The sequence below is a fragment of the Amblyomma americanum genome, chromosome 2 (genome assembly GCF_052857255.1).
Source record: "Amblyomma americanum isolate KBUSLIRL-KWMA chromosome 2, ASM5285725v1, whole genome shotgun sequence".
NCBI classification, from domain to species: Eukaryota; Metazoa; Arthropoda; class Arachnida; order Ixodida; family Ixodidae; genus Amblyomma; species Amblyomma americanum.
In genome coordinates, this window is record NC_135498.1 from 103,368,161 (window position 1) to 103,440,249 (window position 72,089).

A 72,089-nucleotide genomic window follows, 5' to 3' on the forward strand; every position below is an offset into this window, starting at 1 on the left:
TTTAGTGTTTCTAAGTGATTATGTGCTTTCTAGTGCAATTTTCCAATTTGTGGACGCGTTCTGAGTGCTGCTTGACTACTGTAAGGAACTAGGCAGTAGTATAAAAGGGGAAAGAGCCTGGCAGAGCTTAGTGAGGGTTGTCTCGTGCTTGCTGACTGAGCGGTTGCGTTTCGGCGTAGTTCTAACGCTTGCTGGGAACGAGCACAACAATGGAAACTCTCCCGAAGTGACTTTACAGTGTCCTATGTGATCCTGAACCCGAGAACGAGGCCTTCTCTGTGCGCTGCGCTCAAGCAACGTCGAGGGACGATCGGTTTCGATTACGAGCATCATCGAGCGACATCCCTCTGGACAGCGGATGCAGTCCCCTGACCATCGGGATCTCCTTCTCCCGGCGGGGCGGTCTGTTACGTCTCGCCTACCTACGACGCGCGGTATAGCCGGCGCGGATGCAACGGACGCCGCGGCTTCGTTCATCGCGGCCGCAACGCCTCCCGCCAAGCGCGTCCAGGCATGTTTCAGTGCCACGTGTCGTCGTGCGTGCGTGTGTGTGTGTGTGCATGTTTTGCCCACGCTTGTCAAAGCGCGGCAGCCGGGGAGAGGAGCTCCTCAACTGGGAGGCGAGGAGGTCTGACCGGCGCCGGCCTGGCGGACGCGCCCGTCACGCCTGAACATGTTCATGCGTCGCCGTCTTGTGCGACTCATCCCAAGCCGCTCCTTCTTTCCCTCGACTCCGAGGGTATATAAAGAGAGCTGCCCCGGACGCCAACGAGAGACTTCGTTTCCTTCCTTCGAGTAACGTGGTCGCCCTGACCGGCTGCTCTTTTGCGATGCCAGAATAAACAAGTTGTTCTGTTGCCAGTCGACTCATCCTTTGCCGGGACCTTCGGATGTTTCCAGCTTTGCCCCAGGCCGCCAGGCCAACGCTACCCTTGGGGCTTGAAACCCAAATGCAACACGCTGCTGGGTTTAGGTGTATTCTTACTTTTCGCCACCTTTTGTTATTTTAGCAGTGACCACCCCCGTCAGCTCCTTTTTCCATTTGATGCTAGATACACTAATGCCAAATGGGATATATACATTTCAGTTCTGTGCGACGCAAATCAGGTGTAAGTGCATGATCATGCTCACAGGCGGGCTTTCAAAATGATTTGAAGTTTACGAAAAAATAGTTAAAGCCATTTAGGTCCTCAAATTTGTTTAGCTTCCCAACGTTTGTGAGTGCTAAGATTGACGTGTCTTCTAATGTTAATGTCGAACACTTGAAAGTTTCGCTTTCTTCGCGGCAAAGTAGCAACAACGAGGGAGCTACGGAATGTGACACTTCATTATGTATCGTGAGCAGTTGTTTGTTACAGGATTGTATCATCCATGTGGGCTCGGTAAGCGTCTCACGGACGGTCCGGCAGTGAGAACATGTGCCCCTTGTTGTCATGCTAGCTTTAAGCATCCAGCTCCCCTTTCATTCTACATGGCCGAGGCATGAAGCAGTAGAATGTGCCACTGTTAATAATGTATTTCAGGTGGCAGTGAAGCAGACATTCCCTCTATTCTATATAGCTCTTGTTAGCAGTCAAGAGGGGCGAAGAAGGGCGGACAGTTTTGTTTCGTTATATTTACATAGCGACACTTACTTGTTAAAAGTGTCGTCGTCATCGTCTTGGCCATCGACAACGTCTGCAAGATCTTCCTTCCAAGCTTCGAACCTGGTGGCCGCTACTATAGCAGCCGCTTCCTTGCGGCCTTCCTCGTCCATCCAGGGTAGCGATCTACGAGAGTGTGGGCAATGATAAACGATAACGGCAGTAAATGTCATCGGGTTCTCAGCATGAGTTGCTGCCGGAACAACTATTTTAACCGCGTTAGGTCACAAACGTTGACCCCGCCCAAAACTGTTGGGTAGGCGTGCTAAATATATATGCGGCATGCCAAATTGTGGTCGAAGAACTAACTGTAGAGGGGAAGACAATCCTATCTTGTAAATCACATGCGGCAAGCTTAAATGAGATTTAGCAATAGTTCTATATAGAACATAACTCATGCTTTACGACGACAGCTAAGAAAATTATCGCCGTAAACTTGATTGTGGTTGGCCTTAGAGGTGTGGGAGGCCTACAAACTGTTGCGATCCAATATGTCTAGATCCTGTTCTAGCAGAGTTCTGACGACGGCAACAACCACACCGGCATTTTAGGCATAGGATATCGCCGTTGTCGCTCATCACCCCGAAATCACTCCCCATATCTACATCTAGCTCATTACTGGTAGGAGGAATTTTGAAAAACCATTTTCGGCTATAAAAATTAAAAGTAGGAACGCTCTTTGCTCATTTAAAAATTTCTTACGCCGCTGTCAAGAAAAGACATATAAGCCTCGCACACGTTAATTTAATAGGACATTGGGGGAGGTTTAAGCACAAGCTTGCTGGCTGCATGAAATAGAACTTAAGAACATGCTTGCTTTCATCTAAGGAGGGCTCGATGTAGTACTAACGTTGTACCAGCAACGCTGCTGGCCTGAACGAAACAAAAGGGCGCCCTGTTCACTGCTGCGGATGAGGAGACTGCAGAGGAAGATTAGCGCTAGGGATCACGGGCATTTGCCGCAGGAAAACCTAGATAAAACGCCTTCATATTTGCCTATGTACAGCCGAAGTGTGGCCTGCAACACAGCGGCTGCGACCGTTCTTCTGGCTGCATTTAATTGTAACGGAATCCGATGACATGCACAACAGAAACCATTCCCTCGAGGTTGAGGGTAACCCGTTAAACATTCTGCTAGAAGCGGTCCGTCAGAGTGAGTAGGAGGTCATATCTTAATTTTGACGACCAGTACGAAATTCTACAAGAGACAGAAATAAAAGACAATACGTGTGCTGTGTTTTCTTTCAGTTCCTTGTTGAATTTTGCGCTGGTCGACAAATTGACACAACGACCAACTCGCCCAGTACAGCGGGCTTCTAAGTTCATGTTTTCTGTTGTGCATCGTTGACCGCAACTTTACCCGTGACTACGTGCCGCCTCAGCAAAAGTTTTCGGCCACAGATTTTGCCTTTAAGCTGTGGAGGTTGGCATTTGCAGGCAACAAAGGTTTGAAAATTCAGGAGGGCAAGGAGACCTGTCCGCAGCCCTTCAGAATTCCTGAGCTTAAAATGTGGTTTAAGTAACCGACTCTACAACTAAAAACCAAAACATGTGGAGACAAGACTTTTTACTATCAGGGCATGTGCACGCTATAAAACGTATATCAGTTTCAGATATCTTGTAACGAATAACCCAGAAAGTTTACTGGACCGTTTTGAGAAATCACGATGGAGACGTTGCCCATTCAAAGAAACACAGAAGGATGTATATGTTTGAAAAAGTAACAGCGGCATGAAGGTAGACGTTGTTGGACGTACTCAAGCATTGTGATCGTGGTGTTGCGGATGACTTCGAGAACCTCTTCCACATGAAGCATTCCCACCACCCCAAGCGACGTGCGCGCCCTCTCGAGGAACAGCTGCCGCAAAAAGCGACTTTCGGCCAAAGCGTAGCAGTCCACGGGCCGGTTGGCCTGGGCCAGGGCAACACTGCCATAGGACACGACGCCGCCGTCAAGTGAGGTGATGACTGTAAACTGCTGCGCGAACCACCAGCCAAGCGTGTACAGCATGTCTTCGTTGCTGCGTCGAGAGCCATTGAAGCGACGTCATGTAGTGTCTTCCGAACTTCGCTTTTGCAGATATAAGAGCGTGGACCTACCCATGAGACATCACTTATGTCTCACATCTGCACTAAGCTAAGCGCTTTGTCACTACGAACGGCAATAAGACACACTTCACCAAACCTCCCAATGTAGCCCATATCGATTTGATTTGTGAGGGCTTAACGTCCCAAAGCGACTCAGGCTATGAGGGACGCCGTAGTGAAGGGCTCCATAAATTTCGACCACCTGGGGTTGTTTAGCGTGCACTGACATCGCACAGTACACGGGCCTCTAGAATTTCGCCTCCATCGAAATTCGACCGCCGCGGCCAGAATCGAACACGCGTTTTTTCGTTTCAGCAGCCGAGCGCCATAACCATTTAGCCACCGCGGCGGCTCGTAGCCCATATCGAGTTAAGAAAATTTTACCCACCTACCATCAGGGTTCCACGAGGTATCACCGTTAGCTGCTTTTAGAATTAATTAGCAAAAAAATGATCCAACGCCTGATCGCCTTGGCCACTTAGCTCAACTCTCTGCCACTGCCACATAACTGGGCCCGAAGAAAACCTCCCGCAGTAACCAATAAATTATTGGGTGTATTCTTAACTGTGGCGAAGTGCGCAATGCATCACGGTCTTGGGTTTTGGCCTTCGTTTCAAATCCGGCTGCCTAAGTTGCTCTTTGCCGTAGAATGGAGGCCAGGGATCGTTTTCTTAAGTTGTCCATTTTCCAGTGTATATTTCGCGTCCTTTTGGTCCTCTCTTATCTGTCGCGCAGATGCACCTGCAGCTTTCAAGCACCTGTGAAAAGCGACTCGGTCATTGGGTTGTTTGCGACCGGACCTCAATATTAGCTGCCATTGGCTTCTATATGCAGCGACAGGTGAGGCGCTCCGTAGCGCTTTGTCAACAAAAGGCGACCGGACCTGACCACTAGCTGCGGATTGCAGCCAATGGTGAGATCCAGTCGCCAACCAACTAATGATCCCATCGATTCTCGGAGACGTTTTAAAGCCGCGCGTATATCTGAGTGTACGACCAGTGACAGAGAACGAAACGGACGTGCAATGAAGAATTCAAAATGGACAGCTTATATATTAGGGCGCCAGGATAGAGTGGCCATGCCCCCTAGCTGGCAGCTTTGTGCACATGGTTACTGGGGGTCCACATTTTTGCTCCGTGTCTTCACACGAAATGAGGAATGCGGATGGCAATGACGACACAACAAGAACTCGTAGCGCCACGAAAACGGGGCAACTATAGATTAATACACCTCAGGGCTAAAAGAAATCCCATACGCTCTGTTAGATGCGGGGTTCTGGGTCGCGGCTTGACGGCACCTTGGTAAATTCGATGGCCGTTCAACACACTAGAAATGTCGTCCAGTGAAGGAGGTGGGTGATGGGCGGAAGAAGGCCACTGGGTTTTTCTACATCTACAAGGTAAAGAGGAAACAGGAGAAACCGCAAATTCTGTCTGTCCGGTTTCCATCCGTGCAAAGATGGACTTTTAGGGCCTGCATAAGTGCAGAACGCGCCGCTTAAACGAGGCTCACAATTCTCGTTTCCTGTCTTATTATATATGTTATCTCATGGTATCATCGATTTTAGCTGCTCAAAATAGTCAGGGTTCTACACTAGCGCCTACACTAAAGACGTTGTGAAGGCAGACATTCACGGCAAACCCCCCTCCCCCCCCCAAAAAAAAAAAAACAAAAAAAAAACTGGAACACCAGGCAGCGGAAGGCTGTAGAAGCTTCCAGCGCGTGCGGAAATACAGCGGGCAGTACTCGGATGTCTACACAATAATCGCCGTGAGGACGCCAGATGACGCCAAGTGAATGGTATGTGGACGATCGGGACGAATCAGTGGGCGCGCCCTGGCGGTTCGAAATTATAACACTGCGCTCGGGCCATTATAACTCACCTCTGATGATTTCACAACCTTGGTTGGTATGACCTAAAAAAATTGGGTCGACATCGGAAGAGCCTTGCACAGTGATGCTGCCAATCGCCGACAACGAGATCACCTTCGAAAGCGACTGGCGACAAATTATTACAAAAGAGGTCCGATAGCACGATCGCTTAACGAAGCGTCAGGCGAGATCTTTGACCACAGAAGAGAAGCGAGAGCAAGAACGTTTTGTAAGGGGAAGCACGGGCCAGCACGCATACATTCCTGCAATGAGGTAGCCTAGCGTGGCACGGATTATAACGCGCAACTTTTTTACCGCCATATCCACGTTGCAAACTCTATGGACATTTCTATGTATTTTATGTGTTTTATCGTCATCAACTGATGTATGAGCATACAAAACGGAGGGCTAAATTACCATCAATGTCTCACCGATGCAAATAGTGGTATTAGTTTGCTAAAAAAAAACAAGTCTGCGAACAAGCCTTTAGTTGAGGAGGACTGAAAAAAGAAAAGAAAAACTGCTTTCTATGTTGTGATACTTATTCACACTGCTGTGATCATGTTTTATTTATTTACAGGACATATCTCCGGCTACGCTTCTAAGCAGCTTCTTTAGCTACACTGCTATTCAAGGAATTGCTCTACACGAGAAAAGCACAAGGATAGCCAAAGCAAGTTAGTTCCAATGTGTATGAAAGGATCACCACTGCCCAAGGGTGTAGCCAAGGTGGGGGAGAGGGTGTTCGGTGGGGGGGGGGGGGGTGTTATGGTGTCAGAACACCAAACCCCCCTCCCCCCCCAAAAAAAAATTCACGACTGGTCTGGTACATTTGCGTTCTTTGTTGATTATGTTATCGCTGCTTTCTAATCAGAAGCGGAAGTTTTTGCAGAAAAGAGTCATTCTTCTCTGCCATCGCACGACGTATGGCACTACGTCTAATTGTAGGCTCTCTTTTATTTTGCCGGCGGCGTATAACGCCCCCTGAAAAGAATTTGTCTACGCCACGGCCACTGCCGTACGAACGCCGAACACAAAGCGCAATACCAATCGGTATTATAAAAAATGAAGCTCGTACGAAGAGTCATTAAGTGATCCTTGAAGATTTGGGTGGAATGTAGAGCATGCGACAAATGCCCCACTCGAGAAGAAAATGGCTACCCACCTGAAGCGCCGAAAGAGTTCGTTCATGATTTTCGGCAAACTGAAGTCGTCCATCAATATCTTATCATCGACCTGAAAGCGGTAAGGACGCAGATGCTCGTTCAGGTAGCTCAGCCACAAGTCGGTAGTGATGTTTGGCGTGAAAATGGAGGCGACATTCAATGGCACTTGAGCCACTGTCGGCCCTGCGTACTTCTCCCTGTGCGAAAACAAGTGTTCAGCTGCTCAGAAATTGAAGTGGCGCTTCCATAACAGTATGCGGCTCCGCTAACTCATAACAGCTCCGCTGCATTGCGGACTCGACGCGCACAACCTATCAACAAAATAACCGTGACAGGCGGGTATGCACTACTACCTGAACTTGGCTAAAGAGAGCCTGCAGCTTTCTTCAGCTGAGAGAGAGAAAATTTAGGTTGTTTTATATCGATAAATTACTGCCCTTTAAGAAAATACACGATACTTTAATTGGAAAAGGAAGTTTTATGAGCTACAAAATGCTAAAGTCTTAAATTCAGGCGTCGCCACCGCCGGCTGTTCTTGCAAGCAAACTAAAGTGAATTAATTTAGTTCTTTTCCCTGAGAATTCCCGAGGGCAGGTTATGCCACCGTTCCCTTCTGAACGGCGGTCGCAAACTTCTTTCAGGCTTTAAAGCGACGTGTCTAAAGCGAGTGCCGAAAAACTTCTAAATATTTTTCCACCTGCCATAAATGCGCCTTTTCCCAACGGAGAATGGTCAGCATAGCGAGAAAAAGTCATAAAGTAGCCTTGAAGGCTGTAGTGGCCTCCAGCATGTTATCCAGGACAGTAAGTGAAAACCCATGTGTAACTGCTACAACACCTGCGACAAGCGGGCAGCAACTGCACCCAAAGATGGCCTATGTAGACATTCTAGTGCCCGTATTTTCGTCCTAATTTTTTGCACTCTACCGCCTTGCGCGCTTCTACTGATTAGGGTTTCCTCCACACCGATGGAATGTATACACTAGCTTTCATAGGTAATCAGTTTCTTTCCGAACTGCTAACATAAACATCACGCAACAAGTCCAGCCTATTTCCTCTATGTTTCCCGGCGTAAATAACGACTGGCAGCGTTCTTGCATTCATCCATTACTGATGCACACTTGCGGCCACTGGCGGGTGCGCTGCGATTGCCAGGAGACCTCAGAACAAACGCCAAGACCACCAAACTAGTGCGGATCACAAAGAGTTTGGATAACTGCCAGATTTTCCGGGACAGAGTATTGTCGATCTCTCCGGAGCAGGGAAGCTACTGTGACAACTTATGTAAACGGAACGTTAGATTATCTTAACTGCACCGTGCAATGATGCCAGTTAGAGTGGCAGTTTCCCGTTGCATCCTGAACACCACAAACGCCTCCTCTCCTTAACAATACGACGGACTCCTATTGCTGCTGCTCTAATCGTCGGGAATGGTGACGAGCTGCTAGCATGGCTGGGAAGTGATTTACCCTCCTGAGAAAACTATTTATGAAGCGCCTACTCGTTAAAAAAAGAGAGAGCGGAAATTTATTTAGTCACTTCCGGCGGTATGTAGCTCTTGCTTGGTGCTCTTTCCCACTCATGGAAGGTGCGTAGCAGAAACAATGGCCAAAGTATGGGAGTTAAGAGAAAGCTAGTAGGGGAAAGCTCATTCGGCTGGCACTGAAACTGAGCAGCCTCAGGCATGCCGAACTCGTTGCGCCTTAACGCGACGAATTAACTTCAGTGACGTTTATACGAACTCTTTTTCAGGGGGCTCGATGACGGCGTGAATTTTCTCCTCCAGGGCCAGCAGACTTGGGATACGAGCGCGGGCGGCCTGACTGGCGCCGAAGATGTCGTAGAACTGCATAGCGTACTGCATCAGTCGGCCTTGGCCCGCGGAGACCTGCTGCTGGCGGCGCCACTTGTTCATATTTACGCGGTTGATGTACAGGCTGTACCTAGAACCGGAATATGAAATCAAGATTTCTATTCTGGAAGGACACATTGCGTCCTAACGCTTTATGGTCATGGATCTGCGCCAAGGATTTAAATTATGTTCCCACCTGGGCAATTACACACCTAACGCCGTGAGGCAGTACCTATGCTACTGAATAAAAAAAATGTCCTGTGGGTGGAAGAATGTTGGCCTGTCCCGTATATGGAGTTATCCTTGCAGCCAACTTACATACACTTCAAAAGGAGGCCTTCGCTCATTGATCGCACTAAAACAACCTGTCCTGCGCCATAATTCGTCTGCATAATAGTCTTGTTCAGTATTCGTCTTCGTAATCCAGTTTGTCCCCCTCGCACTACGCCACTATTTCGCCTCGCCTTGGAATACACTCCGTTAAGCTAAGGAATCGTTAGTTATCCTTTCTCCACGCTGCATGTCCTGCCTATGACCATTTCAGCAAGGATATCACGAACTCTTGTTTTTAGGTATCTGCTTCATCTCTCAACTTTACTGAAACCATTTCGGCCACTTTGGTGTTGTGTCTTTTCATGTGTTAGTAATATCAGTAGAGCAACAGCTTTGACATTGTTTGATCTTGTGCTATGACCTTCGAAACCCGCCCTGGCGTCTCTCGTGAACCCTGCCTCTGTTTTGTAGCTCGTGTCGACGGTCTGCCGCCGTAAATCCTCTTGTGTTTCAGCTAGTCACAGCCGAAGACAGTATCTGTGGTAGTTACTTTCGTGCTTCCGGCCTTCCTGTAGAGTGAGGCTGGCTTACTACCCCTACATGAGATGAAGAAAGTGTACTATGTCGCATTTCACCTTCAATTACCAGGCGTCAACGAAATGTGGTGTTTCGTTCAGGAAGGCGTCGCCACCGCCTTCTCTCTTTGGGAACTATTGTGTCTATAAGGAAACACAGTAATCAATTATCACACGCAGAACAGACGATACGTCGTAGGAGGCTGTGGACCGAGCGCAGCCATGCCAGTGTATTGAATGGCAAAGGAAATGAATGAAAATGCATATATTTTACTTTTTTTTTACTGGAATAATTTTCTATCACGGAATGCGTGCGATGAGAATGTGTATCAATGATATTTAATTTCGCACCAGCAGGAGCACCACGAAAGCCCTGTCCCAGTCAGTGCAGCATGACATGTAGGCAGCTTATGCTCGTGAATTTGTATAGCATGCGATATCGCAGTGTCGGCAAGGAAAGCTGCTGCAAATTTTTGCACATCTATTTTAACCACGTATCTGCATCTCTGGTACATCGTATTTTGTTAAATTATGCCGAATAACACAAATATTTTGTGTAGGATTACAGGCGTAAAAGAGCCAAAAAATATAGCAGTGAACTTCTGAACAACAGCCGTGTTAGTTTGCTATTTTCTTTCGTCCGGCATCTTTTGAGCCGTTGCACGCTACAATACAGATTTCGAATGTACGTAAATGTCGCTGCTACGGGTGCGTACGAGGTGCCAAAAAACTGTGCGCCTTTGGCCACCCCAATTGAGGTCAACGCACGCCCTTTTTAAAGTGATCTAGACTCACGTTATACACCATGCTAAGCAAAGCCTTTTCCCAGTGGTCTCTAGTCGCACCAGTCTCGCACCATGCGCAGGACAACAAGCACCTAAGTTCCTTGATTTTACAGCCTCTCTCTGCCAACTTCTGCCTTGATACTAGAGTGTACATCTAGCTGTGAAGTTTATTCAGCACAGTACCTACTCATAAAAATCCTTCTTCTAGATGTTAAAGAAAATATTCTCAACTTGCTTTAGTTGGCCTATGCAAGCAACAGTTTTTCTGATAGCCAGTTTAATGAATATTTTGTATTATTTTTCCTGCCTCGCTGTTTGAAGTTCATTCAGCACAGTACCTACTCATAAAAATCCTACTTCTAGATGTTAAAGAAAATATTCTCAACTTGCTTTAGTTGGCCTATGCAAGAAACAGTTTTTCTGATAGCCAGTTTAATGAATATTTTGTATTTTTCCTGCCTCGCTGTGTGATCTGAATATTGAGTAGTTGGCTGTTTGCTAGCCTCCCAGTATACGTCCCATAGATAGGACGTATTGGTCATAAAAATTTATTCCGACGGAAATATAACGGAACTAGTCCAGAACTTCAGTGAGCCTTCCATCAAATTGCTAAACCTCTTTCTCCACTCTCAATCAATGGTTATATTCAGCACTGTGGTATAGAACGTACTTTCGCCAAGATTCAGCGGGTATCCATGCAAAAAATATTTGGGTAAGCATTGCCGAAGTAAGCCACGTTTTCACACAAAGATGTAGGTTGCATGTTGCAAAAACTTGTGTAGAAAAGCGGAAGATGGCTGTCTCATATATTAAGTGAGAGAAGCTCGTGTAAAGAAACGTTCTTTGCTTGTAAATCTCGTATCACAGTGCGTAATTAATTGCAGCCAATCGCCGCCCCCGACCCGAACACACAAACGAGAACGCGCTCACAGCGCGGGTAGAGTGAGGAACGCACCTGGTCTGGTTGGGCAGACGCCGCAGGCTTATCTCGAACCAGAATGGGACTCCCCAGTTTATGAGCAAGTCCATCAGCACGTACAGGGCGTGCCGGCCCATCGAGCTGTACTCGGGCCACGAGAGGTGACGTTCGCGCATGAAGGCCTTCAGCTCGGACACGGTCTCCCCGCGCGGGTGCATGCACGTATCGTACAGGGCGAAGGCCGCTGATACGCCATTTTTAACGTCATTTTCAGGGGCACATGTTCATGGATTAGGGCATAGCCAACAGGGTTCAATAAATGAAGCACAAACGGCCGAAAAGCATCTTCCCATCCACGCACCAAGATTGCCATAAGCTCTCTAAGTGTGACTCGCAAAACCATGGTGAGTCTAAGCCATAAAGTTTTCTATCACGCCTGTTTCACAATAAGCGCGCAGCTCTGCGAACGCAAAAGAATGCATGATACTACGATTAGGTCAGCTGGTCAAATTTGAAACGGCATATTGGACTGGACCACAAGGGAAGCAAATACCAAGAGCGTCTCTTGTTGTCCAATGTTATCCGTTATTTCAATGAGACATGTGAGCAGCAATCTTAACTGCGGACGCTTCGTTATTAGATTTTACCGAAGACTATATGTTGACCATGTATTTAACAATCAAGGGATAAAAAAGAGTCGGACATAGAAATAGGCTAAAAGAGAAGGCTTTAAAAAACCCATTTCAAATTTTAACTCATCCACTATTATATTTTATAGTCAGCGACAACTCAAGAATGAAGCTGCGATTGCCACTCAAAGGAGGCCAGCCCTGATAATGACGTCGTCCAGTTCTGGCTCTGCAGCAGAGGCTAGGCAAGAAAGGCACAGCGGCCTTTGTCTTTAGCCGTAGTAACCATGGGCCGTCTTTTCAGCTTTCGCTCTTTACCCCCTTGAGTCCTCCGCATCCTTAGCCCGAAAAACCTCTCCACATGGCACGGGGACAAATACACATCTTTTTTTTTTCTTGCCTAGCATATGCCTCATGGCAACATTGTCGACGCCTTGGCTCAGGGCCTTCTTTGAGGGGCACTCAACGCTGCATTCTTGAGTTGTAACTGACTACGGTGAACAGACAGAAATGTGGTAAAAATGCCTATATGCGAAAATAAAAGTGCGCGAAAAAAATCGGACACTAAAATTTCGCAAATTATAGAAATAAAACAAGCTGTAAAACATAATATTGTAGCGCACAACAACTTCGAGCTATAAACATTTCAGTCAACCCTTACGGGTGTTCTGTGGTATGAACGAGTCCCGTCACTTAAAGCAAAACAACAATTCACACTTCTTGAAAAATACATTTGTTTAGAGCTCTATTTTTATGCCCTCATAATACTTATCAGGATCTCGTTGCTTGCCCATTTTCACTGCTCTGTGCTTGATTACCAGCGGAAGTGAGAGCAATAGGAACGGTAGCGGTGTCGTCATGTTCGAGGAGTTAATGCACGAGCTTTGAACTAAACGCCTCTGATCATCACTGGACTAGCCGCTGAAGTTAGTACAAAATGTCCATAGACGATGTAACAGGAGCAGGAGATATGCGACGACATGACACCTGCGACGGACCCGCGTGGATTGCTATGGTTCTCAGTGGTCACAGAGCCGCATCGCTTTCACGGTGGGTTTAAAAGTCGCATCCTGGCGACCAGAAAGAAAGATACTTAAAAACTAAAGCTTTAGTCCCTATCAGATCGACGAAATGGCGCGACGTGCCCGGCGCCGCCTCAAGAGGTTTGATATGTGCGCTCACAACGATCGACCACGGTGATCGACAGACTACGGGAATGGACCGGAAGGAGTTAACCAATGATAGTGGCCGAAGTTCCCAAGCGAACAACAACTGCGCTGCTTGAGAACACACCACAAACGCACCCAGAGGCCTCCTTTTGGATTCGAGGTACACGGCGCCGCGCATCTTCCATCGACGCATCATGTCCGTGGCCGTGTCGGTAGCCAAGTCACTCTCCCACCTAATAGGGCCGCACACGTGCGCCTGGATGTCGTCGCACGGGTGGACATTTCGATCCAAGCGACTGAGGATCTCGGCGGCCACATGCTGGCAGCCGAGTGAGCCGCAGGCGGAGTTGCGCTCTAGCATCTGCAGTCCGAAGGGCCACCTGCGTGCCAGGAGGGCTGCCAGGGAAGCGAACACGACGATCACGACTACGGAGCACACCACGGCTGCCTGCCAGCGGACGTCGCACAGCAGGATACCTTTCTTCGGAGTGGCGCCGTCGGCGCCTTCTTCCGCCTGCATCCCAGGAAGGGTGGTCAATTAGGACTACAGTGCACGATGAGATGAACAACGCGCTGTTACTTATGTCTGAGGACCTGCGGAACCGCAATGCGCAATGGCTATGGCAGATAGAAAAGCGCCTGATGTTACTGCAGTTTATGTGAAGCATTCGTTTACAACATGTAGTGTGTATTCCGGAAAAGCAGCGCTGAACAGACGAGGACGAGTCCTTGTCGCCTCGTCTCTGTCCTCGTCTGTTCAGCGCTGCTTTTCCAGAAAACCATGTACCAACACGCCCAACTTGCCGCATTAATGTAGTGTGTATGAGCGGAAGGCCTACAAAGTTGACCAAGGCTCCCAACGCTCACAGGACACTGCAGCGAGTAACCATTGGTGCCGCCGGGAAAACAACAGTAAGATCAAACTGCTGCGAACCAATTAATGTGTACGTCTTGCACACGTGCACTGCCATGCGTTTCACGTGCGAAGTCGCAAGAGTGAAAGACTAAAGTGACCGTTGACGCAATGAGAGTATAAATGCTACTTTTGTATTTGAGATGGCCCTGTAGTTTCATGTCTGTGCCTTTGCGTCTGCTAGTATATATCATCGAAAGAGGGGTGTTGCAGAGTGCCGTAGGGGGAGCTACGACATACTCCCAGCTGGAGTGTTTTTAGCCCATAATGCGATAGGCAGAGACTACGCACAGATTTCACATTAACTGAGCTCATTTAAACGTTACTTGGTTGGTTGTTTCGGCTGCTCACAGCAGTACACACTCACCAGAGAGTGTAGGCGCTCCATGATCTTCTCGTCCAAGGCTTCAGCTCCAGATGAAGCTCTGTGCTGGATGATCCCGGTGCGACCCACAGATGGGCTCCTAGCGGGATCCACGCAGCCGACTGGCAGATATCCGCTCGAAAGTTTGGAATCAATGTCGACGTCAGAGTCCTCACTTCCCCTGAACGACGCCGAGGGAGGGGGTTTTCCACCAAGGGAAGCGGCGCTTCCCATGGCTGGCGTCGCCGAAGTACTCTTCCTGGCTTTTGCGGAGTGATTTCGCGGGCTTGTTCGAGCGCTGCCGCCGCTTATGATGGACTTCATCAGCACCGTGATCATAGCTGCCGGCAAAAGGTGGCGAAGGCTCTGTTGACTCGGCAGGTGGCTCGTATTTGTTCACGACCCCGAAGAAGCGATCTTGTAGTCGGGAGACAGGCACCGAGAAGGAGCATTCTTGCTGCCAGTCGCAATGTTCCCGGGTGATACCGCTTCGGTTCCCGGCACGTGAGCGTTCGGGTGCTCTGGGAAGTCGTCTTTGCCTCCGTATGCTTGGAAAAGTCGGGCAGTAGATCAGATGTGGCGTTCTTCTATTCCGCGTTTCCTTCTTCTGAACCGGGCGAGACGAGCACGCGATGGCTTCTCGCTGGGCGCGCTCGTGCGAAGGTGCACGGTCGATTCGCCCCCTCTTCTTTGTCCGTGAGCTTCGTGCGCCTTAAATTTGAACGTAAGCCAAGCAGAGGTCGAAAACAGAAGCAGAAATAGGAACTCGTAAGAAGCCAGCGAACTTTCAGTTGCCAGTGGATCAAACATTTAATGACAAAATATAGTTAGAAATAGAAAAACAGTATACGCATACGAATATTTACTTATGCGTTGACCTAATTACTCAATGGCCACAATTGAGAAGTTAGTTAACAAGAACACACTACACTTTTTAGAAGTTTCATCCTGATAACAATTTAAACTTTTGTTGAATAAATGGGACTGTATGTACAGTCCCATTTATTCAACAAAAGCTCAAATGACATAAGTGAGTGACATAAGTGACATAAGTGACAGTATGACATAAGTGAGTGAGAGAAACCCTTAACGGGTAGAATAAATCGAGGTTAGTTGGGTGGGTCCATTTTCCAGAAGAACTTCGGCTTTTGCCGCTGCTCTTGTCCGGTTCACGAACCAAAGCTGGTCCTCTGGGTGTAAGCTGGACACCGCCGCCCCCCATTCCTCAGTTGTTGGCTTATTGATTCTCGGAATATCTGTATTGTTCTGGCATACACATACCATGTAGTATAACGTAGCCACTACAACGCAGGTGGCGCAATGCGGTTCGTATGTTTTTGGAAACATATTGCTGAATTTCATTGACTTTGTATAAATGACAGTAATTTCCTTAGAATGACTCCTTGCTTCCTCTTTATTTTTTTCCGGTTCGGCGTATACTTTCCTTGTTAATACCAAATGTGCAGTAATTCCGTATAGCTTAATATCGGATCTGAGTAATTATGTTCCTGTGAAAGTTAAGGAACCCGGGGTAAAAGCATGCGCGCAGCGGCGTGAGCGCCTTCGTTTCCAGCATTCGCCGAGTGTCCTGGAGTTCATATGAGTATGGACTTTGTCTTCTCTACTTTGGAGCATTCTTCTTGTCTGCTTACCAATTCTCTTTGTGGTATTACACACGAGACCTTCTTGGAAACCATTGCCAAAGTAATCACCGCCTCATTCGCCTGGGCTATTGCGTAGCATCGCATTGATGCCCCATAAACTAATTTCCTTTTCGCATTCGTGCATGTTGTGATTGATTTCCCGTTGACCGGTACCACCATCTCCACGTAAATTGCCGCCTCCATCCGGCTTCATGTTCTGCTGACGTCGTTCGCCCTAGACTTTCTTCTTTCTTTATGAAATTCCGGGTGCATATTTCTTGGAGTGGGTCGCACCTCAATCTTGCTTCTGTGCCGTTCTTCCATGTCCTCTCTTTCCTGCGTGGACCAATTGCATGGTAACGCTAGTCTGTTCAGTACGTCCGTTCCCGTCCCGCTTCCTGATAGCCGTATCTTCTACGAAATCGTATGGCCTTAACTCATTTTATCTAGTATTGTGAATGCCCCCGTCTAGCTGCCTTTCTGTCCTCGTGCTTACCGGGATGCCAAGTGCTCTTTTATATGTTTGCGTATTAGAACGTCCAACGTCTTACTTTACTTCCATTTCAAATATGATGTTTGGTGGCCATCCTGCAAGCAATAAAGGCCCGTGTTAACTTGTTTGGGGATTTTTCTCCAAGTACATGGTTGTTGTGGTCTTATACCCTACTAATCATTCTCGCCACTTGCTCACTTGTTTCTTGCAATCCCCTGATCGCTGTACACTTGTTGCCCTTGCTGTCCATTAGCAGAGACAGATTTTCGCAAGTGGTACGTCTTGAATTTTCGCTCTCCTGCATTGGTTGGCTCTCCTGCATGCTACCAATCACGACGAAAGAAAGAGAGGTGCTCCGACGGCGCGCCCAGGCTATAGCAGTATAGTCGCGCTGTTGCGAGAGAGGAGCGACTTATTATGACCGGAAGTGAGCGCCGCCGCTGGAGGCAGCACATGTTCGGGGGGCAATCCCCATTACCGATTTTTCAGGCGTTTGCATGGAGCAGCGGCACATGAGCAGGACGTTAGAGATCTCAGTCAGCTTTCAAAAGACTCCAGACTTTATATATGCCTGTTTTGTTTATTTAACCGCCTAATACGGAGCAGGCAGAAGCTTTCCTGTTGCTTAACTGTCCAAATACTTCGATTTACGAGCGTAAAGACGTGTCGTCTGCTCGAGCAAACGACGTGCCGTTCTCGCCGCCTAGGAGTCTCGGAGCGGGCACCGGGAGGGCATGCAGTGATTTGTTGGTCGACGATGCGCAGGATCGTCTCGTCCGTTTTCTTCCACTGCGACTGCAGAGACGTGCTTTGATCGGATGTCTTGAGTTTTTTTGTGTATTTGGCTGCCGCAATAACTTCATAATTATGTCTTAATATGGACAAGAAGTTCTTTTTGTCGGGCTGATAATGCGTGACCTTCCAGGAGCAGCTATCGCTCTTCAGCACTCCAAAAGAGTGAACGCGCCTGGAAACGGGGAGAAAGGCTATTCTTCGTGACTGCGTGCAATAAGCATTTCTACAGTGGGCACGTCAGCCGAAGCAGTTTTCGAAAACATGTAGCAAAGACAGACAGATCCAACCTCGCCACAAATGAAATGCTTGCATCGCATTTCATGCGCTGAGCACAAATCGGATCTAACAGCTCATCTTCTAAACTACTGCTGTGCAAAGAGGAGGCGACAATTGAACAAATAAAAGAGATATGTCAGCAGCGAGTCGGGCAAGTTGACAAATCTGTAGAAGCTGGCAGCAAAGCTGCCAAAAGTGAAAGACGGTCTGCTTCAAACAGCCGACCTTCGATTGATCGAATGAGGGCCCACCTCCTGCGGTTGCTACGAGGCTTCAAATTTCCAATAGAGTGCGGTAACCAAAAACCGAATAGTTGCGAGACGACCTTGGGAAAACCGAGGACAGCGATGGTGTGTGCTCGCTGCTTGTTGCTACGGCCCAAGCTTACCACAGTGCATTGGTGTGTCGGCGAGTCACCAAGTTTATGCAATGCTGACTAGGCTTCTGTGATTCACTTCTAGCTTTTCTGCTTTGAAGTTTTATTTTAAGCATTCAAGTAGAAGGATGCCGGTTTCCATAAACAAGATCAGTGACATGCTTATAATGTTTGACATCACTTTCCTTGAGATTTCAGGAAGAAAAACAGCGCCTTGCAGGCCAATCGACTGCTGTGGTCACGGTACCAGGATCTTATATTCTGTTAAAGGGCGAGTATCGAGGCAGCCCAGGGTATAACCCAGTGTACGTCTTTCGGCCACCAATGCAAGGGACTCACACAGCAAGTGAACAACTGTCTATTTGCAGCCAAATCTTCCGCAAGCATGGCTTTCACAAGATAGGCGCGATGGGCATAAACGACTGACGAATGGAGTACGTGGGCTAATTGCCGGAGGAGTTTCGAGATTATGACAGGGGACCCAGGTGAGGTGCTGAATATGTGCTCTCATGGTGCCAACCGCAATTTATATAGTAAATGAATGTCCCCGGGCTATGACAACAGTAGCTACAGCAAAGGCATATTTAGGCAGTCCGAGGAAGATACGGAGAGACCACGCTTGCACACATTGTAGAGTCTGGACGTTTGTTTTTCTAATGTTACTGAGTCTTAGAAAGCTGTACCGCAGGTAGCCCAGTAATAGTGATCGGTACAGTTGTACATCCAGCAGACTGACGCGCCCCAGGATGTTTCTCTGAGAAAGAAGAGGTCATTGACAATCGCCATCAGATTCTTTCCCATGTTGTGTAGATTACGGCTCCACGAGAGATTCCTATCGACGACTACACCGAGGGAACGAAGGCTTCCGTCATAGGAGACAGCTTGGCTATTAATGCATATGACGTAACGTTTCATTCTTTTGCGTGTAAACGCCACAAGTGAGCACTTCTCCGTCAAAATATTGAAAAACCGAAGAAAAAGTAAGACGTCAAAATACACGCCGCCTTTTCAGACTAGCACGAACTTGGAGGCGAGGCACACTTGAACACCTATCACAGGTATTGTCCGCGTAGATGGAGGTCTGAACAGATTGTGGCAGTAAGTAGACTAGGCCGACGAGAGCATAGTTGAAGTGAATTGTGCTCTAAACCCCCCCCCCCCCCCCCTGTGTCACACCGCGAGAAGTTCGATGTAAAGACGCTGCTCCGTCCTCAGTCTGGACAAATAGCGACCTGTCCAATAAATAGCTGCGTTACCAGCTGTATATGCGACCTCTGATCTCAACACCTTCCAAGCCGTCAAAATGGCCTGAAGTTTTACTTTGTCGTAGGCACCCTTGATAACCAAAAACAACACCACTGTCAATCTTTCCGGAATTTTTGGGCGCTTGACGGACGCTACTAGGGCAACCACATTGTCGATACAGAAGCGTCCCTGGTCAAAATCCCGACATGAATTTTGGATTTATTTCCAATTGCTCATGGTACCATTCCACACGTGTTAGTAACATTCTTTTAATCTCTTTGCCAACGCAGCTGGCAAGTGCAGTAGGACGTTATGATGTAAGGTTGGATGGGGATTTCCCAGGTTTTAGAAGTCGGTCTAGACGACTGGTATTCCATTCAACAGGAACTGCGCCTTCAATCCATGACTTGTTATAAACTGCCAAAAGCGCCCGTCGAGCCTCTTGACCAAGGCTGGCAAGTGCGGAGTACATCACATCATCGGGCCTTGGCGATGATGACCTTCTGCAACTGGCCAGCGCAGCGTCGAGTTCGTGAATAGAGAATTGAAGATCCATACGTGAATCCCGAGAGGGTAGAACATCGCTGCAATGAAGCGTTGCGGGTGAATTCGGTACGCCTGTTATCCTTGTGCAGAAATCTTTGCCTACCTCTACCTAGGGATTTGAACGGGGTAACCTTTTGAAGGCCCGTGCGAAGGCCGCGAACGACATTCCATACCCGTGACACAGGCTTCCGTGGATCGAGTGTTTCGCAATACGATCTCCAGCGTTGTGCCTGCGGGGTTGAATTCTGCGCTGAATCTTTTTCTGTATGCGCCTTGCACCACACAGGTCGAGGCAGGACTTTGTGCATCGGTATCGACGTTCTGCCTCCGGCGTAATGCGCACAGTCGCTGCAATTCGAGATCGCACTAACTGTAGTTTGGAAGATGGTAAAAGAAGCAGGTTGCACTTTACATGGCCTCCTTAAAATTTCCTTCGAGACCTGCGGTGAAGCCTTCACTAGAAGCATCCGCCATAAGATATTTAAAAGCTGTCAAATCGATGCGTCGAATATATGTGGCAGAGTGGGGTGTGAAATGTCCGGTAATGATCAGGTAGCTTGGCTTATGGTCGCTTCCATGGGTTTCTACTTCCGAAAACCACCGGGCACTGCTAATAAGGCAATGCGAAACAAAAGTCATGTCTAGACAGCTGTTGCAAGTTACCCCTGGCATATAAGAAAGAGTTCCGCTGTTTAGGTAATGACGATTACGTTCAGAGGCGAAGGACACAAGCTTTCTTTTCTGAAATTTCATCATCACGCCACCCCAGATGGTGTGGAGAGAATTAAAGTCATCTGTAATTATCTATAGACCGGATCTGAATGCAATCAAATAACTCGGTCTTTTGGAGTCGAAGCGGCTTGATGGCGCCATGTACGCTACACCAGCGCAAACGTGAGGGTGCGGCTCTTCACTGTTTTGCAAACATACTGATTGTCGTTGATGGAGGGAGGCGAATGCTGGTTCTGATGATGACTATGAATTTGTATGGCGTAAGGGCATCTGTGGCCAAAGAGCGCCATGGCACAGGTTGTTTCTTTTACTCCAGGTGGGGTCAGAGACCCATTTCCCAAGCATTTCACCCTAAAGAAGCCAAACACCAGGCAGGGGAAGCTTGTACCCATTGTATCACCGGTGGGTACGCGGCGGCACTGGGGATTGAACCCCGCACCTCCCGCGTGCGTGGCGGATGCCCAAACGACTAGGCCACCATTGCGGTAATGCTGGCTCTGTTGCGCACTGTACATGCACTTCTATCTATTGAGTATGGTCACAACATATTCTCTCGCTTGTCATCAGGACCTCAGGAAAAGTCGGAGTCAGTACGAGTACTCCTTGAGATGTAAGTACACATAAAACTGTAACCAGGTCTACATGGATTCTATACGGCGTTAAAGCAACACTGGGGCGGAGAAGAACTGCACTTTCTATCTACGCTTTGGAAATTCCATGACGCAACAAGATGTTTTAATCAGGATCTGCAATCTTTATTATCACATCTTAAAGCATCTGTACAAAACCAGAGGCACAATCAGAGGCACTGTGCATTTCAGAAGGACATTGTACGAGGTGGCCAAGTACTATAACAGGATGACAAACACCTGTTCTGGAGAAAAAGTGCACTTTCTGTTGCTCGCCCAGCGAGGCTTTCGGATATGATGTTGACATACTTTGACAAGCACCCAAAAAGCTGTTGAGAATTTTTAGCCGGGTCAGGTACCAGACGAGGTCTAGTTTTCGCCGCAAACACTGGGTTTTTATGTTACGTCCTCAGTAAAAAATTACGGAGGGCACTTGAGACTGCTCACGTGATTTCTCTGTGAAAACGTTGTTTTAAAATTCTAATTTCATTTTTTTTACTTTCATTTCTTGTAAAAATTTCCTTTTATTTCTAATGATACACCTACTCATCATTGAGACGTAGGGAAACGCATGTGCTACCTTAACCCTTGTTCTCCAAAAAGTAACGCGGTTTTGAGGGCTATGGGTTCCGTGCTCGCCTCACCGGGTTACAGTCCTGAGTGAAATTGCCGCCACAGTTTAGAAAAAGATTTTATTCTTCTTTGTTATCTCGGTGACGTCATCTGGGAATTTTGAGACCACTGCTGCTGGTCAACACCGACGCTTAGTTTTGCTCCCTATGAGTCGTATAATGCTTTCGCACCAAAATATGGGGCACTTTAGGATGTTGCATGCCCAGCATCACATTTATTAGGTTGTAGATTTCCTCGCCAAGCAAATGCAAAGCTACAGTGCTATGAACGCTGCATTAAAAGGTAGAAGAGTAAAAATAAGGAGGAAATCGTGTATCGAGTATCTACGTTCTAGAGAAATTTCTCTTGCACTTTTCAAGCCTACAGAGTCTGCCAAGCGCCTCTAATTGGATGCCACTTAGCAAAATCTTACATTAAATGTGGCCCCTACTAGTTTTCGGAACTTATCTAGTGAAGGATGGAGATGGCCGACAGCCCTGCCTGTGAGAGCTGTGGTTGTGAGGAGACCATCGCTCATCTTCTCTGCGAGTGCCCTGTATTTGCGAGTGCAAGACATACACTGTGTTGTGCCCTGGACCACCTCGATCCTCGCCCATTAACAGAGCAAAAGATCCTCGGTCCGTGGTTACAGCAGTCGACTGCCCTCAAGGCATACAAGGCACTCTTTGCCTACTTGAGAGCGACTGGATTGAGTGACAAATTGTGACAGCGTTGTGCATGTGTGTGTGTTATGCCTTTTTTCCCTTCTCTCTTCCTCCTTTAGTCCCCTAATCCCTCTTCCCCAGTGCAGGGTAGCCAACCGGAACCCCTTTCTGGTTAACATCCCTGCCTTTCCCTCCTCCTCTTTATTTATCTATCTATCTATCTATCTATCTATCTATCTATCTATCTATCTATCTATCTATCTATCTATCTATCTATCTATCTATCTATCTATCTATCTATCTATCTATCTATCTATCTATCTATCTATCTATCTATCTATCTATCTATCTATCTATCTATCTATCTATCTATCTATCTATCTATCTATCTATCTATCTATCTATCTATCTATCTATCTATCTATCTATCTATCTATCTATCTATCTATCTATCTATCTATCTATCTATCTATCTATCTATCTATCTATCTATCTATCTATCTATCTATCTATCTATCTATCTATCTATCTATCTATCTATCTATCTATCTATCTATCTATCTATCTATCTATCTATCTATCTATCTATCTATCTATCTATCTATCTATCTATCTATCTATCTATCTATCTATCTATCTATCTATCTATCTATCTATCTATCTATCTATCTATCTATCTATCTATCTATCTATCTATCTATCTATCTATCTATCTATCTATCTATCTATCTATCTATCTATCTATCTATCTATCTATCTATCTATCTATCTATCTATCTATCTATCTATCTATCTATCTATCTATCTATCTATCTATCTATCTATCTATCTATCTATCTATCTATCTATCTATCTATCTATCTATCTATCTATCTATCTATCTATCTATCTATCTATCTATCTATCTATCTATCTATCTATCTATCTATCTATCTATCTATCTATCTATCTATCTATCTATCTATCTATCTATCTATCTATCTATCTATCTATCTATCTATCTATCTATCTATCTATCTATCTATCTGTCTGTCTGTCTGTCTGTCTGTCTGTCTGTCTGTCTGTCTGTCTGTCTGTCTGTCTGTCTGTCTGTCTGTCTGTCTGTCTGTCTGTCTGTCTGTCTGTCTGTCTGTCTGTCCGTCCGTCCGTCCGTCCGTCCGTCCGTCCGTCCGTCCGTCCGTCCGTCCGTCCGTCCGTCCGTCCGTCCGTCCGTCCGTCCGTCCGTCCGTCCGTCCGTCCGTCCGTCCGTCCGTCCGTCCGTCTGTCTGTCTATCTATCTATCTATCTATCTATCTATCTATCTATCTATCTATCTATCTATCTATCTATCTATCTATCTATCTATCTATCTATCTATCTATCTATCTATCTATCTATCTATCTATCTATCTATCTATCTATCTATCTATCTATCTATCTATCTATCTATCTATCTATCTATCTATCTATCTATCTATCTATCTATCTATCTATCTATCTATCTATCTATCTATCTATCTATCTATCTATCTATCTATCTATCTATCTATCTATCTATCTATCTATCTATCTATCTATCTATCTATCTATCTATCTAGTGAAAGAAATGTGATATGAAACGCTTGTCTAGCGCGTGCCCTCCTCACGTATCTCATTTTTTCTCTTCACTGTGCCCGTCACGTGACAAGAACAGGACCGCGAAAGGAACTGCGGAATATCGCAGCAAGTAGGTTTAGAAAACATAAAAGAAATGATCTTGACGGAAACTTTATTAGCGAAGTACAGCACAAAACCACGTACCTATTGTCCCTGCCGATTATTCCTCGCAAGGACAAGAAGCTGTGCTGCTCTAGGAAGAGCCAGTTGGTGAAACTCGAGCTGGGGTTTTCGCGTCTCGCTGACTCCCAACGGACCAATGCAGCGCTAAAACAGAAAAGCAAACACTGAGGCTGAGCTGACGATGTGAAAGATTTGACCAGTAGCTAAGAGGCTTACCCTTCGTCTTACATATTAACCGCAAGCCTTTGCTGTCCCTCCATGAAAAGGATAATCTAGACGAGCTGCCGCTTCGAGTGCCACATTTCTGGATTCTCTCAATGCGGTACACCTTCATGGTTGAATATGTTCGCAGGAAGAGCATCGCTACAGCGAATACGCTAAGGCGAGCCCCCTGTCAGCATCGTGCACGGGAGGACTATCGGCCCAGGAAGTGACTTTCATTGTCGTCAGGCCTTTCTATGCGCTGGTTGCATCAGGATGTTTCCTGAAGAAAATCTCAGAAGAGCAGAAAAGCGACACAGGATGCGCTGTACTCGCGCAGTACTGCAAAACAGGCCGGCGAGAAGAGCAGCTGGTTCCTTACAACCTGCTCCTTTTCTATTCTACCCTGAACAAGAGTGACAAAAGTGTGCAATGACTCTCTTCTGAAGGGAAGTCGGCTGTTGATTCCGTTGAATCTTCGACAGGAACATTTGACCACAATTCACGAAGGGCATCAGGGAGTCGTATAGTGCTGAGATCGAGGTAGATAATCTTTTTGGTGGCCAGGCATTAGAGCTGCTATCGCTGAACTCGCTACCAAATGCCACCAGTGCGCCGTGCGCAGAGTTCAGCGAAGAGAACCAGCGTTACCGCGGACACACCTGATTATCCATCGTAAAGCGCTCGAGCCCACTCTTTCAGTTGAGAGGCAAATATCACCTCTGTCTCTGCAACTGCCGATCTAGATATCCGGAACTGGCTTCGCTCTAGGATCAACCTTTTCAAAGGCAGTGATTGAGAGGATGAAAAGTATATTTTCCTGTCGCCGAACGCCAGAAGCCCTAATGACGTACAACGGTTCACAGTTACCTAAATATGAGTCTAATACGGGTTCTCTCGCATAGCCCTCGCTACCCTCAAACAACTTTGAAGCGGAGGGGTACTTACGACAATAAAAAACCTTCTAGAGAAGTCCGAAAATCTCTACCTATTTCTCCTGATATACCGCATGATGAGTCGACACAACAGCTTGAGTCCACCTGAACTTCTGATGGGAACACGAATGCGCAACCGTTTGCCAATACTGCAAAAGAAGCTGAATGCGCAGTCGGTTGTCCAAGATGCTCGGACAGAGAAAGACCGCAAAGAACGAAGAAAGCTGTAGGACGACTTCGACAGAAGGCACAGCGCAGTTTGCCAGTGCTCTCACAGGGAGCAGAAGTGTAGCTAGCAGAGTTCTAATGCAGCGGAGAAGTCTGCGGACAAGCCAGCACACCACGTTCCTTTATAGTAAACACTAACGATGGGTCCCTGAGGCGTAACAGCAGATGCGACGTCAACTTGCCCATGCGTACTCACGCAAAGCTTCAAATACCTTCATCTGAAAAAAGATAATCTTACCACTCCCAATACGGCGGAGCAGTGAGGGCACCAGGCCGATACCGCTATTGAATTTAGTCGATGGTCGTCGCTTTCCTCTCTGGAAGGTCGTCCCTGAGCCAAAGGAAGGGAGATGTAGTGTTAGTGCCGGCACTCGCGGCTCAGCCACTTCATTGTGCGTGAGATCAGGGACACGCTTTTAGTTAACATGGTGGTGCGTGCGAAGATAAACTCTCTATGTACTCTCGGCAAAGGCACGTTCCCCTCGTTCATTTCATGCCTCTGGCACCCCACAAAAGAACTTAAAATAGAGTGGGATTTAGGTTTATGGATCTGAAAATAGGCGCTGTAAAGCCTGAAATAGGCGATAAGATAAAACTCTATTGTTTAGCAGCGAACTGAAACATGCATTATTGCAGAAACTTTACTAATCTTCTTATTAACAGAATGGAGCACCACTAGTGCACAGATATATCAGACAAGAGAGCCATGTGATGCTTGGTAGCCATTTTTGCAAAACAATGTTCACGATTAAAGTAAACGGCCTCTCGTCCATGCAAGGTGTCTATTCTTAAAATGAGTAGAGCAGCCCTCAGGAGGTTTTTTTTATAGAAGGTCATCGTCAACGAATGTCCTCAAGGCAAACACGCTTGCTCCGTCTGTTTTCGTCCTGCATGAGAACGCCTTGTTTCGACATTCCTTTTACCCAGAGTGACTGACAACGGTTTTTGTATTCTTTTGTGGGATTCTGTCGCATGCGCTTGAAATTGCGACAGTATAGGATCCGTCTATTGTTCTTTCATCATGTACGATAGCCGGTCCATACAGACACTGGAAACAGGATACGATCGACGGCTACTGTTGATGGCTATACTTGCATCCAAGTGTTTCATATTATGGATATGTGGTAAGTGACCTTGGGTGTTATAGCACACGATATATTCGTCTCACCGTGTTATATTAATGAACTTTAGCGCCTCTGCACCTTGGAAGCTTTGGTCGCCTAGCTGGTTCCCGGAAGGATAACAACTGGAGTGAGCAACGCATGATACATTGCGTTGCAGGATGCCACTGGTACCGGTGATCGCTGTCACTTTTTGAGTTGCGTCGACGCACGAAAAAATAGCAAAACCTTAATCCCAAAAAAACCTCGCCTTCAGCCTACTCAGCCAGAGTATTGAAACCTACACCGTATGCTTTTGCATTATGATACGCCTGCGTAATTGTAGATACTCCCAATAAAAAATAAATCGCAGTAATGCCTCCCACCTTCGAGAACGTCTTGCCGAAGTCAAGCTTTGAAACTGTGAAAAATTTTGAAATTCTTAAACGTTCTATAAACTGCTCTTTGAACGCAAATTTCTTTGCAGAAGCGCGGTTATTATTTTTAGGCGAGGTCGATCGTTTTGATTGTAAAGAAGGTCATGAAAAAAGGAGACTTTGCGAGTTAGAATTAGAGATATTCATTAAAAAGCATGATGATATTGCCATAAATTTAACAGAACATTGCTACGTAAAAGAGCACATCTCAAATTGATTTTTATATTGGCCTTAAAAAGTCGCAAAAGCATCTGTGAGTTTGAATGAGTTGACCGAATTGATGACTGATTTATAAAATGTCGTGTTTTCGCCTCTCGCGCAGCGCTTTTGCGATTGTGGTCTTCTCCAGAAAACACAGAAGGTCACATACTACGAGAAACAAAAAGCCACAAAGGACTTCAGGCGCATCCTTCAGAAGGCAGTTTTGTAAGTAGTTACAGCCAATCTGACAAGCTTTCTCACAATATGACGAAGTGTTATAATCTTATTCCGTGGCCGCGGTACCAGCGCCACTGGTTCCGCGTGAAACATGCGTATTTGTTAATTATTCTGTTGTCATAAAGTGCACTTTGAAATATGTATTTCATTGCTTTCCGTTGATTTTGTATGGAATGGCAAGGAAGTTCATATGTGTTTGCCGGAGGGTTTGAACCGCGGAAGAAAGAAACGGTGCCATTAGAAACGCACTACAGCCAAGTGCTGCAAAAGAGATTTGCGCGTATTAGGACACGTTCTTTTGCTTTTGTAGAAGATGCGTATTCGTCATGTTTCGCTTAGTTACAGTGCATGGTATCAAAAAACGAGGTTAAGAAGCTTAAGTGGTTCTTCTGCGGTTTTGTGATTCTCTTTGCTATGTAAAGCTCGGGATTTATTTTATTGCTTCTAGAGAGTGTTGCTCACGTTCTGTGTTTAGTACGCTTCGCTGTTATTTTATGAACATATGCTTCAGGACTTCAGGAGAGCTGGTTTCTGATATAATTAATAGTACAGGTTACGGTCTGGGTCGTTGCTCATTATTCGCGTTTCAGGTTTTACACGTCGAAAGTACCGGGGTCTCGATGCACTCGTAACATTTGTTCCAAAACCATTCAGGGTGGAAACAATCTTTCCTGTGAGCTGTTTAGTGGTAGAAACACGTTTTTTTTTTCAAAAATATACGCCTCTACTCATATTTGTCTAGCGGATTTAAATAGAATAGGGACTAGGCTTTCTGGTTCTCAGTGTATTTCCCGAAACAGAGAGGAAAATAGTAAAAAATTCTATTTTACAACATGTTGCCGCATGTTATGCTGTAATGGCATTGTTTCCGCACGCATATGTACGTCGTTCCACAGCAGACAGGTCTAATGCTACACAGTGAAGAGGAGGAAGCGGAAGAACATTAATAAAAAAAGAAAAGGTCCTCATGGGTGGTCTCCTAATTGTCCAAGAGTCCACAGGCCTGCGCTTCACGGAAAACTTTGTGCACTAGCGATATTTGGCCAGCTGGCTGAGCAATTCTCAGAGCGGCCTTCATTGAGGAGGGCGATGGGTTGGGTAGGAGGGAACTACCATGTGTTGGGAGGTGGGGGGGGGGGGGGGCGTTCCCACAGGTAGTGTTTGAGGGGGTCTCAGCCGGCCCCCATGTTGAGCAGAGTGGGAAGATCAAGACAGTGTGGTAGCGAGGAAGGAGGTAAGGTAAGATTCAATTTGACTGCAGTTGCCGCCAGACCTCCTTGTATTTCGGATCTTTCGAATCGAAGGGAGAGGCAGCTGTTTTTGTAATGAGTGGTTATTTGTTGGTTTGTTAGTAGAGCCCGCGATGTTTCCTGTATTGGCTTAGATGTCCGATCTTCCGGGGCCCTGAGGGATAGTTCTCGAGCCACCGCATGAACGCGCTGATTACTGGCAATCTAGACATCCCCAGAAATCCACCTGAGGGTTATCTCTTTGGTAAGCGTGTCTCTTGATGCCAAAATGCGTAGGGCAGTTGGTGCGAGAATGCTTTGCTGATAGTGACGATACGCAGCTTTGGAGTCTGTGCAAATTTCTGTCATGTTGGGATCTTGTGTAACGTCTATGAGCGCCAAGGCGATGGCAGCGCCCTCAGCCTCGCTATGGCTATTGGCGTGGAGGGCTACTGCGGTACCGAAGGTGCCATTCTGCGCATGCTGGTGTTGTTGTGGCCAGCTGGCCTTTGGCACAAAAAAAGTCATTATTCACACGTTCCTCTCTGTCTGGAATACGTGCATCAAAATTGCGGTTTTCTGTTATTTGAAAACGTGAAAAAAATCTTTTACATGCTCTCAAGTAAGCTTTTGCGCCAATTTCCTGAAAACTTCATGACTAAAGCACATTATTATTCATGCAAAAAATATTGAGTAAAAGTATTTACAGGGGCTGCACAGCAACCATAGTACTTAAAGCTGGAATTGATGAAATCTCAATCAGGAATGGTGTCACGCAGAAGTACGCGATCTCTGCCGTACTATTGACCGCTCGCTGACCGGAAATATCCCCAGAGATCTTGATTGAGAAGAGTTGGCTAGAAACCTTCGTAGAGAATAGCTTAGAAATGTATCATTCGCTAATGGCACCGACTTGATACGTAACTCAGAGGACGCAGCGCGAATCATGATCGCGGGCCTAAAAGGTAAAACAGAAAAGAGGGTCTAATAATTAAATAAACAGAAAAACTGAAGTAATGCTTAACTGTCTCGGAAGGAAACAGCTGCTTGCGCTAGGAAGCGAAGCTTTGAAAGTGGTAATAGAACAGATCTAATTAAAACAGGTAGTGACCGTAGATCCGGATCACGAGATTGACATCAATAGGAAAATAAGGATGGGGTGGAATGCATTTCAAAGGTACTTTCACGTCATGAATTGCAGTCCACCAGTATCCCTAAGAGGAAATCATAAGCTGTAGTGCATCTTACCGCTCCTCGCCTTTGGGCTAGAAGTGGGGAGGTTAACGAACGGGGTAAAACTTCAATGGAGTAGAACGCAATGAGCTGAGCAAGGGAGGATGAGAGGTTTGACGTTAATGAGCAGGATTACAGCAGAGTTGGTCAGGGAACAAAGGAGAGTTAATGACAAAGTCTAAATTGAGAAGGATTGGCATGAGCACGCCATGCAGTGCGAAGACAAGAAACCTATCGCTGTTTACGGTAACGGAATGGATTCCAAGAGAAGGCAAGAGCAGAAAGAGAAGGCAAAAATTCGATAGGCGGGTGACATTTGTAAGGGATAATGTTGAATATGTATTTTTATGGCACGAGGGCATCCATCACCAAAGAGTGCCATGGCAGAAGGGATTAGAATATTAGAAAGTGTCGAGATAAGGCGGAGGGAGCTGGTAGCCTGGCACGGAACCTGTCTGGTTAGGGAGATATCGAGAGTCTGTGTGCTGCAATGGGCCGTGTTAGGCTATTGATGGTGATGCTGCAGTGATGGTGATGCTGCGCGGTAACTTCATTTATTCATTAGTCTTTGACACGAAGCCTAATAATCTGCCAACTGCGAAAAAATATCCCTGCCTCCAGTCCTTCTATTTTATAACCTGTGAGTGATTCACTTGGTAGACCAAAATGAATTCAACATTTGCTGCCAATCCTTTTCAGATATGTGGCAAGGAAATAACTTTGAAAGCGAACATACTTCACGGAACTTTCTACTTTTGTGTTAAGATCTTCCGGTACACAGAGCAAGATGAATCTGACTTTACCAGACATTTTCTAAAGTACGCCCAAAGCAATAATCATTTTGAAAAAGTGTAATTCTATTGTGGCGTGTTTTCAGTATCCAATGAAAGTTGCTGCTTCGCTCTTTCAGACGCTACTGGCCAAACCATGCACATGCCTTTGGGTGCTTATGAGCCAGCCCGCTTCACGTCGGCTCGAGAGCATCTGGGCGATTCCAGGGAAGCCTAGCGAGGTTCGGATGAGTTGAACGCTGTACATCGCCTGCATCTTTTTGCCCATTACTACTCGGGCTCAGCTGCTGCACCTGAAATATCCTACTTCTTAGCTGGTAGTGGCCGCAGCTGCAGCCAGTTTGATAAGAAACAAACTAATAGATTGTTTTACTGAGCACTACGTAGGCGACAAGCTATCACTGAAGTCACTATTTGGTTCCGCTTTCAACTGAAGTTATCAACGTTTTAATCAAAAGGCACCTCTCTACTGCGAATTTGAGCAGTTTCTGAAACTTTGGCTTATTGGCAGTAGTGGTTTTGATATGATACATACTTGCGGGCGCCACAGCTGCCTTAAGTAGCAGACATACCGGCGGAAAAGTGCGCAGCACGCCCTCACGGCGCAACGCGGGCCGCAGAACTTAAGGTCATACTAGCGGCGAGTGGTGCGCAGTAAAACGCTGCCGCGCCACTCAGGTGAAAGTTCTCTCCATGCCTTGCCGGCCAATGTCCGTCCGTTTTGAGGGCCGGGCGCCATTCCACGAAAACACATGACGGTCGACGTGAAGCACGTCCAAACCATCCGCGCAGAGACAGCACATGTATCACGATATACACGGACGCCGCACGGTCTAATATGGGGTAATACGCGTATGCAATGTATGCACCCGGACAGGCCGAACGAATTACCCGCACAGCTGGGCCACTTTCCAACTCTCCCATCATAACCATTACAGAAACTCACGCGATAATATATGCCATACAGGAAGAATACTTTCCTACTAAACAGGATACCACTACATCAACATCTATAGCCGACTAAAGCAAACACATCCGCAGTATACAACTTAGACTACTGGAAACCAACCTACATGACACTCTAGTAGAATCCTGTTAAACAATTCGAACATTAAAATTACTTTGTGTTAGATACCTGGTCATGCTGGGATCGAGGGTAATGATAACGGGCACGCGAAATAAACATCCGGGCGCCTTCGATCCCATGGCCGAATACAACGTCAGTGGAAGACGTCGCAACATACAAAGAGCAAATAGCTGAACACTTCCAGAACACAAGAGAAAATCGCTCAATTTTACCCCAACGTCACCCGTCACTGAACACGGAACAAGCACACGCCCTTCGCAAAGTTGAACCTAATGTTCTCCACACTCCACTAATGCTCTACAACTTCGGATGGCGTGACACAGCTCACTGTATTAACTGTCCAGGGATCAAAGCAGACACAGAACACGTTCTCTGCTCATGTAACACTGCCATTACCTCTCCTTACTTCGCTTATCCTCCTCCTCCATCCTCGATGGCTTGGCTTCACTCGGGCTCAGCAGATTATCTGGGCCCTTGGCGGAGCAAGCGCTCTTCTTAAATGGGCCTTAGTGCTGGCCTCAAATAAAGATTTTGCCTCCTTCTCGTTCGCCACCAACCCTGGAAGGAAACTTTGTGCAGAGCCAAGAGGTTACGACACTGACACCCACACGCGACTAATCTGCACGCGTATCATTGGTTTCCTCACTGCGTGACACGCCGCAAGCCCCCGAAAACGGCCCCACGACCGATTTGTTGCGCGGCAGGAAAGCCTAGGGTGCCTCAACGGGCAAGCGGATGCGCTGGCATCGAGGCACACTAAGGAAACCTGACGCTTGGAAGCTTTCCCAGCCCGTGTCTTTACGCTGCTGTGTCCGTAACATTATCTGTGATTACTACAGCCATGGACGGTAGAGAAGCATGGCCATGCGGCTAAGAAAAAGTACTATTCGAGCCGGTAAAGACAGAGGAATTTTGCTGAAGGAGGATCACTCATTATTTATGCGGTGCGAAGAGAAGCTCACAGTGGTTTATGCTCGCTGGCTACAACGCATAACGACGGAAGAGACTGCGAAATACCTGCTATTTATTTATATAGAAATTGCGTTTGGCACTTCACTGTGCAGTGTGAGGGGGTGGAGAGGAGTTGTACAAAGCTCAGATGGGGTCGAGATGATTTTGATTTATATTGAATAGTATGAATCGCAGTATAAACGTGTCAGCATGCACTCTACGAGGCACTGTGATATATTGCCACCCTGACATTGTAACTACAGGATATTCCCAAGGGATTAAAAGTGATCCATGTGCACTTCCTCAACGCTGTTGTTCAAGTGTTTCGTGCAACTGCTTCCAAATTCTGCTGTCTTTGAAGATAGAGTGCAGCGAGTAAGAACATTTCACGCAGGGAGGAGAGCAGAAGCAGAATGCGAATTTGTTATACTACGTCACAATTATTGGACGTAGCAGTAAACTATACTTGATGCACTAAGTGTCATAAGAAGCATTTTTCACCTGGGTGAAAATTTCTAGGTGAAAAATTTTTTGCGCCGATGGAGAAATTTCAGCACGTCATCTGGAAACCCGGCAGTAAGCGCCTCAAAATCTGTGTTCGTTATGCGTGGATGAACTATAAAATAATAGTGTTCGTAAAACTCATGCCTAAACTTACTTTTTCTTCCTATTCATTCGCAGAGCCTGTCTCCGAATTTGTGCACTATAAAGTTGTGCCTGCGTCGAAGACCCCGCATTCTGCGCCGTCACCGAAGAGACGCTGTGCGTGACGTCTTAAAGATATTCGAGGTGGCGGTGCCCGGGGGAGACCAAATACTTGAAAAATTGCGCGAGGTCACTGGAGGAGCTTCGGGGGTGAAAAAAATATGAATTGAATAAAACGGCGTTTAGGAGCACGTGTGAATGCTGAGTACAGTTATTTCCAGTGAATAGACGCCGCAGAGCACTTTCAGCTGGCCGACAAATTTAGCATAAAATAGTCATCTCACCCCAATCTTCACACCCTTCGTCTCGGTGGTACGGTGACTATCGGGTTCGGTTGCTTAGCACGACGTGACAAGAGTGGATCCGGGATGCAACGAGTGCATTTTCATGGAGGCGATGTGCTGCCAGCAACCCCAGTAAGAGACAGTGGAAAAAAATTCAGATTGCAGCATCCCTTGTGGTCAGATCACTGGGCATGGAGGAGATACAGATGCTGAAGCCAAATGTTGCCATACCAGCGAGCAAAACTTTCTGCAGATAATTATCTTTGACCGGAGCCCTTCCAACGCCTCTGGACTTTTCGCCAGCACCTGTACCGGTGCAGCTGGTGCCGCTTCAAACGAATAAGGATATTTCTTCTTTTTCTCGTTTCTGCGCAGAGGTAGTCCACGATATCGTGACTGTGCCAACCACGCAAGGTTTTAGGTTAGCACTTATAACAACGACGTTGTAGAGGGAGATACACAAAGCTGCAGAAAAGTGATTTTGGTACTGAATACATTAGACGGCGGCTGTCACATGCCTTCCAAATCCGTTGACCTGGAAAGGGAGAACGCGGTTCCCTGAAAAGAATGTCCGTGGACTAGTCCTGGGAGGACTAAATTATTCCGCAGAGCCCCACTGCAGTAGCCCCCTCTTTGAGCATCTGCTTCCAGCCACTCATTCGTCCGTTCTCTCCCGGTGCAACCTGGGAAGGTCTCTCTATGCTATGGATGTTGCTGTATGTTCATCTGCCTGCTTTTTTTCGATCCTCCTCGCCCTATATTACTTACGAACGCTAAAATAATGAAGGATACGTGGCCGCGGATAAAAATAATAGCTCTCGAGCGAGAAATAACACATTATATTCAGACTAAATCGCTGTAAGGCACACAGTGTTACAGCTCTGCCGCCGGCAACCCGATCATCTGCTTTATAGCACAGCCATCAAAAGCACACACCGTGCTCTTCCGGTCCCAGAGCGCCTCTGTCTTCAACGTGAGCCAAGCTCATAACAGTCCGGACGAAGGGTTTCAATAGTTGGCTTGAAACTCGAGCTCATGTTCTCCATTTCATTTCCCGCGGTTCCTAGCCGATGGTCGCCTGAGTTTGATGAAACCTGGAGAACGCATGCTGGAAATTGCGAAAATTTCCGCATTTTTTTGTGCCTCGCGTTTGGACAGTTTAATGAAGTGAAACCTTTTTCCCACTCATTATGTATACCAATCGTGAAATCACTCGTGCAACTGGCAACGACGCCGCAGTGCCTTGAGCGAGCGGTGAAGCTGTGACACTTTTACAAAGCTGAGTAAAGGCCCCGTCAGGAGTGTGATGAATCATATTGACACTCTGGGCCATTCACAGATGAGCAGTAAAAACAGAAAAAAAACTGGTAAAGCGGAAAGAATGGCAGCAACAAGAAACAATGCACTACACTCTGTATATACAAGGAGTTTAGGTCTCCAGTCAAACCTGAGTGAGATAGTTACGGCACCTTCATTTTAATTGCTACAACACGTACACACACGCGCACACGTCAAAACAATGTCACTTCATAATCGTAGATATTTTTAAATTGAATGTCTCATGGCTGCAGCTGTGCAGGCAAACGGTTCGTAGCTGTCACCGCGATAGCTTCTGGCACCAGTATGTGCCTATAGATGCCACATGCTTCATATTTAATAAGTTAGTGAAAATGGCACCTATTTCTGCGGACAGTTCAGAGTACGTGTGACCATATTTCTAGCAGCCACTGTTGCAGAAGCAAGTTGTACTGAGACTCAGTATCTCGGGGCCACATCTCATTGCGGGCAAAGACGTTCAACATTTCGACGCTTGCTCGTAGTGAGCACTGCATGTTTCTGGGAAAGAAAAGTATCAATTAATGTATGCGTGAAGGAAAACAAAACAGAAATATAAACGACCGCATGATAAAAAATTATTCTTAAGCCCCTAACTGCACGAACGAGTTGATCTACTGGTTCAACAGGCCAGGAAAACATGGCTAGCGGCGAGAAACGGAGCTGCCGCAAGACTGATGATGATGTCCTCAGGCTTGGGTCAAACGGACGAATAACCTTCAACTTCCTCTTTCTTTTTTCGTCTTCTTTGCCTTTCGTGGGACTTCAAGTTTGTAACACTTCGCCCGTCGCTGGCGAAGCACTGTAGGCGTGTCAGGCATCGCCGCGAGGGTGACAGTGTTTCAGCTTTACTTGAGTGAGGTCAGTACGTTCAGAACGTCGGCTACTTAAGGTTACGGGCGCGATGCGATAGGTGAGGTCACTGATTCTCTCCAAGATAACATAAGAATAAATAGAGTTCGCGGATATTTTCTGGCATAAGCCTAATTTTCTTAGACGCCAAAGCCAGAAGAACTCGCGAGGGTAGTAGGTGACATAGCGACATTGCTAAGTAGCGAGATTTGGAGCGCTCTTTTGAAGCGAGAGTTCTCAGGCGGGCTACTCGGCGGGCTTCTCAGCAATCTCAAAGTCAACGTCGGTGAAGAGCGGGAGGAAGGTATCAAGTTTGCTGAGGAGAGCGGACATGATAAGGAGGAAGAACGACTGTTGTTTCGTCTCAGCGGTGGTGTATGCGTATCCCAGTATAAAAATGCGACACAGGCGGTCGTTGCGACAGATTTTTCAGCCGCCGCGATGGCTCTGTGGTTATTGGTCTCGGCTGCTGAGCCGAAAGAAGCGGGTTCGATACCAGCCGCGGCGGTCGAATTTCGATGGAGGTGAAATTCTAGAGGCCCGTGTACTGAGCGATGTCAGTACGCGTTAAAGAACCCCAGGTGGTCGAAATCTCCGGAGACCTTCACTACGGCGTCCCTCATAGCCTGAGTCGCTTTGGGACATTAAACGCATATAAACCCTCACCTTTGTTTAATGTTTTCGTAGCGTGATATTGTCTGGAGGCCGCAAAAAGTTTAAGCCTTTCTTTTCTGACAAGGACGCACATAAAAGCTGCCTCATCTGCAATTTTTTTGTAGATGCAGCATGCTAGAAATTGCACCAATAGAGCAGGAAAAATAAAGAAGTGACAGGTATAGCAAAGGATGAGATTAAGATAGGGGCATCGCTCCCCGTGTATAGATGTTGGGTCTACAACCATTTCCTAGAACTTAAAAAAAAAGGCGGACACTACTTTCTTTGGCGGCCATTTTTCAACAGTAGATTTCGAAGGCTATCACTTTGGTCACCAGCATCTTTAAAGCGAAATAGATTAAATATCTTTTAACCGGTTACTACGCCAGCTTTGACGTTTTTGCCAACTGGCGTAAGACAGACATTAAGACTTAATGCCAAAAGTAGAGAGTCAGCTGCTGTAAATTCTTTTCGCTAAAAAGACGTACTGAATGAGATGGTTCAATTTACAGCTCCAAATCATACCGCCAGAAATAACTGCTTTCAATAACTTTAGATGAAAACAAATAAGTTTAATATTGCCTATAGTAGATAGCCTAGCATTTCTTCTGAACGGGATATTAAGGCAAGCAAAAAGAAACTTGTCACTGTGCGCTTGCTAATGAAGGCAACTGTTTTATAATATCATAACTAATCTTCTTCATGCACTGTACAATTTATCCTATCTTTTCAACTGGTTGAAGAACAAGACAAACTTTTTTGCTTGAGATGTTAAGGGTGCCTTGATTCACGTGCGCCCCGAGCGGCCTGCTTGAATTCCGATATCTTATATTTTTGATTGATTCATTTTTATTCTCAAATAATCATTACAGAGGCATGTTTGCACAAACATCTGTATCCTTAGTTAGAAACTGTTTGGGATGCATGCATTGGTCTTTGTAATTGTCAATCACGGGCATAACACAATTTTTTCGCATACTCAATGATACATAAGGCTCACGCATCGCGATAGACAAAGTACCTCTCTTTCCTAGCGACGCTTGTGTGTAGGCCATTAAGATATACACTTAGAAACAACAAAGAACAATGAAAACAAAAACGAAATAATTCAGAACACAACAGCCTTCAACTGCAGTTTCAACAACAGTTTTCAAGAACGTAGCAAACGTACTGCTTTGCGTTGCCCCGTCTGTCAGGTCATTCAACAGCTTATTCCCTCAATGAGCTGTGGTCTTTTCCTCTATGATCATTTACGGAGGGGACATTTAAGGACAGTACTTGTTGATAATGTGTTATCATTAAACCATGTGGCCCGTTCTGCATGTTTCTCCGCGCCCGTCATGGCTGTTTGCCGCATACGCTGAGCATTTTCAGCCTCCGAAGCTCCCTTTTCGTGACATACGTGGTCAACATCGCCGTTGATTCTGGTCCACTTCGACCTAATACACGGAGGTGTAGAGAGATGTTGGCACACAATTTAGCGCACCTGCTAACCGATTTCGAGGCCGTTTGACATCCGGCAGGGCACCTACGAACTCAGCAATGTCAAATGGTCTCATGACGTCACACATCCGCCGACCAATCAACGAATTTTATGGCAGACGACGCCGGACGCAGCCGGATTCTTTTTGCGATGAGGCTTTTGATGCTATTGTCACGTAGTGGTGACGGCAGTCGAAGCAGCGATGAATACGGACGAAAGGATCTTCTAAAAGAACTGTTTATTGGGCTGACTTGCACCCAAAATGGACTGAATCACTCGGCGGCGGCGAAGCGACAAGCGTGCTCGGCGGTCGTCGAACAGAATGCCCGCCGCTGTCGGCCGTGCTCAATTTAAAGCTGATAGCGAACATTCGAGATAAAGGGCGCAAAGTTACTAGAACATTCCGGAACAACGTAGAATCAGCTTTGCCTGGCTGCGATCAATCGAGATAAATCTAGTCGCGTCTTGCGTCGCAAACAAAGTGATAAGGTGTGTCGCGGCAGATTTGAAAAACGAATAAACACTGCAAATATTCGCGGCATTACTCCCCTCTCAAAGAAGCATCGACCCGATGCATTAAAACAAATAATGCGACTAGTAAGGGGAAAAAAACGGATCTTGCGAAAATAGAGCATGGAAATGCAGCGGCCTTTAGCGCGCATAATACGGCTTCAGACGGACTACATGGACAACTTCTGGTCGTACGCGGCGTCGCTGGGATGCAGTCATTGCGTCAGGGATGACTTCATAATCCAGTTCACCCAGCCGACGAAGAACCATGTACGGGCCGAAATAGCGGCGCAAAAGCTTTTCACTCAATCCACGGCGGCGAATGGGCGTCCACACCCAGACTTGGTCTCCTGGCTTGTATCCGCGTTGCGTCTTCGTAGGTTGTAGCGTCTGGCGTCGGACCGCTGCTGATCTTTGATCCGTAATCGGGCAAGCCTTCGAGCTTCTCTCTGCGCGTTGAAGGTAGGCGGCAACGTCGACGTTCTCTTCTTCTGTAACGTTGGGCAGCATGGCGTCCTAGCGTGGTCGTGGCATCCCTGCCATGGACGAGCCTAAAAGGCGTCATCTGGGTGGTCTCCTGCACTGCGGTGTTGTAGGCGAAGACGACGTAAGGCAGGATGACATCCCAGGTTTTATGTTCGGCATCGACATACATAGCGAGCATATCGGCGATGGTTTTGTTCAGGCGCTCGGTCAGTCCGTTGGTCTGCGGATGGTATGCAGTTGTCCTCCGGTGGCTGGTTTGGCTGTAGCGCAGGATGGCTTGCGTGAGTTCCGCCGTAAATGCTGTTCCTCTGTCCGTGATGAGCACATCGGGGGCGCCGTGTCGAAGAAGAATGCACTCCACGAAAAATTTGGCCACTTCTGCTGCTGTTCCGTTCGGTAGGGCTTTCGCCTCGGCGTAGCGGGTCAGGTAGTCGGTCGCTATGATGATCCACTTATTTCCAGATGTTGACGTTGGAAAAGGGCCAAGCAAGTCCATGCCAATCTGCTGAAAGGGTCTTGAGGGAGGTTCAATGGGGTTCAGAAATCCTGCTGGTCGTGTGGGAGGAGTCTTTCGTCGCTGACAATCTCGGCATGTTTTCACATAGTGTGCGACATCGGCAGACAGTCGGGGCCAGTAATACTTGTCTTGAATGCGGCGGAGGGTGCGAGTAAACCCGAGATGTCAGCTGTCGGCTCGTCGTGTGAAGCCTGTAGAACTTCTTCGCGGAGGACAAGTAGGTACAACAAGGAGGTAGGCTGTTTTGTTCGCTGTAAAGTTCTTCTTCACAAGGACCTCATTCTGCACACAGAAAGAAGACAGTCCTCGCTTGAATGAAGCGGGGGGTGAAGAAACCTTGCCTTCCAGGTACTCGATGAGGCCTTTTAGGTTGGGGTCCGAGCGTTGCTGCTGAGCAAAAGAGCTTGCGCTGATGGGTCCAAGGAAGGCGTCCTCATCGTCGTCCAGCGGCGGTGCATCTACAGGGGCTCGTGAGAGGCAATCGGCGTCAGTGTGCTTGCGTCCGGACTTGTAAACGACGGTGACGTCAAACTCCTGGAGACGCAGACTCCATCGAGCGAGTCGGCCAGAGGGATCCTTCAAATTGGCAAGCCAGCAGAGCGCGTGGTGGTCGCTGACCACCTTGAACGGCCGTCCGTAGAGGTAGGGGCGGAATTTCGACGTAGCCCAGATGATGGCAAGGCACTCCTTCTCAGTGGTCGAATAGTTAGCCTCGGCCTTGGAAAGGGAACGGCTAGCGTATGCGATGACCTTCTCCAGCCCGTCACTTTTTTGAACGAGAACGGCGCCTAGTCCCACGCTGCTTGCGTCGGTATGAACTTCAGTATCGGCGTTTTTATCAAAATGCGCAAGGATCGGTGGGGACTGTGAACGACGCTGAAGTTCCTTGAAGGCTTCTGCTTGCGGCGCTTCCCATTTAAACGGCACGTCTGCCTTCGTCAGTTGGGTCAGGGGCTCGGCGATGCGCGAAAAGTTTTTCACAAATCGTCGGTAATATGCGCATAGTCCGAGAAATCTGCGCACTGCTTTCTTATCGGCCGGCGGTTGAAACTGTTCAATAGCGCTGTTTTCTGCGGGTCTGGGCGTACTCCTTCCTTGCTAACGATGTGGCCTAGAAACAGCAGCTCTTCGTAGGCAAAGTGGCATTTCTCTGCTTTCAAGGTTAGGCCAGACGACTTGATTGCGTCTAGTACTGTTCGAAGTCTTTTGAGGTGCTCTTCAAAGTTCGAGGCGAAGACAACGACGTCATCTAAATATACCAGACAAATCTGCCACTTCAGGCCTGCCAGCACTGTATCCATTACTCGCTGAAACGTCGCTGGTGCGGAACAGAGACCAAATGGCATCACCTTGAACTCAAACAGCCCATCCGGAGTTATGAATGCTGTCTTCTCGCGATCTCTTTCGTCGACCTCAATTTGCCAGTAGCCGCTCTTGAGGTCCATCGATGAGAAATATTTGGCGTTGCAGAGGCGGTCCAGTGTGTCGTCGATGCGGGGGAGGGGGTAGACGTCCTTCTTTGTTATGTTGTTCAAGCGGCGGTAATCCACGCAGAATCGAAGTGCGCCGTCTTTCTTTCTCACTAGAACAACCGGTGCCGCCCATGGGCTGTTTGAAGGCTGGATGACGTCGTCGCGAAGCATTTCTTCGACTTGGTCCGGATGGCTTGTCTTTCTCGCGGAGACACACGGTAGGGGCTTTGACGGAGAGGTCGGACGTGTTGATCCGTTATAATGCGATGCTTGGCAATTGGCGTCTGTCGCACCTTCGGCGATGTCGAAAAGCACTCACTGTAGTTTTGAAGCAGATTGCGGATCTGGTCTTGGTCTGTTCCGGTGCAGGGCTGGGTTGATGTCGAAAGTGGGCGAGTTCTCTTGGTCAGGCGGATCTTCTGCGGAGGGGTCGGAGAGGGCGAAGGAATCTCGTACGTCAGATATTTCGTCGTAGAAAGCAATCGTCGTTCCTCTGTTAATATGCCGGTATTCTTCGCTGAAGTTAGTCAGCAGTACTTCGGCCTGGCCATTGCGGAAATGTGCGATGCCTCTTGCGATGCTGATTCCTCGGTCCAGTAGCAACTGCATGTTCCCCTCGATGATGGCTTCAGTGTTTATGGCTTTCGTGGCGCCTACGGTAACGACTACGCTTGAACGGGGTGGGACGCTCACTTCTTCTTCCAGGACACTTAGGGCAACGTGGTTTTCCCGAGTTTTCATCGAAGCGATGGCTTCGTCCGTCGAAAGCGTGATCAGCTTGGATCGCAGGTCGATGATCGCCTGATGCTCATTAAGGAAATCCATACCCAAGATCACTTCGCGGGAGCATTGCGGTAGCACAACAAAGGTCGCAGGATAGGTATGTCCTTTGACAGTCACTCGCGCTGTGCATTGTCCTGATGGCGTAATGAGGTGGCCCCCAGCGGTGCGAATTTGTGGGCCGTCCCAAGCCGTTGTGACTTTTCTGAGCTGCGCAGCGAATGTTCCATTCATCACCGAGTAATCGGCTCCTGTGTCGACTAGAGCGGTAACTTTCCGGCCGTCGATAGTCACTTCTAGGTCGGAGGTCCTGGCTCTTGCATTGCATGTCGCTCTCGGCGTCGGGTCACGGCTTCGTCGCGTATGCGAGTCACGGGTTGGGCGTGTGGTCGAAGCTCCTCTGGGTGGCGGCGTCGATTTCAAAGTAGCTTGCGTCGTGGTCGAGGTTCTCATTGTGTGCGGCGTCGGTGCAGCGAGTGTCGGTTCTTCATGCGGCGTCGCGGGTGCAGCGTCTTCATGGGGCGTGGTCGGTGGAGGATCTTCGGCGTTTAGCTCGTGAGCAACCTCACCTCCAGAGGTTGCTGCCTTTAGTTTCCCCTACGGGGGCTGGGCGACCTTCCTCGTACCGCGGCTGCGTAGCTGCGGCGTGGCGACGCAAAGCGCGAGGTTGACGGCGATGGTGAGCGCGAAAAGCGGTTCGGCGTGTACTCTTCTCGACGCAGGTACTCGTCGATTTCGTGCGGACGTTGTCCGAAGCGTGGTCGGGGGGCGTTAACGGCAAATCCTCGAAGACCGATACGTCGGTACGGGCAGTGACGAAGAATATGGCCGGCCTCACCGCAATGGAAGCACAACGGCCGGTTGTCGGAAGTCCTCCAGGCGTCGCATTTCCTGGGGATTGAGGGTCGGTCATAGGCTGGGCGGGCGGGGGCTGGGAGGCGGCGTTGTGGACCAAGTGGCTCATTTCGGGGAGGACGTGGGGGTTGTCGTTGGGGCTGAGCAGTCCTTACTGAAGCGGCGTAGGTCATGGCCTGGGGTTCTGTGGCCGTCGGGGTGCCAAGTGCCTGTTGCACTTCTTCCCGTACCACGTCCATCAGAGTCGATGCTTGTGGCTGTGGGGAGGATGGCAGTAATCGGCGTAGCTCCTCTCGGACGATTTCGCGGATAACGTCCCGCAAGCTGTCGCTGGTGGTGGCCGGCGTGTCCGAACGGATTGCATAGGCAGAGGAAGGGCGGTTGTACTGCCGAGCTCGGACGTCGAGGGTCCTCTCAATCGTGCAGGCTTCCTGCATGATTTCCTCGACCGTTTTTGGCGGCTGACGGACGAGGCTGCCAAAGAGTTGTTCTTTTACGCCGCGCATTAAGAACTGAACTTTCTTTTCCTCGGTCATCCCGGGATCGGCGCAGCGAAATAGGCGCTTCATCTCCTCGACGTAACTGCGGACGGGCTCATTCGGAAGCTGGATCCTGGACTCGAGGAGTCGTTCGGCTCTTTCTTTCCTCACAACACTGGTGAATACCTTCAATAGTTCTCTCTTGAATAGCTCCCATGTCGTAAGGGACGACTCGTAGTTTTCGTACCACGTGCGTGCGGAGCCATCCAATGAGAAAAAAACGTGTCCAATCTTTGCCGCATCATCCCACTTGTTGAATGACGCCACGCGCTCAAATTGGTCCAACCATTCTTCAGGGTCTTCGCCTAGGGATCCATTGAAAGTTGGCGGCACCCGCGACTGCTGCAGTATAATCGGTGTCGACATCTTCGGCGAGATTGCGGTGCTCGTAGCCGCGTCTTTTCGCTGTCTTGTGCGGTCCGGCAGTTTCCTGAACTCAGGCTCCTCTCCCTGGAGACGTCGGCTGGCTCGCTGAGCTGCTGGCTCGTCCTCGGGTGCGAAGCGCTCAGGGCTGGCTTCACGACTTGAAGGGGGCGTCCGGAACATGGAAGTTACCCCGCACCTCCACCAGATGTCACGTATAGGTGACGGCAGTCGAAGCAGCGATGAATACGGACGAAAGGATCTTCTAAAAGAACTGTTTATTGGGCTGACTTGCACCCAAAATGGACTGAATCACTCGGCGGCGGCGAAGCGACAAGCGTGCTCGGCGGTCGTCGAACAGAATGCCCGCCGCTGTCGGCCGTGCTCAATTTAAAGCTGATAGCGAACATTCGAGATAAAGGGCGCAAAGTTACTAGAACATTCCGGAACAACGTAGAATCAGCTTTGCCTGGCTGCGATCAATCGAGATAAATCTAGTCGCGTCTTGCGTCGCAAACAAAGTGATAAGGTGGTGTCGCGGCAAATTTGAAAAACGAATAAACACTGCAAATATTCGCGGCACTATTGTATTATGAGATCCTAAGTATTGGAGATCGAACAATCACAGCGCCTTCAGGAGTTGTTTGTTGCCGTGATAGCGCTTGCGGTGCCGGCCACACAAATAAGCGCACAGAAATAGTGTTCACGACTGACAATGTTTTTTTTAGGGCGAAAGCCTTTAATGGCTCATGCTCGCGGCCACGATCGTGTCCGTCCGTCCGTCCGTCCGTCCGTCCGTACGTGCGTCCGTGCGTCCGTGGCGCCTCATTTTGTGGGAACTCATAAAGATAGGAGAAAAAGAATGGTTGCAACAGATATAGGAGGAAAAATTAAAAGAAAATCATTAACAAATGCTTCATACTTAATTGTTATTCACAGGGGCTGCATTAATAGCAGCCAAAATCGGCCGGAAAGGTTTTCGCCAAACGCAGTTTATATCATCACAGTGGCCCACGAATTTTGGTTTTTTATTAAAAACGGGTGACTCAACTTTTCTTGATGGTATACCGTATTTCGTTCATCTTATGCTGGCAAGTAAAATTTGCTAATTTTTCTTAACTCCTCGAGCTGAAAAATTATTGTGACAACTGTCGAGGTTTTCTGTTATTTGAGAGCTGAAGGGATATCGAAGTACAATATAACACCCTTTGTCTACACCTTAGTTCCCTTAGCTCAATTACAAGCTCTAACCTTAGTTATATGACGTCGTTGTAGTAGCGTCCGCAGTGCACGCACCGAAAACCCTCCTGCTTCATCCTGGTTAGTCAGCACGCGGTGACGATGCCCACTACAAAGCAATAAAGTTAACTGTGGTTTAACTACTATTGAGCCTGGTTCGAGATCGTGTGTCGGGCAACTAGATGAGCCTTGGTGTCTGTTACGTTGTGTGCGTTCCGGACGACTGCCAACACCGGAGCTCGTCGAAGCGACTGCGTCTTCCTTCCCCTCCACGTCGCTGCCGTCTGTGGCGAGAGCAGCGTCGATGGGCGCCTTTCAACGCGGCGGTTGACGTCATGCTAAGTCGCGTTACTTACATTGCGTTAAACCGTATATGACGTCATTCGTTCACCCATTGTTATTATTACGTTTCACTAATTTTTTTTTCAAGTTCAAGCTTCAGGTAGCGTCACGTGTTTAGCGCTTCTAGTTATCTGTTGCTATAGCAACATACATATCAGCTGATTAGTTACGATAAATAATCTCTCTAAATAGTGTTGCTTAATTACGCTGAACTTGCTGTAATTATATATATCACATGAAGACATTTGTTTGTTTACTGCTAATTATGCTCATTACTATCCGTGTGCTGTGCGATATCAGGGCTGGTTAAAGAACCCCAGATGGTCGCAATTTCCGGAGCCCTTCACTACGGCGTCCATCGTAGCCTGAGTCGCTTTGAGACGTTAAACCCCCATAAACCAGGTATCATGATTAACCACATTAACTAGTACACGCCTATATACTATCTTACTCTAGCGATCCAGAGGAGCTACGCCACGGCAAAGCGCGGAGCTCGACGAAGCGACCCCCAGTTTCTAGACGCAGATCCGGTAACAAGGGCGCTGTTGCTAACTGCCGCCAACACGCAGCGAAACTTTGGCTAAGACTAGCGCATACGCTAGTCGGAACGAAAACTATACTATACACACTATACCACACTAAAGCTATACTATAGCTACGAAAGCTAAACTATAGTATAGCTTTCGCTCTAATAGCAACGTGAACAAAAATATGACAAGAAAGAGCTCCCACATCCTCTTTCGTGCTCCCGCCACTTCTAATAAACTAAAATGTAGTTTCATAAAATTTTTCCATTCCCTTGCAGCAGCTACCGCGCTGAAAATTTGCATTACGGAATTATAACTGTGCTACGAAGTTTTCTTTCCAAGCCTGTTCTTCGTAATGAGCTATTACTCCCTTATTAGGTACTAATAAAGGACGGAAGCCAACAGTCACGGAAGCCAAGGGGCATAGGGGATGTCTTTTTTATCTTGTAGTGATTATAATTTAGAGGTAATAAAACAAAAAAACAACCACATGCCGCCTGTAGGTTCGAGCCCACGACCTCCAAATTTCGCGTCCAGTGCTCTACCAACTGAGCTACGGCGACGGCTGTCCGATCGTCTTCTTTCGGGGTTATTTTATGTGCAGTGTAAGCGAACCTTGAGAGAGTTCACCAGCGTCATCATCGTACATAGCGGAGGAAGTAGTACGTCCTATATAACGGCTTGTATTATAATTTTTTCTTGTGCTTTTTTATTAAAATCCCAGTAGTAAGAACTATAAAATAAAAGAAGACATCCCCTATGCTGCTTGGTTTTGGTGACTGTTGGCTTCCGTCATTTATGTCATAACGAGCACCTCTTTACATTCTCTTGTCTGCTCAATGCACTAATAAAGAAGAGAAACCGGCCTTCACAAATCGAAACATCATGTGCACTGCCAGCTGTTCGTGCGCAGAGAAAAGTATAATTTCGCGTTTTTGTTTTGGAGAGCATATTGAAGTTTAAACTTAAAAACGATTACGATATCCGGTAATGTGTGACTGCAACTCTCCTGGGCTACCAGCGCTGTAAAATTTGGTGTCACACGGCAAATTTAATATCATTTGCATCGAATGACATTCGATAGTAACATCATTACTTTGCTGTCAGACGGGAAAATTTAACCACATTTTGTGAAAACGACATTTACCAACCAATGAACTTGAGGAACTAATTTGCATTCGCTCCCTGGTCGATTGTGCAGCCTCGGCACCAGCAACCTAGTGAAGGGAAGAGTAAATAAATAAAATATAATGCATTATAAATGTGCAAAAGTAATTTTTTTTTATTTTTCATATGTCCGTTCTATGTTTACAACGTCGAAAGGACAACAACACGTCAACGCACGAAACTACCCTTGTTTCAGGCTGCCTCAGAGGGCACGTGACCATGTTGGTTGTGGTAGTCTTGTAGCACGTGTAGAGCTGTTCGCACGTTCTTGAGTGGCGCTGCGATAAGTTGCCCAACGATGGAGACCGATGCGGCCGCAGCCACTTCTGTAATCGAACCCAAACTTCAGTTGCCACATAGCGCTAAACAGACACGGATGCAGGGAGACAAACAGGGCGGTCGCTATCCCCTGATATCTCTTTTTGACTCCCTGCATCCGTGTCTGTTTAGCGGTATGTGGCAAGTGACCCGTCACCAACTCGCCCAAGCTTCCACGGCGGCGAACCCGAACACCGTGCTCAGTGGACGGAGGAGGAGACTTATGCGCGTATAAAGGTCTGGGAAGACCACCTGGGTGACTTAAGGCGCATAAAGAGAAACTCAAAGGTGCAAGCCGCGATCGCCGACGCGCTCCATACTTTGGGCATGGACGAAAAAATCAAGGCGGTGGATATTAAACTAGAGAATTTGGGCAGCAAGTACAGTTGAGCACAAGTTTCACCTTGTCTATTGTGCTAACCGAAAGATTCCGTGTTAAAAAAGCGTGCATGCTTTGAAAACGTTTCGTCCCCAAATAAACTGTCCATAATTAAAGTCGTCATATTACAGGATGGATATTAATGAGACATGGCTGCACACTGCAAAATGTGGTAAATTTTTTGTTCTAATAATGACACAAGCACCAAATCATTGCGCCATTTCTATGACTAGCGTGTGTTCCTAATAGTGAAAAACATTATGTACTCTCACATCTCTAGATTGCTGTGGCCCATTAAACTGTTCCTTCAAAATTGGCGGACTTTTTGAAAAGCATTCCTATGGTAGTATTTTCTCGTGACATACACTTGAATTTTGGTCTCTTTGAGAAAGCATGCGATAAAATCCTTCATAGAAAAATGCCTTGCATACTACGTTTCTCAGCTGTCAGCAGTTGGCCAATGCTAACTCTTACTCATCGTGCCTTTCTTTTTTTTGGAGCATCAGGCAACCCCAAAGGTATTGTACTTGGGGCCTCCCTTTTTCTTACATTCATTATGACCTTCATTTCACTGTTTCGTTTAACTAGTCTTTGACTGCTATGTGGTCTGCCATCCCACGAGCAAAACAAACATTCCAACCCTCAAGAACAGCCGTCTGCGTGCTCAAGGATGGCTTATTTTCCAACGTTAATAGGTTTGCATTAATAGTTTTTACTGTCAGCCGTACTCGTCTCCACTATATGTTGACATCTGTCAGTATTAAGGCGAAAGCAATTAATAGCTCATTTTTGTCCGTCCGTCTGCAAACTCTGTCACACTATAGCTGTCAATCAAATGACAACTCCAAAAGAAAAATTTATTCTTTTGCGCAGCGGGAATCGAACCACCATCCTTCCATTCCGCAGAAAAGCGTGCTAACGACTACGCTACATCCTGTGAACGCATATGCAGTTTTCCTTGTCTTTTCTTTCTTTTTTCTCTGTCCACACTAATATATGTCTAGAATTAATTTTCTTTCTTTTTCGAAAGTCTAGCATTATTTTTCTTTCTTTTTCTCTGCCCACACTTGCCCACATTAATATATGACTAGCGTAAGAATGCTGGAGAGTGTTTGAGGAAAGGCGTTAAATCAGCCGGTTGCCTCGCAAACGCCCTCCAGTGTGTCCAGCATTTAATATTGACAAACAATTGGGCACTTAATCAACATCTTAACCACTGATCAGTGACACAAGCAGCAACACCGATCTAAAAGCTTTTGCCTCCCCTCATTTTTGGTCAACAAAAGTACCCCCCTGAATATTGGCTTTCTGCTTAATCTTAACCTGTGTCAAGCGAAGCAATGCAAGTGCTTTGATTATGTGATATGGCTAAAATGCTAGGTGCGCATGTTCGCGCATGTGACTTTTATGTGCATGTGTCATTTAATCCTTATTCTCATCTGAAATATACAGCCAGATATGCTATGGGGCCAACATTTACAGCATTTATAAAAGGGTTCCTCCTTCTCCTCTATAATAAAGCTGAATTTCACAAAGACTTCTGTCGTCATGAATAGAATCAGGATACAGCTTCAGCGGCAGCGAAATGCATGAAAGGGCACAAATGTACTCAATACTAATTTATTCGTACAGTTGCTGTTTTCCTTACATTAGGGACACAAGTTTTCTAGCAAGGCTCCAAGGAGGATTATCATTTTTGCGCATTATTTTCAGAAAGGAGGCCACAAACCAAAACATTTATTTGCCTAATACATGCAGCTCTTCTAGCTCAAGCCCAGTTTAAATTAACATACACACCCTGTATGAAGCAGAAAAGTAGGCATAGCCTAGGCAAAGATCTTCGAGCAACTTAAGATAGCGACTCAGTCATTTCAACGTCAGGTATGCCTAAAGAGAACTTTTGCAGTTTGAAAACCAAACTAGCAATAAAATAAGCTTTACTTTGCAGAAGATATTGCTAATAAGCAACAACTAGCATGTTCCAAAATTTTATACATGGCAAGTAGTACAGACAATGCTCACTTTCATCTGCTGGTTTGGGAACCAGAGTCACTGCTACGATCCCTCATTTTTTTGTCTGGTCTGCAAAAAATCTTAAACATCACAGTCAAGCTATATGAGAGGATATATGCATGTATGCCCTACAAACACTTAAATGCTTATTCTTTGTTTCATTATATTTTCAACAACATAGCTTTCACCCTGTAAATATATTACTACAAATTCTGCTTGAGATAACCACTGTGCATGGTCAGTGTGTCCTGTTTCAATGAATATATGAAGTATTCTTTTTCAGCCTCAACCAGGAGCCGCCCAGATGATGTAACCTAGTTCACCAATTCCCACATAATGTTATGTTTACACTGAAGGTAAAAGTCATGTATGACATTTTACTTTGTTTTCATTCACATGGGCACTTTGAGAATTTTTTGATATTGTACTGACAACATGCTTGCTTGCACTGCTACATTCTAGATTGTACAATCCTCATTGCAATGTGAGCTCAGGAATGACAGCTAAAATAAAGCTCGTGGCCCGCTGTTACTCTGAAAATACTAAAGCAGTGAATATCAGCACAGTGATGCGTGGCTCGTCTCCTTTGTCAGCACACTGTGCTATTTCACTTTTTGCTTTTTAATGAGCTGAAAAACATGACAGAAAGAAATCAGTATCGTTGCATGACCAGTCTTCTGTGAAATGCAGAACTGTTGCAGGTACAACTGATTTTACATATTCCACATTACTGGGGATGTCATAATTTTTTGGCGTACTTGGGTTCGTATTCGACAGGAGTGTGCTAAAATATGAAAGTTTAATACATGCATACTTCAGACACACACTTCTCATATCAATGAATAGATAAGTGTCTTTTGCAATGACAGTTGTGTGGGGAGTCAGTAAGGAGGCTTTTACATAGCAGTGACAGCAAACGTTTATGGATAACAACTATAGTGTGCAAGTATTAATGAAAAATCTACAAAAATGAAGGAAATGAGTAGTACGTGTAAATAGACTGCAGTGTGCTAGTTCGAACAATTGATGATTCAACCTGTACCTGATCCCAGCTATGTGAATTTCCCTGTTATAATCACAAACGATCATATATGTACAGCTAACGTAGCTTGTTCTAATCCCGTGTCCTTGATTCCGAGAATTCGAGATGTGAATCGGGTCGTCGTTCTGAAATCGTTATTGCCAGTTTGGGTATAGCGTAACTTTCAATTGGGGTACCCTTCAAATATTAGGGGGCAAAAAGCTTAGATCGTAGTGAGATCACTAGCATATATGGGCGGTCTTTAGGGGAGTCTAGCCGATTAGGGACCGAATGAGTTGTGTCAGGATCTCGGCGTGATGCATTTTTTCACCTCCTGAAGTAGAAACAGCGCAAACGCAAATCATTTTCCGCGACGCTGTTTCAGACAAACTCGTCTACGATTTTAGAAACTTTGTTGTGACTTCGTTCGCGGCCGTCAAGGTCGGGCTATCAAAGTCGATTGCGGTTTACCTGTTAAAAAATATCACACAGCTAAACATGTCCCGGGTGAGCCACAATCAATGAATGGGTATTCGTACGGCAAGATATCTTCATGTTCTGCTAGGCATATCCCAAGCAGCAGAATTTTATTGCCCCAAGCAAGGCAAATCATTAGTGGTCAATGCTTCCATGATTGTCAAAATACTGGACGCCAATCAAAGTTTGTGCTTGGATGTGGTGACAAGCCAACCATTGGCTATTCTAAGGAAGGCCAAGCATGGAAAATAATTGGAAATGCCTTGGACTATGATAAGGCCTGCACTCTTACACCATGCCAAATCCAAGCAGTTTCTTTGACTGTAGCCCAATCATTTTGGACAATTAACATTTTAGCTGTTTTATAGCATCTTTTTTTTCACTAACTGCTGCTGCCTTTGGCTCCCTGCACCATTATGAGATTTGTTAACTGTACAGAAGCAGTTTGCGGCCACCACTTGCCAAATAACTCAAATACATACAATCCCTTTTAGGAGATGACGGTTTCAAAAAAAACCAGTATCACCACTTGACAGTTTGGTGCGAAATGCAGTATAGCAGCTGACAGCATTGCTGCAAAAAGACTTTTGCAAAGAAAGCTGCAAAGTATTATTTGGACCAGACATCTAAAGAATTGCACATTTTTGTAAATCTATAAAACATTATATGCATCTCTTTTTTGCTTCACATTTACAGTGCTATTCAAATGTGGTGAGGCAGCATGAATTAAAGAGTGGGTTGAACACTTTTGTTGCAAATGCATTTTTGATATTATTATGCTATGCCGCAGTTAAATTTTGTATTACTACTGCTGCACTGAATGCCAGCAATCTGCAGCGACTTGAGCAGTGACAGAGAGTGCATAAGACGTCTTGTATGTCGTTGAGGGATTTTTGTTAAACTATAAAAAAACATGACTGCTAATGCTGTAATCAAACTTTGTGTCATACAAAATTAACAAACCTTCGGTACAAAAAGGCAAAAGGGACTAAAAGCAGCCATCTAAAGAAAAATGCCCATGTGCATTGAACAGCCCTGTATACAGGCAGTTACAGACAAAGAGGTTCCAGAAGGAAGCAGACTTGCTTCCATTCTGCACGAATGAGTGAGGCATAACCACCTAGTTCTAGATTTGCATTTCATTAGCTTGTATACCTGCAATAGTAATGTTCTGATACTGAATGTTCTTGCACATATGAATATCTGCATACCCGTCAGGAATCTTGTTTTGTACTCTAGACACAGCAGATGAGCACTAAAAAATACACAACCACATTCAGGTAAAACATTCTCTTCATGCATATATTTTTCTACAAATAACCGTCATTTTGCACGCTGGATGCAGCCAGTCCGGCGGCGCGACGCCTTGCAGTCTGGCCCCCTTCCTGATCTCCCGCGAACATATGCCGCTTTTGGTGTCATCTGCGACGCAGGCTTCTGTCGTGTCAAAGAGACTGCGTGTAGCACCTGCAAAACAGAGTACATGCGCACCAATGCCATAAAATTAAAAAACAGAGACATCGAAACCAATCAGCAATAAATAACCCTTCCGAAGAAAGAGATACACTGCAAACTGTACAAAATGCTTCACTAAAGAAGGAAGTTAAGAACACAAACTGTGGCTGCAGGACACAAACTGAACTGTTGTTCATGTAAAGCTGTGAAAGAAAAATCAAGTGCGTCAGTGTTAGACATTTACGTAAAGCTTAGTTGTGATACCGTATAAACTCATGTAACGGCTTCACGTTTTTTTAAAATTTGGGTGCGAATTTTGAAGGTGCGGCCCGTACATGAATTACCAAAAAGTCTAACCAGGTTCTCTCAATTATCTAGTTCAAGACGAGGTGCACCCCATTTATTGCTGTGGCCCTTACACGATATCATACGGTAATTAGTATGCCATGGAGCTGGCTTCGGCGGATGGATGTAAAATCACGCTGACAACAAACTTTTTTAGGCCAACTTTACATGCACAAATTGCACTTATCCGTGGGAAATATCTGGATGTTCTATTTAATCGCAATTTTCGCTCAGATACAGGCGATTTCGTGATAATTAGGTCTGAATGTTTGCAGAGAATTATTTCTTTCATCGGTGTTCTTCGTAGGCCTCGCGTGACGCGGCCGTCGAATGAACTCGAAGCAGGCGCCAGAAGAACGTGCGCGAAAGAGGCGATGAAATAAAAACGATGCAAAGCAGGCAATTCCTCACCGCATACATTTATCTTTAGCCCGGGTATGTTTACGCATTCAAGGAATGGAACTCGTGAGATCGAGCATGGCGGCCAGAGTTGCCAAGCCACTGACCAATGATCGTCCTGTTTAGTTGCATTCAGCATGGTATCCAAGCTAGTTTCTATCAAGGAAGCAGGGTGTTGGCCAAGTATGATGGCCATCGAAATTATTCCAAATCGTGTCCAGTAAAAGGCCATCGCCTACTGCTGCTTGGGATACCTATGCTGCCGCATGGGCGTCAGTGACGATCACGCCCATCAGAACGCCGGGGTCGTCCGCTCGGTCGCATGCAGCAAACTTGACCGCACAGCCCCTCATCCGCTCCACGCCCTAACGCGCCCACGTGCGCGGTCGCAAGGACGCGTCCGCAGGCCTTCTCATTGCTTTCCACTATCCACCTCGCACTACGCTCCTAAGAACGAGGCAAGTGCCGCTCCCCAGAATTGCACCAGCACAATGAAAATGGGCAGCCGGCGCATCCTCGCCAGCTACACCGATTGAATCACACAAAGGCACCCACATACTAGCAAAAGACAAAATAAGCAAAAATTCCAGTAACTGACATTTTCTGGGAGCTTACTCGGGAACGTGGGCGCACTCTCAAGAAATGCACTCCTCAAACCGCATCAGACGGCAGCTCAGACGGCAGTCTGCAAACCGCGCGCCTAGGAAGCCTGGATGCCGCTCGTCTCCGCGCTGGCCATTGAGGCACCCTAGACGCGCGGATTTTTCGCTTGCGAAGCCTGCGCTGTTCGCGGACGAGGCGGAGCCATTAACGTCTGGTGAAGTGGTGCTGTATCCGCCCCCGGACGGAACCGATTTGGTCCGCAGTGTAAACTGGCCTTTACGAACCCCCTTTTCGTTCATAACTTCTATTTTTACGCCTAATTTGTTTCAAGGAAAACAGAGCAAATCCAGCTTTCTCGGGCAAAATTTTTGAAAACTGGAAAATTGTAAGACACAATTATCAAAATATTGAAGGCAATGGTCCATGATTCTGGAGTGTAGCAAAATTTTTCTTTTAAAGCGTTTCCAGCAATCACATCGAAAAGTTAAGGCTACCATAAAAAAACCAATGGGGAACGCTTTGGACGATAGCAAAAAACGTGAATAGAAAAAAAACTACAAGACTGCCGTCGGGTGATCTGCGGATATATTGATTGTTATAGTGAGATCTTACACTGTATGAACAAATTGCGTTCATAAGCGGTTTCCCGCACAAAACTGCTTTTGTCCAGAATTGCTTAGTAAGTCTCCCTCCGAAGCCAAACCCGAGCAGAATATGTACGGCGTCTACTCGAACCTGATCGGTCAGCAAATAGCCGCCTCGGAATAAACACAGGATGGAAAGAATATATAAGGATTGCCACCTTTTTAAAACGAATGCTCTCCTATTATGCAATTGAGGCAACAAACGCTTCGAACAGCCGCAGCTGAAAATGTATTCACGGAGAAAATTTCACGCCTTGACTATGTTCAAACCGAAACTGCTTGTGCCAACCGCCGCAAGCTGTGGAAAAAGAGACGATATTTTGGGCAACCGAATACGAGCCTGTGTAATCAATCTGGGGAACGAATTTTTCTAATACTGGCACTATCTCAGGTGTGCTGCGTATTCTATTATATTACAGCAGTTCAAGCGCTAAAGGTGAAAAATGAAACAAAGTTCGCCTACTGAAGCACCTGCTTAAAGTTATTCTTATGTATTTTCTTCTGAAGGCCGCAAAAGTTTTGAAGGGTAAGCTCAAGGAAGAATTTGTTCTGCTGCCATTGTTCTTCATATATGGATCCAGTATGCTAGAGATTGAAACAATGGTTATCAAACAAGTGACAGTGAGACAATGCGACAATAACAGGGACTTTGTTTTCTGAGCATCCACTTTGTTTTCGCAAGTCACTTTCTTGCGCTAGTCAGTAAGGAAACGCGGGCTTCAAAAGCACTTCCAATTTTTCAAGGCACACCGGGAAGACCGTCCTTATGGCAGCCTCAAGGTTTGCTGTTGTGTTCCTTTTCCTCACTCTAGGTAAGTGCAAGAAGCTTCCCGTCTTCATTTTTTAAACTGAACAAATTATTATAAAAAGCTTAACTGAGATGCCAAGGGTTGGGAGATGAGGGGCTCATCAGATTATACATAAGCCTAAATTCACTGAAAACAGGGAAAGCGTACAGCGCTCAAAATGTTTGCAGCAATGTAGGGTTGTTTAGACAGGTTATTAGTTGTGAAATCGCCAAAACTGAACATAATTTAATTAGTGGCGGAAAAAAGGCAACCCCGCCGCCGCTTATATCCGAGGCGAAGATTTTGCAAGCTGCATGCTTTGCTGTATACCAACTGAACTACAGCTGCAGTGGTTCTCACTTCTACTTTTGAGTTTATTAGTCCTACGAGTAGCCTAAATTTTAAAGTATTCTGCACCGCTGCCTCAGTCATAGCGGTGGACGTGGAACGTCAAACACACTACCACATTATCCTGCAGCTGTAGTAGATGACACATTTTTATGGCATTACAGCCACCACACAGAGTAGAATAACTCATGATCAGCTACAACTCAATTCTTTTTCTCCGGAACAGTGCTTCCCCATGTTCTGGCCTCTTGTTCATATGAGCCGACCGACCAGGTTTGGGATCTCTCTTTAAAAGTGAGTAAATTTATCTGTTTATGCTTATTCGAGAGACCGTGATAAAGGCAGCTTCATATCTTCCTGGGACTTGGGGCGTGCACTGTGCGACAAGGTTTTGTAGCGATAGCTACGCTATGCCAGCCGCTTCGCGAGGTCAGTGTGGCTGCGCGCTGAACCTTGACACCACCGCTCCACCAGCTGTGCACATGCGCGGAGTGATGTCATTGCCCGCAGCTGCACCGACGGCGGAGATGACGCCGCCGGCCTCGTCAGTTGTGCGCATGCGCGGAGTGACGTCTGCGCACGCAGCTGGTGTGCGCGCAGCGCGCCTACATTGCGCTAGCATTTCGGGACTTCAGCGTGGCGGCGCCGTGGCTGGTCACGTGGTTGGTCACGTGGTTGGTCACGTGGTGCGGAGCAGCTGCAGGTGGCACGGCGTGCCGGCGAAACCGAGTGGGGGAGGAGTGGAGAGGGGGAGAGAGGGAGAGAGCGAATTCACTTCCAGGGACGAAGATGAAGAAGGAAAGCCCAGCGAAACGCAGCGGCGAAAGACTGACTTTGCAATTCGACTGAGCGAGTTCCACTCAGCCAGCTTTAGCCATCGCGTCACCCTAGGTTTAATCAGATCTAATCGACAGCCATTTTTTTTTGTTTTCAAACGTCCCAGATATCGTTGTTTTAGGGCTGATCGAAGCATCCAACGCACGGTAAGTTATAAAATTTCCTAAATGCAGAATAGAATTAGGGCATTACTCACCCAAATATGTGCTCATATGTATAAGTTGCACTGTCACGAGTCGTAATAACAGCTTAACCCTTTCTTTGCCATGCCTATTCGAACGGTCTATTTTGAACGATGGCGCAAAAGGCCCCATTGTGAGCAATCCTCGGCAGTTTTCGGCCAGATAACACCAAATAGTATGTTGCAAAATGTCTGTACTACTGTTTAAAAAAAAGGTTTTAGAGCACAGCTCTTAGGCACTTGTTTCCAGCTTCCGTGTAGTAGTAGTCGCCGTCGTAACCGGTTGTCCAAGTAGCAAGGCAAAACGCCGCCTGGAAGGTGGCTCCCACCGGAAGTTCCTGCAATGTGGCGAGCAGCGTGACAGGCAACCTGGTCGCAGGCCACTTGACAGGCCCCACTAGTCGGAGTACTCGTCATAACACGCCACCTGACAGGTCGCAGGTCACCTGAAGGAAACCTGAAGGAAACGTCACCTACCAAGGCGAAAACGGAGGAATGGACGGCTGGAAGGTGGCTTCCCCGGGAAGAACACAAAGGGTTGCAAAACTAAAATACGTGATGAGCTGCGCTCAAACACCGCATTACCGACTACCGTAACTGTCTGCAATTTTTTTGTCAGCATGAGGTTTTTTTTAAAAACTTCACACCAAATCTGTCAACGCGGAGAGATTGAGAAAGCATGGCGCCCAAGGTGGCGTAATCTTTTGAGTAATGGGGAGCGATTTCACAGGACGAAGGAAGACAGACGAGTTGAAATAGATTTTCAAATCACTCTCTATTAGTCACTGGATTGGTTTGATTTGGTCTGTGGGGGTTTAGAGTCCCAAAACAACTCAGGCTATGACGGACACCGTAGTGGAGAGCTCCGGCTAATTTCAACCACGTGGGGTTCATTAACGTGCACGGACATCGCGCCGTACACGGACCTATAGAATTTCGCCTCCATCAAAATTCGACCGCCGCGGCCGTGATCGAACCGGTGACTTCCGGGTCAGCAGCCGAGCGCCATAACCACTGAATCACCGCGGCGGCTTACTCAGTAGATTACTAACTCGCCCAACGTTTGTCTTGGCATCCTGTTCACCCACTCACTTTACTCAAAAGCGGCGGTGACTTCTGCAGTTTCCCATCACCAACAATTGACTAAACAAGCGACATCTTTGTGCGAAAAGATGACGTCTAAAAGTCTTACTTTAGTTCGCACCGAGCTGATTGTTCCAGGAATCCCAAACTGTCGAGAGATGCCCGTCTGTTACTTTCATTTCTGCCATTGCCTAGGAGATACTCTGAGCTCAGGGTGTCTTGGAAGGTTTGTTGAAAACAAAGCACACAAGACGGACACAGGACGAAGGAAGCGTACACGGACACAGCGCCACTGTAAATGAGAGTTCATTGGACGATCTCCTCTAATACAGGAAGATGTAAGGAAAGAATGACGCGTAGAACAGAAGCGAAAAGACAGATGGCTTGATAATGATCTGATTTCATTTCCATGGCGCATGCTCAGTCAGATATGAAAGTTCTTTTTCCTCAGCGGTACCGAGAGGGTATTAATAGAAGACTGAACAGTTTTGCTTATTCGAAAAGCTTCAGTTATCTCCTGGTCGCTTTTTCGGTGTGCTTTCCAATGAAACATGCCTCTGAAAACATATGGGTGCAGTGTTTGCACTCCCTACATTCGGGAACAAGATGATCTTTTATGGCAGTTTTTTGCACAGCGCCGTGGTGTTAGAACAGGTGTTCATTAAGGCATCCAGCTGTTTCCAGGTGTGATATTTACTGCAATATAAGGGTATATGATAAACGAACCCTTCAGCAGAAGCTACAAAGGGTTCACGGTGTATTATGATGCAACCACCAGGCAGCCGGTAACCGGAATTCAGTCACGCGCACAACCTACCGAGCTTGATGGTTGCGGAGGAAACAACCTTAACATCGATTCCACTGGTAATCTTTTCCGGGTTGTGAATAGCATTGTGCACGTAAGGAACATATACAGTCATATAACAGTTTCTCTTCCATTGATTGAAACCATTATCTCTTCGATTGTTTCTAAGCATCCTACAGGCCACTGCCGACAAAAACTCTGGTTAGTACCTGAGGCTAAAAGGCGCGAGACCGGCTTATGAAACCTACAGTTGCAGGAGCGCCGTGTTCATGTACCTTCCTTTCTTCGTCCCGTGTCCGTCTCGTGCGGTTTGTTTTCATCTAGGCATGAACCAACGCGTTCAGCAGTCTATTCTTCTCCGTTATGGCACCGGGCATGTCGTGAATGATTCCGTGCCAAAGTATGGCGAAATCAGTTATCTACAAGACGGCCCGGGGTCTACCTTGAAATTGGACTCCGGAATAACCGAAAGCACTGCGCGCGAGCAATAGTTTTTAATTTGCTGACCAGAATATTTAGCTTGAAGAGTGGTGCAACACTAAATAATTATTTTTGGCATATTAACGCTCTAAATCTATACTCTGTAGATTTTTATTATCCTAACTTCTGACCGGATACGTTCTATATTTTTGTGATGTTTTTTGCGAGTCTCAAATTTCGCTAAAAAGGATGTTTTCTTTCGTAAGCAAAACGTCTTCCGGCTCGTTCTTTGTATGATTGAAAAGACATTTTATTATCTAAAATACGATGTGCCGGAATAACGAACAGGCTTGAAGATTAGTTGATGAAATATACTTACGCGTACCTCACTCATATTTCCGGTTTCCCGTAGGTGCAAAAGAGTTAAAAAAATGGCTGTGGTCTAGCTCTGGTTAAACCTGGAGTGACGCGATAGCTACAGCTGGCCGAGTGGAACTCGCTCAGTCGAACTGCAAAGTCAGTCTTTCGGCGCTGCGTTTCGCTGGACGTTCCTTCGTCATTTTCGTCCCTGGACGTAGATTCACTCCCTTCCCCCTCTTTCCCTCTCCACTCATGCCCCACTCGGTTTCGCCGCCACCGGCAGTTTCCACCGCGGCCACGGATCCGCCACGCTGAAGGCTCGAAATGTTAGCGTAATGTAGGCGCTCGGAGCGCACACCAGCTGCGTGCTCTGACGTCACCCTGCGCAAGCGCACAACTCACGAGTCGGGCGGCGTCTGCTCCGCCGTCGGCGCAGCGGCAAGGCGCGCGGCGCGCACACCAGCTGCCGGCTATGACGTCACCTCGCGCATGCGAACAGCTGGCGGAGCGGTGTTGCCACGGCTGAGCGCGCAGCCCTGCTGACGCGAAGTGGCTGGCGTTGTGTAGCTATCGCTACAAAACGAGTTACCTTTATATGAACAGGGATCCGCTCGGTTTTTTCGACAGTGAGCGTCGAAGGCGCTCGCCCTGACTCCCGCGTTTTTTATAGGTTATGAAGCGAAGAGAATTCATGCAACTTTAACGACACGGACGAGATGGGAGTACGAGATTTATAAGCAGCCGAGAAAGATATTTGCATCTCCAAATCTCCAACTAATGGTGTGCGCCTACTTCTCGCTTGTCTAGAGCATTTGAGATAATTTTTCATTTTCGGGTCTCAGGTAGGATTACAGAATCAGATATAATGTAAACAAAAACAACTTCCACGCTCCTCAGGCATGCTCACATATGCATCAAGCACGCTGGTGAATTCCTCTTAGCTTCCGATCAATATATGCACCTGAGCCGCTCTTGATATCCTGCGACCATATTTGATGAACATACAGGGTGCTTACTGTGGCACTTGCGGGAGTCCCACGTTTACGTGCCGTTTCCCCCTGTACTGGTCACATGCTGTGCGTAGTTTTCCGTACTTTGCTTGCAATTATGTTTCTCAAGTTATACCAATTGCCTTTTTTCTTTCCGGTTACAGGGAAAATCTGGTCTGCAACTAAGGAAGCGCCAAATATCTGCTTTTCTCCTCGCTGTCCAGGGAGCAAGACTACTTTGGCCCCTTCTTCAAAAAACTATACAGCGATGTAAAGAAAGAAAAACATTAAAACAAGCCACTAAAGGAGGTGAAATGTAGGCTTCTTAGAAAAGAAGAAGAGGGGATGCGTTGAAAACCTGAAGTGAAGAGGCACACGATCCAGAAGGTGGAGGTAGTTGTTCTGACATCGAAGGAGTGCTGGCGGCGTTGAAGATAGTGATGAGTAGAGATGACGAAAGTACCAGTCCAATAAAGCCTACAAAACTCCCTCGTTTAATATATGTGAACTACAGATCTTAATGCTCTTATACACAAGGAAAAGTCAGGAAACGTAATTGAAATAAAAGACTAGAGCAATAGACAGGGAGAGAAAAAGAGAAAAAGACAGGACGGTCGCTAAAACGTAAGCGTAATCTAGGGAACGCAATTTTGGTTCGTGTTGATAAGGGTGAGAAATAATTGCTTAATCATTTCACAGTGCATGTACTTTTGTGGAAACTAGACTGACTAAGCCAGCCACGTGCCAGCCGTGGGCTCCGTATCCATGACAACTGCATTTTGCGCACAGTAGTAGTGATGTTAAGAAAAGTAGGCCTGGAGGTATGGGCATCGCCACAGAAGCCTCTTTAGGAGAAGAAGCACGAAAAGGGCGCTCTTCTTTTAAAAGACCAGAATTCAGTCAAGTAACATGTGCCGTAATTTACGCTGTATCGTAATGCTGAATTGAAAGCTAACAGAGTTCAACTAATTTAAACTTAAAAGCTAAATATCAATAGCCCAGGACCACGAACACTGATGCGAAAAGGGGTGGGACTCGAGGGGTTAGAGTAGGCGGAGAAGAATTTCTCAGGAGACAAAGAACAAATCACTGAGCTGTCGCGATGGCTGTCCCGGCGTTGGTCAGATAACAACAAAGTCGTAAGATTAAAGTTTCTGCGCTGCATGAAGCGGTGTCCTCAATCAATTACAGTAAGGTAATAATTGTATCCTCCATAGAACACCGAGATTTAAAATTGCGATTTTTATAAATGGAGGCTAGAATAAAAAGAAATAACTTGAAGCAGGCTCAAGTCTACCTTTCTTGGACATCTTTTTTAATTGTGAGGCAACAGGGATATATTCCAAGATATTGTTATGAACATATTGATGGCCATTGTCTACTATTCAGATGCGTAGTGAAATAACGTTTTTGAAGTTTGTTCTGCGCTCGCACGGAGTAGTTAAATCTGCCTTTGAGAGCCAATGTGGTGAGGTTTTGGCAATAAATAGCAATAAACTACAAGCATCACTAGGAAGGACCGCCAGACATATAGATTGTTGTAGTACAATCTTAGGACATGCAAAAAAAAGTTTGGTTTCATTTATGGCGTTTAGCGTTACAAAGCAACTCGGGACATAAGAAACGGCGTAGTTGAGAACTCCAGGGTAATTTCGACCACCTGGGGTTTTACGGCGTACACCGACATCGCACAGTACACAAGCATCTTACATTTCGCCTGTCAAAATGTGACCGCCGTGGCTGGTATCGAACCCGTGTCTCCCAGATCTGCAGCCGAGGACCATTGTCACAGCACCACCAACGCTTTTTTTTTCTTCAGTGCCTGTTGCGGCAATTAGAGAAGCACTCCAACCGTAGCTGTTGGTGTGACATAAAAATGTATGTGCTTTAATTTTAACGAGAACATCAACCACGCCAACGACTTCATCACAGAAACCTTGGCTCAGGAGGATGTCACGCAGCTAATATACATTGCCAACAAAATAACTGCGGCTCATACCCTGAGCCACCGACGCTGCTAATAAAAAATTAGTTCATTGACAACCACCCGCTTAAAAGTGCACTTGTCCTCAATATCTCGGTGTCTCATTAGAGGATTCTAAAAACTTTTCTGTGTCTGGAAGGTTTTTGTGTGAGGCATTCAAAAGGCCAAACATTAGACTTCTCTGGTACATGATAAAAATAAGGAAGTTTCCCACGTGGGCAGAAAAGACGACTACAGAAAGATTGCGGTGCTATTCAATTACGTTTTAGGAGGACTAAAAAAGTAAGCAAAAGTTTACTGTGGGCAAAATGAAATACGCTGTAAATTTCAAAGCAAGCCGGTTTATTAGCTTATTTCCTTTGATGTTATTGATGATTGGGGTGACTAAATGTCCTCGCGGTGGGCAAATGACTTCACTTTTGGCTTTTCTCCTTCACCCTAAGAATGAGATCCTTGGCCCGCCCTCACTAACAACCTCATTTCGTCAAATTCCTTGGTCCTCCCTCGCCTTCGCGGTATAAGTGCCGATGTACTGAATTGTGCAGTAGGGTAGCCGGGTTCTAACCTGGCCGCGGCGGCAGCGTTTCCATGGAGGCGAAACGAAAAAGGCTCCCGTGGGTTGTACGATGTGAGTGCCCGTTAAAGATCCCCAGGCGGTCGAGACGCGTGGATCTTCGCATTTCGTAGCTCTCAGTATTCATGAATTCCCGCGTGAAATAGCTTAGGGACTATATATGGTCAAGCTGTAGACGATCACTGGTAAGAGCTGGGTCAGTGGGTCTGGTAATTCTGGCAGCGGCTAAAATGAACTTTGCGTGCGTGAGAATAGGGGTCTGTGAAATCTTAGAAAAATCCTCACAACACTCTAAGGACCAAATCAGAGGATAGTGCTGGAAGAATTTTAGCCACAAAATTCCCCCGGCTGTGGAAGAGTAGACGATGCCATAATTAATCTCCGGCCGACCTTTCAACCGCTGTAAACTCCATAACCTTGGAGTTGGAGCAGCGACAAACTACTCCACCTCACTTGCGGAAAAAGGGAGATTCGGTCTGGTGACCGCTGGCAAAGGTCACACCTGGTAAGCCGCGGATCGGAGACTTGGTGAACACACAGGAGATTTACAAAAAAAAATACTCAGAATCAAGTCGCGAAATGACATTATCACGCTCAGCGTTTAAGAGTAACAACGCGATTCCCAAAATGCAAGGCAGTGAAGCGTACGCGACTGAGGAATCACATATCACATTATGTATCAGATCGTAGTGAGGCAAGTCGACAGCATGAAGGCCAGAACAAGAAGAACGCACGTTTATTGCTTGGCATCGTACTTATTGCTTTCGCGATAGCGCAGCTTACGCACTGCGCATGTCAGGCACACAGTCATCTTGTTATCACGCAAGCCCGACACATCCTTCCATGGTTAGCACAAGATAATTGTTCAATTTCATGCTAATTGATTGAAGGCAGCATCATGACGAACACGTTGGGGAGGCTTCACGATGCGAGTCGACCTCCTCAGAGTAATGGCACTTGCAGGTTGCTCTGGGACGGTAACTGAAGCCGAATACGTGCCAGCATGGGCTGGAAATTGCTGACGCAGCCCTGGGGGCTGCTGCGGTGTTGCGCTTGCAGTGCTAGAAGGCTGCGGTGTTGCACTCCCCGGGTTGTTAGTCGCATTTGGCTCAGCCTAAACTGCGCAGTCGTTGTCGGTGTCATCGCCTCTTGATTCAATATACTGCTCACCGGAATGAAGCACGTGTCTCCTGTTGCACCGAAGAACACGATGACTTTCAGTTACGCCGTTGGCAGGACCTCGGGGCAACTTTTCCATTCACCTTTCGTTTCCATGACCAAGATTTGTCTCGCAGCCTGACGACGTCACATTTAGCTAGTGGAGGCAACAGCTGTCCTTTGTGCGCCTGGCGGTGCTTTTTAACTTCAGTAGTCTTGATACTACCGAAATCAGGGAGGTTAGATCGAAGGCGCCTGCCTTGAAGAATTTCGCCAGGGGATTGACCATCAGCCAGTGGTGTTGGTCGGTAGGCCAAAAAGTCTAGCCAGACGTCCTGTCATTCATTCTTCATTATCCCCTTGACTACTTGCGCAACTTTTTTCTGCGAGACCGTTAGACTGTGGGTAGTGCGCACTAGACGTGACGTGTGCGAAGTCGTGCTCTTTAGCGAAGGCTGCGAACTCTTGGCTTGAAAATTGGGGTCCATTGTCAGTGCACAGTTCGACAGGAATGCCGTACCGAACAAACACAGCGCTGAGAGCTGCAACAACACTTCTTGCACTTGTGTCGGGAAGCTTCTCGATATTTGGGAAGTTAGAAAGAGCGTCATATACGTCCACGTAAGAATGTTCCCCAAAACAAAAGACTCTGTACCATGCACACTGCGACATCGGGCGCATTAACAAGTGTTCCTTGGCTTGCTGGTTCGCGAACTTTCTGCATGTACAGCAGTTTTGAAAGAGTACTGCGATGTCGTTGTTCAGGCCTGACCAGAAAAAGAGTTGTGTTGCTCTTTCTTTGCATTTGTTTAAACCAAGGTGGCCGGCATGAATCCTTCTCAAGATATCCAGTCGCATGCTTTTCGGTATGAGAGCTTTCGTAGCCTTGAACGGAATTCCACCGATTACGGGCTGTTCAGAAGAAAAAAGTTACAGTTCACCTTGAATTTGTTTTCCTGCTGATAAAATTCCCGACGACCGTCTGCAAGTAGCAGTCACGAACAGTTTCCTTCGCCAGCTTCTTTTGCGTTGTTTCCGTGACTAGGCAGTTCAGGAGCTGTAGTGCGTGAACTTCGACGTCTTCCGGGGCACCAGCATCGTCGACGTTTCCGAGAATAGTCGCTCGAGACAGCATGTCCGCCAAGACCAGGCACTTCCCTGGAACGTACTGTAGAACATAGTCGTACCTGAGAAGTAAAAAAAAAAATCTCTGGCATGTCACAAGTTCCTTTACAAGCGATTGACGGAAGTGGTTTGTGGGCGGTCTCGATGATGACCGTCTGTCCATACACGAACCGGTGACACTTCTCGCAACCGAACAGAATTCCGAGCGCCTCTTTTTCAGTTTGCGCGTAACGCTGCTCCGGCAGTGTTAATACTCGTGAAGCATATGCTACTGGTCGCCAGTGACCACCGTAACACTGCAAAAGTGCCGCTCCGACGCCTTCTTTGGATGCATCGCATGTTAGTTTTGTTTCCTTTTTGGGGTCAACCATTGCTAGCAAGGGCGCTGGCGCGAGTGTCTGGGTGATGCTTTTCCATTCTTTTGCGTGGTTTTCGCTCCACTCGAACTCAACTTGTGGTCTGATAAGCGCTCAGAGTAGCGATGTTCTGTCCGACAACAGTGGCACATATTTTCCAAAGTACTTAACCACTCCTAACTTGCGCTGCACATCGGCTTTGTTTTTTTTTTTTGGTGTTGGCATTTGCACCAGATTTCGCACAAGCTTCGGGTTCGGGGATATTACTCTTTGTTCGATAACGTCACTTAGAAAATGCACCTCTGTTAAACCGAAATTGCATTTTTCGACGTTGAATGTTAACCCCGCTTTTTCGGCAGCTTTCAGAACTGCTACAAGCCGTTCATCATACTCTTGACGTGTAGTCCCCACACCAGAATATCATCGATATACACGTGTACTGCTGGCAGCCCGTCAAACATCTGAATCAGCATTCTGTGAAAAACTTCCGGTTCCGATTCGATGCCAAACGGCAAGCACATATAATGGTATCCACCGAAGGGTGTGGCAAAAGTACATATTTTCGATGTTCTGTCATCGAGCGGTGTCTGATGAAATCCAGAGTTCGCGTCTAGGCAACTGAATTAGCAAGCGTAGGTCAATTCTGCTTCAATATCTTGGCGCCTGGGAAGCTGGCAGTGTTGCCTCTTTATATGCATCTCATTGATCTTTCTTGCATCTATGCACATTCTAAGTCTGGCGTCCTTCTTTTTGACCAAAACCAAAAGCTTACCCAGTGGGCATGTCCGTCTTCTTTTTTGATGATGCCAGCTCTCTCCATTTTCTGATGCTCGTCGCGAAGGAGTTGGCGCAGACAGGGGTACCCGCCGCGCTGGCTGGACTACAGGGACAGCAGCTGGCTGTAGTTCCATGCTGTATGGTTGCTTTAAGCAAACTACACCCTCGAAGAAGTGCCTAAACTGCTTGATTGTTTCGTATTCAGCAGAAGTGCTGACAGTGTCTACTGTGCGCTGCACAAGGCCCAAAGCTTCGCATGTGCGAAGCCCCAGTATTCCCCGGGAGCAATTTTTCACCACGTAAAATTTTACTGTAGTTTCGGCATTTCCAACGGTTGCTTTAGGGACTGTTGTTCCGAAACTCGTGATTATGTGTCCGTTGTAAGCTCGCAGCACGGAGCTCGTAAGATTCAGTTCGGAAGTTTGCAACTTGCGGTATACTGAAAATGATAAAAGGCTTGCTTGTGCTCCGGTATCCACCTTGACTAATGCTTCACGACCCGCCACTTGTGCTTCCACAGTCCAGTCCCACTACTGCAACTTTCGATGCCGACGTCAAGAACGTCAAACTTGTGGTGGGAGGTTTCTTTTTATTCGACTCCCGGTAGCTGGCTGGTGAGCCGGCGAAGCGGGCTGTCGGCGTTGCTGGCGAGGCCGGTTGCCGAAAGCCTTCTCTGATGCACGAGCGAGAGCTTCTGTTCTCCGCGAGGCAGGTCGCGCCAAGTTCATCTTCATCAGCGCCGCTGGGGATGCCAGCGCCGCTACAAACTCATCATCAAAGTAAAGTTCGCCGACTACGCCGACGACTTCGCTCACGACCGTCCTGGCCGGGCAACAAATCGCCAAGTGATGAAAGTATCGGCAGGAGTTGCACCTTTTTCCATAGGCAGGACACTGTCTTTGTTCGTGCCGTCGGTTGCATTTCTTGCACCAGTACCGACAACTTACCGAATTACCGACAACTGCACTGGTCCCTTGTGCTCTACGCGGCGGCAGCATGATGCCCTATTACGAGAGACTGCGTCAATGCTGTCATCTGGCCTAGCCCAGGCCCGATTTCTTTCTGTCACTGATTCTGCTATCCTGCACATTTCTTCGGCCTTTTAATCGCTTTTTCGTAGAAATTTTTGGCGCAGTTTGGGCTTATTCGTCCCGAAAACGATCTGATCTCTGATCATAGAATCGTGCAGTGCATGGAAATTGCACTGCGCTGCTTGCTTCTTGAGGTCTGGAATAAATCTTTCGAACGGCTCTCCATCTTCTTTTTTCCTCGAGCGAAAAACATACCGGTCATGCACTTCACTGCTTACCTCAGCACAGTGTGCTTCAAATTTCCTGAAGAAGATGTCATAATCTTCCTTTTCCTCCTGCTTGTCAAACTTGAACGTGTTGAAGACGTCAAGCGCTTCATCTCCGGCAACGCTCAACAGGAGCGCAGCTTTTGCTGCTCCGCTCCTTTGATGGTTCTTTGACGTGGTCGCCTTGATGAAGAGTTCCAGTTTTTGCCTAAACCACTTCCAATTCTGCGACAAGTTATCCGAGAGCTGCAAAGGTTCCTGGGGCTTCAGCATCGGAAACGCTTGCACCGCGGCGTCTCCCGCTTTCGGTTTACCTTCGTGCTCCAGCTGGGCCACCGCGCTCCTAGCTACGCCCTGCCCAAGTGGACACTTCTTACACCTTGTATCAGATCGCAGTGACGCCTCTCGACAGCATGAAGGCCAGCAGAAGAAGAACGCACGTTTATTGCGGGGCATCGTACTTATAGCTTTCACGATAGTGCGGCCTACACACTGCGCATGTGAAGCCCACAGTCATCTTGTTATCACGCAAACCCGATGCATATTATTAGACAAAGGAGAGGGCATCGGGAAATTAATACATAGGGAATCCTGGTACAATTACCGAAAAAGATTCTGTACACGAACACAGTGTTACACGATTGAACGAAGCTAAACAAAAGTACGAGTCGAGATGCAGAGATCGAACTACATTGACAACGAAGAGTTCGGTAGAAATGGGGAGACGTTGGATTATCTACGGAATGGAAAGGCTACAGGCGATCGCTGCGGGGCCGATGCGCAGTCACGGATCCCGATGAACTTGAGCCGCGCATCTTAGGGGTCGCCGTCACCGAATCCGGCCTATAAGACCTCGGCAGGAGAATCACTTGTCTGGCACATCTATGCCTGGCTTGACTGTCGTCGCACACATCGACTTCCTACAAGCAATCTGCCCAGTTCAGGTTTTTCCGCCGCCTCGTCCTCGTAGTAAACAAAGGCAATATAAAGGAATGACGCGCTAACGGTAAAGCTAGATATTCGAAAGAAAGCGAAGATATTACGTGACAGACGGGACACAGTGACACACGCACGGAGGAGCAGTGACACAGAACTGTAGATTTATTTCGCAGAGCGAGGTGCGGAAATGTGGAGACCGACAAATGATATGACTGCATAGGACGGGGAGAACTAACAAGAACAAAATAGAACAAAACGAAAACAACAAGAACGCGTAACGAAACCTCGAACGAGTGGCACTTTTCCTCAAGGCCTGCCGCGAAACAACGTCGCCTACACACAGGGGATGGGCAGGGAAGGGCTTTGATCACACGGAAAAAAACACTAAAATAATTGGTGGTGGTTTTGCTTTGGTTAAACCTGGAGTGACGCGATAGCTATAGCTGGCCGAGTGGAACTTGGTCACGTGACCAACCACGTGACGAACAACGTGATCAGCCACGGCGCCGCGCCGACGGCAGCTGCTCCACACCACGTAACCAACCACGTGACAGCGTGGGGGCGCAGCCACAGGGTGGCCGCGCACCCACAGGGTGGCAGCGCAGCCACAGAGTGGCGTCGTCGCCACGCTGAAGGCTCGAAATGCTACCGTAATGTAGCTCTCGCTACAAAATTACTGGTGCGACAACCATGAAAAAGCACAGCCTTGGAAAGGCAAGACGAGTGACTAGTGCAAAAGTTGAGTCGATCAAATGGATTGGTGAGGAGAAAAAGGGACAGCAGTCGTCTTTCATCGCCAATCTATTCCATTTCAAATTCTATTCCAAGTCTGATTCTGATATAAAAAGTAATTCGTTTTTGCTCTAGCGGTTCCTTTTTGCTTGTCCCCTACAACAGGCAGGAACATGGCCTTTTATGGAAATTTCTTGCATACTGTTGTGCTGTTATAGCAGGTGTTCATTAATGCATCTACCCGTTTGCATGATGTAATCTCTGCCGAAAAATAGCGGTATATGGCAAACAACTTCCTGCAGGGCAAAGTACGGGTACCTGGATCACATTGTTCCTACGTTCAACGAGCACAAGACACACTTCTTGACAAAAAAAAACAACAACTAAGAATTACTTAGTGAGCACCGAAAGTTAGCGCAAGAGAAAAAAAAAACCTCTGCTGTTGATTACAAGCATTGCACACACTGTATCCTCAAATATATTTTGCTTTAGTATGTTGCAACAGTGTAAAAAGAACTAAAGTATAGGACCCTCAAAAACAAATAGTGTGGTGTCATAGTTCAGGCCTTCTTATGAAACACGAACAATATTGGCAGCCAACCAGCGCTTGTGCTTTCCATCGTTTGTTGCGAATAACTCCAACCTACGTCTCGAGTCACGGCGTACCCAAACTACAGCCCATACGGATCATCGCAATGAGTGATACCTTCCGCGGAACAGCACAGGCTCTCTGTGCCATGTTTTGGGCATACTTGGACATTTAGCTTGCTCTACACTTGCAACAGTAAACAGTACCTGTGCATGCGAGCGGACAGATAGGTTTCCTGCTTCTACTATGGCCAGCGTTTCCTTTTTTTACGTTTCACGTAATCATTCTCAACTGCATGGCCTGCCGTAAAATTGGTGTTGGAGTACAATAGTAATCCCTTAAACTAGAGTTTAGCTTTCTTGATGAAAAGCCTTCGCAACACTGACAACGGTAACCATTTTACCTTGCAAAATGTCTGCAGTTCTACTTGTGCCAGAAATACCGGGTAGCGCACTCAGACACATAACTTTTGCGAGCTCATTGAATAGCGGCCAAACCTTTCTAGCAGCACTGGTGCATTTCGCAATTAGGTCCTAAAAGTTGAACAATTTGGCAACATTGGCTGTGTTTCGATGCTCCTAAAAGAGATTTGAAGAGCACTGCACACCCCAGTAAAATGCAACGGTTCGCCGCTCACGCAAAAAAACTGGACATTTTTTCGAACCGAAACGCAACTTTACATCCGTGGAGACAGCTAAGCGCAGCACTGAAAACGTAAACAGCGGCTCTGGTATCAACTAGAGTCATGAGGTACACAATGAACAAGCACATTAATTTTTTTCCTGAAGACAACAACAAAGCGTTTGATGCCTTCAGGCGGAAGACACCCAGCGCCTTGACCCCGTAGGTCGCGCAGACTAGTTTCCGGCGAAAGCGAGACGGAGTGGCGCACTGAGGGCGCTGGAGGTGGTGCCACGCTTTTCACCGATGGCTGAGAATGACAGCGCAACGGCGCAGGTGGGGCTCTCCGGAACCAGGGGAGAATGTTGGTCGCCGATAAGGAGCAGGTCGGTAATGTGCCGTAGAGAACAGTAATACGACCTTTGGCGCCACGGGCAAAATCGCGACATGTGGTCGCGAGAGTACACAAGAGGGAAACGAGCAACAGCTTGCACGGGCAAGCAGTCAGTATGTATATGCAAACAGCTGCGTTGAACGTTTTCGTCATAACAGTCGGCGCCTGGTAGTAATAGCTAGATAGAGGCTTCGGGGCTACCTCGAGATATGGCTCAGCAACGAACTCCGAGGCTCTTGGCGCCCCGAAAAATGCACCGTGCTAGAAGACGGACGCGTCCAATACGCAGTAAAGTGACCCGAAGGCTTCTAGGTGAGTTCCAGCGACTACCGGGTCAGTTCTTCACGAATGATCCGGGGAATCGTTGACTGAAGACCGGAAGACAAAGACGAAGATGCGTCAAACTGAAACGTCGGCACTCCAGCCAAACGTCCGAACTTACGGGTTATTCGGCGCATTGTCAAACCTTCTAACGTGCGGCACAGCTGTATGACGTTGGAAAAACACTGAAGGTCTGCTCTACAGATAAGAACATTGTATATGTATTCAGCAAACGCTTTGAGCAAGCGCTTAACTTTCACTGCTTCTGAAATGCACGGGCAGAAAACTTTGCATAACTTGAAGATTTCCTCGGTATACTCGGTGCATGTCAAACCTGGAAGCTGAGCCCTTTGAGCAAGCGCTTGCTCAGCTCACTTCATTGCGACCAAGTAACCGAAGCACTTCTTTATATCTTCCACAAAGCGGCACCAGGACGCTAAAAGGTCTCCGTGGTCCTCATGCCACGTTAGGGCCGTGTCGACAAGGGAGAAGACAACGTCGGCATTCCGAGCGGAGTAGTCCAACCTGTGGTAGCGGCTCACAGTTGGTAGTTGAGCTCACCAAGTTGCTAGCTGGGCTCACCGCTCGAGCTTAGGGATGAGCGCGGTTCACGGTAATGTTGTGACGAACTGCTTAGTACGGGCCTCGGAGCGTCGCCACCCATAGATACTGTCTGCGCGGAAGATGCAAGACAAGCAAGGCGACGACACCGGTGAAAGTTTGATCTGGGGATCAGTCTTCGGGCCAACTGTACAGCCGACACCTCCAAGTTGCCACAAGCGGGGGTTTATTAAGAGCAGAACAGGTGACTGACGCCAGCTTGGTGCGAATGCTGAGTTTGAGCACGAGCTGCCTGTTCGCCATTGTATTTGTCTTCTGCGTGTTTAGCAGAGTCTCTTCATGAGCTTCGCAATATATATGAAATACTAAATTTCAAAAGCCTCGGAAGAAATCAGCAATTAACGATAGGTATGGTAGCATTCGAAGTGGTAAAGTATAG

The 72,089-nt window shown here is 47.0% G+C and overlaps 1 protein-coding gene and 1 long non-coding RNA gene across 2 annotated transcripts; both read left to right on the forward strand.

Annotated features, from left to right (window-relative positions):
- The first annotated feature begins 26,374 nt into the window (after positions 1 to 26,374).
- Positions 26,375 to 33,535, forward strand: LOC144118897 (uncharacterized). Its single transcript, XM_077651679.1, has 4 exons — positions 26,375 to 26,505; positions 27,241 to 27,344; positions 30,729 to 30,830; positions 33,329 to 33,535. The coding sequence occupies exons 1-4, from the start codon at positions 26,403 to 26,405 to the stop codon at positions 33,515 to 33,517; spliced, it is 498 nt and encodes a 165-aa protein (XP_077507805.1). The 5' UTR covers positions 26,375 to 26,402; the 3' UTR covers positions 33,518 to 33,535.
- Positions 33,536 to 55,074: 21,539 nt separating this feature from the next.
- LOC144121694 (uncharacterized) lies at positions 55,075 to 60,731 on the forward strand. The gene is made up of 3 exons (XR_013312672.1): positions 55,075 to 55,223; positions 55,774 to 55,841; positions 60,387 to 60,731. It is a non-coding gene; the product is annotated as an uncharacterized LOC144121694 (long non-coding RNA).
- The last annotated feature ends 11,358 nt before the right edge of the window (positions 60,732 to 72,089 follow it).

Bases quoted from the DNA above. Each gene is read 5' to 3' on its own strand.
- LOC144118897 (XM_077651679.1), top strand. From the start codon at position 26,403: ATGTACGATAGCCGGTCCATACAGACACTGGAAACAGGATACGATCGA. The intron at 26,506-27,240 runs GTAAGTGACCTT...CCTCTCGCGCAG, and splicing joins TTTCATATTATGGATATGTG to CGCTTTTGCGATTGTGGTCT. The intron at 27,345-30,728 runs GTAAGTAGTTAC...TCGCTCTTTCAG, and splicing joins ATCCTTCAGAAGGCAGTTTT to ACGCTACTGGCCAAACCATG.